The 65,562-nt window shown below is 42.0% G+C and overlaps 1 protein-coding gene and 1 long non-coding RNA gene across 2 annotated transcripts; both read left to right on the top strand.

Annotated features, from left to right (window-relative positions):
- The first annotated feature begins 17,943 nt into the window (after window positions 1-17,943).
- On the top strand, window positions 17,944-33,552 carry LOC144722334 (uncharacterized). The gene is made up of 2 exons (XR_013586039.1): window positions 17,944-18,079; window positions 32,810-33,552. It is a non-coding gene; the product is annotated as an uncharacterized LOC144722334 (long non-coding RNA).
- LOC144722333 (protein tyrosine phosphatase type IVA 1-like) lies at window positions 32,810-45,005 on the top strand. Its single transcript, XM_078600513.1, has 5 exons — window positions 32,810-33,572; window positions 34,182-34,274; window positions 35,040-35,170; window positions 40,889-40,963; window positions 44,408-45,005. The coding sequence occupies exons 1-5, from the start codon at window positions 33,468-33,470 to the stop codon at window positions 44,523-44,525; spliced, it is 522 nt and encodes a 173-aa protein (XP_078456639.1). The 5' UTR covers window positions 32,810-33,467; the 3' UTR covers window positions 44,526-45,005.
- Window positions 45,006-65,562: the final 20,557 nt, after the last annotated feature.

Raw genomic sequence — 65,562 nt, 5'->3', positions numbered from 1 at the left:
AATGTGAGAAGAGATTTATAACGGATGTGTAGGTTTCAAGGGGCAGGTTACATTGCCTTGACCGTCCCCCGTGTGTTGTGTGTTTTATATCCATGGCGCATTCTCCAAATCCATTGGAGGTTATTGAGGAAGTTTGAAGTTTTACATGCAATTACTGTTTTATATACATTAAATAAACTCAGAATAAAGTGAGAAACTAAGAGCATGAGATTACTATTTTAAATAAGTTATCTGGGTGAATATAATTAGTGAACCAATTATACATGCCACTGCCTTTTCGATTAATGATAAAACACAATTTTTGGCTAAAATATGGCATTAAAATTTGCTGCATACACTGTACACTTATTTCAGTACCATATTGATCTACTTTCTAAGCTTGACATTTATTCTATCCCTCTTTGTATAAATTGTCAAGTGGCACTGTGATTAGAGGTTCCACGAACTTATTTTGGTGCTTCCACCGTGGTTGGCACTGTAAGGGGTTACAGCCGGTAGTGGTGCATCTACCAGTCATCTCAGTCAGCGACGCCATGGTCACCTGGGTCTGTCCCGAGACCTCGTGTCTGCGAACCTTCAACACTTGACGTGGCCTCAAAAGTGCACCTGGCCTGGCACAGGCGCCGTGGTGACGTCGCCGTCACCGAAGTGGCGAATGGCGGCTGGTATTCGAGGTCCCAAACTGATAAGAGGTCGCAAGTTCATTTCGAGGTCAGGGATCAACTCGGCTTATCATCCCTTTCGGGCCAATATAATTGAGACTGTGCCACTACACAAGAAGTCAACAAGACTTTGAATGCAGACAATGACTTGTCAGAGTGAAAGTGGATTCCTACCTGCGTGTGAACGGCAATCGAAGCAAATGTCGAAATCCATGTCGGCGAGGTGGATCCCACGTCTCGTCGGTGTTGGAAAATAGCGAAGCTTAAGAAGTGGGTCCCCTGGGAACACGACATTGGACTTAACGTTCGGGGCGAAGCCTCACTGTCTCGGCAGACAACGGGGAATATGGCGGTGTCGTACAATGAAGTACATTTTTACATATAATCAATTACCTAAACGAGAAAGAATGCATTTTTAATAAGTGCAATGATATTTATTTTAAAAAGTTCATGTAAATGTGTATGGTATGGGGTGGAGCGGTGGTGCAGTGGTTAGCGCATTGTGAAAATAATCCGGCGACCTGGGTTGATCGTGTTGGTCCAGTTTTATACTGGATCGGCAAAGTCGCTAATCGTAACGAAACGTTATCGTTGACTTTTGTTCAAATTGGATCGTCTCTACGAGAGTTACTGTGCCCCTCATCTGCTGTTACAGACAGATACCCACCGCCACAATGCACACATTCCTTTTAACTGTAGTCTTGAATTTAAACATGTAAGTGCCGTTAAGAACGTGAACGTTATACTCTTGGTTTTTTCGGTAAAGTCACGTAGGTAAAAAATACAATAAATGAAAACAACTTAATTAAATCACGACGTTTCGGGCGCAACACAAGCGTCCTTCTTCAGGTGGGGACAACGTAGAGAAAGCACAAACGCTTAAGTGTGTCTGTCGGTTGTGCTTTCGCTACGTTGTCCCCACCTGAAGAAGGACGCTTGTGTTGCGCCCGAAACGTCGTGATTTAATTTAGTTGTTTTCATTTATTTAAATTATTTTTTTACCGACGTGACGTTGCCGAAAAAACCAAAGAGTATGCATCCTTGCAGTCACGAAAGCTTCAAATCTAGAACGTGAACATTTTTAGGGTTAGCGTTTGTTTAAACACATAATCCGCATGCTACCGCAGCACATCGAATGGTGTGTGTAAGAATCGACTCGGCAGTACGGCATACGATTCGAACGGAACGAGTTAACGTGATCCCCGCTGCCACTAGAGGCGCTACGTTCATCGAAATCTTAAAATAAAAATCATTTAATTCAAGTGCGACCTCCAGTAATTCAAATTCCATGATGGGTGAATCATCCCATGCCTTGTGCACTGTTGCTTGTATAATGTATTATTGTGACGCTTGAGACCCAGGAAAGCCTCACTGAGTCTCACAGCTCTTTTTCAGGAGGGTCCTGCCAAGTTTTTTTTTGCAATGAGGCCGTTGATTGATTGCTATGCACAGTATATTCCAATTGAAACGTAATTGTCATAATGCAATTGCTAATACATACAGATCTGCTCTAAATCCTCATGTATAATGCACGTTAATGTATGCAGCTGTTAAAGTATCAAATGTAACTTTGGGGGGTGGAGGTGGAGTTTGTTGCATGGTTATGGGATTTAAAAAAATAGACAGCGGCGGAAAATTTAAATACAAACCTTGACTCTGGGTAGAATTGGGTCAAATTGTGTTTGCTCATGGGGAGCAGCCGATTTGGAGCAATGATTTTGCGCAAAGTTGACTTCACGGTCACCTGGCAGCAAGGGCTCCAATCGCAGCGATAGAGATACGCGGTCACAATGGAGCCTTCCTTTCGCAAGAGTGTGATCGCCCCACGAGTTGCGTTTGTAAGGGCTGATTTTAAACGCAAGACTTTTCCTTTCATCAGCTCGGGGGGTCTTCGTCTGGAGCAGTGGTCGCCTCTGGTTGTCCCGCAGCCCGTGGGAAGTTGTCAGAGGAACTGTTGCAGATACGATAAGGGGCCGTCCATAAATGACGTAACGCGATTTTATGCTTCAAATCGCTTTAAACTATTGTTATTGTAGTGCGTATTTTAATGTGGCGCTGCACTCTGATGTTGTAGCAGAAAACATTTATAAAAAGTATATTTAATGAAGTAGAACGTGTTGTCTATCTATATATATAAAATCGCAAATCTGTCTGTCTGTCTGTCTGTGTGTGTGTCTGTCTGTCTGTCTGTGTGTCGCCGGACCATACGCAGTTTCATTGGACGAAATGTGAGGGATTTGCGAGACACGATTGGTCCGTTTGGTTTTCCACGGCGGTTGCCCCTAGCAACGGGTAGCGACGCATTCGCTGCGGGGTGGACGCCATTTTTAATTCCCGTTAAAAATATGCGCACGCATTAACACGCGACTCTGAGGTAAATTCATCAAAGTTTCACGTCCTCTTCACTCCCCCCCACCCCAATGTGTGCAATTACTATTATAGGGTCGGTAGATAATTAAATTATAGCGATTAGACAGTATTATTGTAGCGCGGGGGGGGGGGGGTAACGGCCCCATACCCAGCCTCAGCCGGGTGGGCAATTTAGGCGAGGCCGGAGGCTCTGCACGGTACTAGGCCTCGACACCCCACCACACTATAGGCCGTACATATTACTGCACAGCGGCCGAGGAGATCGTGGCTGGGGGGGGGGTAGCAGCCCATCTGTATATATATGTAAGGTTATTAATAAATATATTTTTCACCCGGGCAACGCCGGGTACTTCTGCTAGTATTTATTTAAAGTTGCGCATTTTGATGTGACGTCACATTTCTCAACCCCCCCCCCCCATCGTCACACATCGTCACAAATGTCTGACCCCCCCCCCCAGGTGCGTGACGTCATTTATGGACGGCCCATATCTTCTCCTACGTGGATATTCGTTGACTGCTGGCAGTGGCCCATGGGTTGAGAATGGATGGGATCCAACTGTTGAAGAGAGGAAGGGCCACACTGTAGAGACGTGGAATTCGTGCCACTGTCTCAGAGCCGTTGCCGAGACGTGAGAACACACCCCCAATACCTGTTTGATCCAGGAGATAGTAAGACTTGTTTTTTTTCCACTAAAGTGAAACTTTCCATTTTCGGTGCATGTTTTAAAAAAAACAATGACTGCCATTTGTCGTCATCGTAGGTGTGCAGGCAGGGTTGCAACGACCGATTTCAAAGGGGGATTTGCAAGATACGAGACTGTGGGCCCCCCTACTTTCTCCCCAATCGCTTTTGCTGAAATAGCTACGGGTGTTTTTAACCCGTATACAACAATGTGTAGGCTATAATTACTGCATATATATATTGTTTTAGTTGCACTGTGTATTATTGGGTTCGGAGAAGACAGTCTCACAGTGACGGTCATAATAATAATAAAACATATTTAAAGGTACAATACCCACAATTAACTTGTCTCGCGTCTTGCCCATCAGTCTGGGATTTCTTCAAAGGGGGTGGATCGTGCAACTCCATGCTGCTCTATTGATATGACAGCCAGATGCCTTCATCGGGCTTGGCCCATGGTAGACCGCAGGTAATTTTTGAATCAACACAATTTTGTTTTGAATACTTTTTCCTTAAAATGTTTCACTTGTGCATCTGTCGATTCGGGGCCCCCTTGTGGCCGACTGGGCCCCAATGCGTCACATAACGCCGCCGCTGCATCATACCCCACCACCACCCCCAACCACCACCCCCAACCACAACCCCATATAGTTGCGCCCCTGTGTGCAGGGGTGTGGAAGGCGCGGACTGGAACTGTTGGGGCAATTACTCATCGCCTCGCCGTTGACGGCAGCAGCCCAGCTTCGGCTCACTGACGAGACCATATGTAGACGGAACGCGTCCCTGTTTCTCAGACTGCCGGTTTGCCCGTAATGACCTTCCTCAAAGTGTGTTGGCGAAAGTTGTTGTTCTTTTTTTCGCTTTCCCGCAAAATAAAAGCTCGCGTTTCTCTTTTTTTTGCGCAAGAATGCGAATTCAACCACATTTTTGAAACGGAACTCTTCCTGAAGCAGCATCAATGTGAGATGTTAAGGTGCAGCCCTGCAATTACTTGTTCAAACCGATGCTGGCAGAAGGGACTCCCAGTAGAAGGAGTGCTAGAGAACCCCTCTTTCGGGTGTCTGGCCCACTCTTCCATGATGGCCAGACGTATTGGATATATTTCCGTACGAGATGTTCCGTCTCAAGGGATTATGCATGTCAACAATTGTAATTATCAAAAACAAGGCAGGTGTCCTCACACTTCACACCCACCAGACGCGACCTGCTCCGATCGAATCATTGTGGTGCACCCATTCATACTCCGGGGTGGACAGAACAGGATGCTTTAAGAAACTTGCACCATTGTGTCAACTGCCACGACCAGCAACCTCTGGATTGCAAGTCCATCGTGGTAACCATTTCACCACGGCAGAATCTCCGACAGAAAACAGGACAAACAACCAATATACTCGAGACAAATTGTGTATAGTGATAGGCTATCATTGACAGATTCATCCATATGGCATAAGGCATACAGTGCTGTGCTACCATAAACACGTGTGGTGGACGACGACGTGTGATGGCTTGCAGTTGCGACAAGTAGCTACAAGTAACAGTCGGTCAAGCGATATTAATATTTTAAGAACGCATTGGTCTTCTCAGAAAAGCCTCAGCCGAGTCTCAATACTTGTTCAGGAAGTGCCTGCTTGTGATGTGTGACCAATTTCATTATATTTTTGTGTATTTTCTGACATCTGAATGGAAACGAGAGTGGAACAAACTAATCCATGTGCAAAATAAGATAGCATTCAACAATCCACACAGGCAATGCAGCCATCTATGCATTGTACACACACTCACTGAGCGTTTATGTGGAGCATTATGGGCAAAAACATGCACTGTATGTGTCTCTGTGTAAACATAGATTTTTATTTATTTCATCAGCCTATTTTTTTTTGACAGTCCTGACTGATGAGACCCACCATGTCAAAACCAGTCCAGAGTGTGCTTCCATAACCAATGTTGCTTTGTAATATTTATCTGGATCACCAATAAGCCAAACATATTTTTTTAGTTTTTCATCATTTCTACAGCACTTGCTGTACTGTCTTCTTCGGGCCACTCCGCAGTGTAGCCTTGAAGCTCGGTATCTCGCGCAGAAATCTCTGCGAGATCCACCAACCCTGCCTCGAACGCGCAGAATGCACGCCGCCATGCACGTCCGATTTCAGCTGCAGGGCGACCTTTTGACCTCGACTGAGACACTGTTGTTGTTGAGCCTCCTTTGTTGTCTGAGCCTCGTCTGGTGTGCTCTGTGCGTGGGCCAGTGCCAGGGAGCTCGATTCACCCGGGACCCATTCACACTTCTCCCTTTGATGATATTTTTCCCACGTTCCCAAATTCTTTGTCGTTAAGGGTGGTCGGAGCGGTTGGGGCGGTGGGTAGCACTTTGCGTTACAAACCCCGGCGTCCTGAGTTCGACTCCTGTCAACTGCTGACAGCAGTGGCGAGTGATATCTGAATTGGCAGCAAAACAACGACAAAACCGTCCCAGACCACACCAAGACAACACCCAGTGCCTCAATAAAATTGCACATTAAAATGTAAGTATAGATACACGTGTCAAGATGAAGGTTACAAATCACTACCTTTGTTACTCATTTTATTGAGCCCAGTGAAACGATGAGCTTAGTTTTATCTATTCTCTGCCACCTTCAGTAAAAAGCAATGTTCAATTTGAATTTAAATAAGATAGTCTAATAGTGGCGTCCAAATACACAAGCAACGAAGACATACATATGCTGAGGTAGCATTGCGGAGTAAAGTATGAACAACACATTACAGTCACCACAATACATTTGGTGCAACAAAATAATGCACTAATTGTGCCAAACGAATAATAAACCCGAACAATGTGGGTTTCACATAGCAACGCGATTAAGATCGCCAAAGCAAATACAGAACAAGGAGAGGTTTTGAATCTCTCACTGAATGTCATCCAGGTCTCGCTGGCAGACTGGAGCAGGCGCGCAAACTACTAACTGCAGCCACGTCGAGCGATACACGTGATGTGGTGTGCCCTATGTGGAAATATTTCCTGGGACGCCGACCCTGACAGACCCGGCTGTGATGAAGCCCCGACTGTAGGCACACGTGCTGTTGTTGGGGCACTAGTGTAGCTTCCTTGGAGAGCTTTGGATTCGACCTGAAAAGCTGGGAACCCCTAACTCAGGACCGACCTGCCTGGAGAAGAAAAGTACAGGACGGTGCAGTCCTCTGTGAGAGCAGGAGAAGCTCCTGTGCTATCTCGAAGAGGCAGCAGCGCAAATATACCAAGGAATGACTTGTGGCTGCACCTCAGAGCTCTACATCCTCCCTGACCTGTCCAGTGTGCTACGGAGAATTCCGGGCTCGGATTGGCCTGTTTAGCCATCTGCGCACTCATCAAAACCCAACAAAATGACAAACGTGCCATGGTCATCATCAACTTGATGGACGAACAAGAGCGAGAGAGAGTGTAGCGGTTAGTGCGCTGCGCTATGAACCTGGGGAGATCCCAGTTCGATTTCCGCTCACATACAGCACCAGTGACGATTATCTGAAATGTTCCTGGTGCCTCCCCTAGGTCGACTCAGCCTCAAATGAGTACCTGGTGCTGTGTGTAAAAACATCGACACTCGGGAGACAAAGGCGGCCGGGCATGGTGCTGGCCACCCAACTCCCTTGTGTGCCGTACCGGCCTTCATAGGTACTCGCTAACAGCACTTGCCCCAACATTATGTTCAAGCTATCGGGGGGATCTTTGTCTTTGCTTTCGGGCCACCTGCTGGCACTAGCGTCTCAGCCATGCAGGTGCGACTCCAAACAACAACAAAACCCTGACTTAGCATGGGGCTGTACAGGGAAGGAGTGCACAGGTAAGAAGCTAGTTGAGGTTCTGGTGGTGAGGGGCCATGGCTATTCAGGTGATACTAGGGGGATTCCCGGACCAAATCAATTAAGTTGTTCCAACAGTAAAAACTAAGGGTGTCTGTCTCTACAATTGGAGATCGTTACAGTGCACTGGCATATGGTAAACAAGGATACGGATTGTGAAAAGCAGACTAGCAGGGTTGAGTTCAATGAACAGAACTCTCTCGAGCAGTGGTTCTCAACCGGGGGTACGTGGCAATGTCCCAGGGGGTACGTGAGCTGATTTATAAATGTGTGGAATTATATCGTACGTGAGAGTCATTGATTAATAATCACGCATGGAATTGCCAAAACGAAAAAACTACGATACAATTAAAATCCACACGGTAGCATAGAACGACGTTAAATATCTTTCTAAGCTCATGTATCGTAAACGAACAAATGACGTCACGCATGCAGAGATTCCTTTGAATTTGTTTTTTATTTGCTTGCAGTTACGAGTTCGTTAGGATACCTCACAAAATGGGCAATTGGTAAAAAAAATATCTACGTTCATTGTTCATACACTTGTTTCTCAGAATCATGTTGGGTTAGGCAAGGGGGGGGGGGAGTACTCATTTGAAACAAAATTCAACAAGGCGCACAAGTAGCCACAAAAAAATAAAAGTTGAGAACCACACTGGTCCAGAGCGTTGCAGAGCGCGTTTCTATTGAACGTCCCGTGAGCCGAGGGCGCGTGTCGGCGGGATCTCAGTTTTTCTGTTTAATTTATCTGGTATAGCCCTGTGAGCCATTCGGCTCTTGAATCGGGCGCAACCGCAACAAATAAATAACATGTCTATGCGCAAACAGAGAAGTCCGTGAGGAGCTGCCGTGCTGGGCGTCATTAGGTGGACGAGTCAAATCGCTTCGGTTGATGGACAAGTGACACCAATGCAGCTGTTTTTGTTTTGCTATTGTTCAATTGTTTTTTTTCTTTCAGACAGCACATATGTGGATAGTGAACCCTGTTTTTGTGTCTACATATATTATCGTTTGTATTTCATGTTGTCGAAACTAAGTCCATCTAAGCACAAACAACATTCTTTGCTACGTTTCATAAAACCTACACACGGGGAGTGAGTGTTTTGTACAGTATTTGGACTTCTCGTTTAGGATCCTATGTTAAATGTATGTTTTTGTCATTTCAAAAGCGCCAACCTAACACAAAAGCGTCAATAAGAGCGAACTTCTACCTCGTAGCACCACAGCAGCGTGCCCTGGCCCATTCAACACACCCTTGCAGAAACGGAATTATGGACTGTGTATAAAAATTGTGAATAAATAATCAACTGGGTACATTCGATCAGGAGATGCATATGATGTGTTTGCGTTCTGGCGGCGTTACACGGCTCATAGAATACAGAGAAGCAGTAAAAAGAGGCAATTTAACCGTGCACGAGCATTTTGCAGTTCATGAATTGTGAAATTACATGAATAACTTTGTGACCGGGTCACTCAGAGGTCAGAGTGCGTAGCTGGCACTGTTGAGATCCCGAGTACATTTCCAGGTGTTAGCCGCCTGTCATTAAATCGGTTTCTCAAGTGTAGTGAGTTGGTTTCAACCTGCTCATCAATAACTGCAAAAACAGCCCCCCTCCCCCACACCCATCATGAAATGTTATTTGGTTCGGTGTGCAATTATCCTCGATTATCTGGGGATTAAAACATTAGTTTTACAATCAAGTGACAAACATTACTGCCAGTGGTAGAGCGGCTGAGAAAGTGTTGACTTCTACTGTGTGGACCAGAAGTCACTTAAAGGAATCTCAGAAGTAGTTCGGCAGTATCTGCTTCTGTAGGTCCATTTTTAATACTATTGGTATCCTGAGAGCGTTCAGAACAGATTCTTAATCTCATGACACGGATAGCCAGGGCCACTTCAGATATCATTCGCCACTGCTGTTAACCGTGGCCCGTAATCGAACTCAGGTCACCATGTTTAGTGCCGAGTGTTAGTCACTGCACCACCACTCCACCTCAATCTCCTCTTGTATACCAATGGTTAATTAATTTGCTTCAGACAGTCGACCGCTGTTATTTACTCAATCATAATGAGATCATTTAATGGATGCCCTCCGATGACTTTTTTTGTTATGAAAACGGTTAATGTCATACATTTGTATTTTATTTTATACCTACATGACTTTACCGAAAGAACCAAAAAGAGTATAATGTCATAAAGTCTTACCCTCGCCCGCTAGTCTCTTAATAGCTACACAAGACCAATAAACTCTGTCAGGTCTGTGACTTCAATGACCTTAGTACTTTTTTATTCCATTGTATCTCTAGCTCAGAGATTAGACACGTTGGGGCTCTGAGTGACTCAGCCTGAGGAACAAAATTGTCAATACGTTCGTCAGTCACAATATAAATGACCGGAGTAAGGGTACAGTAATTTTGCTGTGACGGTTCCACCTGAAGACGGAAGCTTGTGTTGCCTCCGAAACGTCGTGATTTAATTTAGTTGTTTTTTCATTTAATTTTTCACCTACGTGACTTTACCGAAAAAAACAAAGAGTATGAATCCTTGCAGTCACGAAAACTTCAAATCTAGAATTAAGGGTGGAGTCTGCAGTTTTTTTTTTCTTCTTTATTTCGAAATTTACAGAGCAGATGCGGCCTGAATATCATGCCCACGATGAGGGATCCTGGTTGGTCAGTAATTTGAACCTATCTTTTATTCAAACACACCTGCACAACATTTGCAACTGTTTCAGCGAGAGTACATCTATACAAACCGTCGGTTTGCACAATCATTTATATTTTTGTTGATGGGATTATTTATTTACGTCCTTCACTGGGTCTGATATTCATTGTTTAAATGCATACGCCTGTGTAAGTCATACATTTTAAATGTGTGTACACGTGTCATTATTTGTGTGCAAGGTATGTGTCAACTGACCCAGGGCACCCTTGAAAATGTGATTGTTTTTGCTTATCAAGGGACTTTTGAGGTGAAATAGTTCAATAAAAAACATGAATATTTTCCACCAGGTGAGAATATTTTCCACCAGCGCACTTTTTATTTCGTTCCAGGAATAACCGGGCCCCCATGCATCCAGCAGTCATCACAAACTCGCAGTGTTTTGAAATGGTCGACAACACAGTAGGCGGTCTTGCTGTGGTGATCAAAGGCGTTGCGTGTCGTACCACTTCCACAATAAAGGGCACGGGCAGTCCGGCTCTGTTCTCCAGCCTCGCGCTTATCACTTCATTTCAGCATCTCATCTCCATCCGAAACTCCAGCTCATTCCAAGCCTTTCCTATAACGGAATTAAAACCCCCTGAGGAGATCCATTCCTTCTCCCTCCCCCATCCTGTCCCGAACCATAATCTCGATTGTTTTTACTCTGGTCTTTTACTCACTGGCACCAGAGTTTGGTCCCTTGGCTCCTAGAATAATTCTGCTATTGTATGTGTTATCTATCTGTGTTTGTATATATGACTTTCCAATCCATTCCAATTCCCTTCGTATGCTGTTATTCCAATGACTGCACGCCATTGTTCACTTTTGTCTCGTGTTTGCGGTGCCTCTCGAATTCCCTGGCCTGCAGTGTACTCTCAAGCAGAGGCAAGTCATTGGGCGTCCACGCGTTCATCTAATAGTAAACATTTACCCAGGAGGATAGACTCGTGACAAACTGGGGATGCTGAAGAGCACCGTGCATAGAGTAATGCTATATAATAATAACTATAAAACCAAATTTCTCAAAAACACTGTAGCTTTAAAAGAGAAAATGCATAATAGGTGATATCTTCGGGCAACGACCCGTCTAAATAGCGCAATTAATGCTACGAAGGCATGCGATTTCCCGAAACGATTACAGCTATGGATAAGGACCATTGCCTGAAACGTCACCTTCAATTTTATTTTAAGACAGTGTCATTGGCGAACGTGTCCAGTTTTTTTTTGCTATTTGTGCTCGTGCACTACTGCCAACAGATCGTCACTCAATCATTTGTTTACGAATTCTAATCATTTCATACTCTGATCCTGTTATCTACATGTGTGTTAAAGTCTGGCGTTACGATGTTGGAAAGTATTTGTCCCTCGTTTATACTGATAACGAACACCTTTTTACACGCTTTTATTATTATTACACGCTTTTATTTAACTCACTATGTCTGTTGTCGTTTCCTCAAATCTTGTAACTCAATTTTTACACACTTCCCAATGTGCTATCGACTGCAAACTTGGTATACTTATGCCATACTGATGACAATACTATATTCTATCATAAAAAATAAGAATAAAATATTTCAAAACATTATTTTATACGCTTTTTATAAACTCACTGTCTGTTGTCGTATCCTCAAATCTTGTAACTCAATTTTAACTCACTTCCCAATGTCGTATCGACTACAAACTTGGTATACGTATGTCATACTGATGACAATACTATATTCTATCATTAAAAATAAAAAAAATATTTATTTTTAAACAATCTTTTTTTTGCTATGTTTCGCCTTGGGTCTAATTGTCCACGCTGAACTCACGTTGGCTGTAAATCACCACGCCAAGCTTCGGGGCTACTTCCTGGAGTCGTGGAGTTCTGCCATTACTCGTACGGTACATTTCATGATAGCGTGTTTAAAAAAAAGTATTTTTAAATGTTACTTATTTAACCCCAGACTGCCAGAGATGTATCTGTGCTCAGATAATTCTACAAAGGAAGTGGTCGCAGGCAGGGGCGATGCAAGTTCCACTTAAACATTTCCAAAGAGAAGGCGAAACTACTTGCAAGCAAAAAAAACACGAAAGTTAAGATTACAAATGTACTTCAGGGGACAGAAGTATGTTGACCAACTCGAAGCAAGAGTAAAATCGCGAGAGAAGCAGAATAATGAAATGGATGTCAGCACATTAATATATCGAAATAAATAATATTGCAATGGACATCGCACTGAAAATGGAGGCTTATCGAACATGTCGTCTGAAACCAATGAAAACAACAAGAGTGTGTTGAAGAAAATAAATATATATACACGTGGATTTTAAACAATAACAAGAAAAAAATATGCAATAGGCAGTTGTATGAAATATCCTTCTACAGACCGCTCTTCTCTCATAACACACAGGGTTACACTTTGCAAAACAATTTGGAATAGAATGAAACAAGATAGAAAACACAAAACTAAAAATATGATATCACAATAATCAATGGGACCATTAGAGTAGCACATTGTAAGTTGATGAATGGTAAATAACAAATAGCAAGCTCTTAGAGTGCAAGATGGAACCACAGGGCATCACAAAGACAGAATTGTAAAACTCGTAGAGATATTCAAGGCAAATATACTCCAGCAAAGAAATAATGTTTCAGTTCAGGATGTCACATGTGTTACACCTGAATAATTAACTGCAGTCCTTGGCAATGTTTAAAAAACAGATAGCAAAACTATGTAAATTATTAACAAAACAGTGGGATCAGCTGTTCGATCCAAATTAGCATACCTAAATACAGTATTAAAGTTTGAAACAGAAATGAAATAACTCGAAAACGATTCCTGTTATTCTTCTCGAGAAACAACACTGATTTGAGGAATCACAAATCAATTAGCCTGTTATCTCACTCCCGTATACATTGTTCAAGGTCAGTCACAGAGAACCAATTAAATTATTATTTAGGGCACAAAAAAAGACATGAGCAAGGTGGGATGAGAAAGGGGTTTTATCTAAGCTGCAACTGATGCAGTCGTCCAAGCTCTGACAAACTAAGGCCTTAATTAAAAAAAAATACTTTATATAAAGTATCAAACCCATCTATAAACATGGGACAAGTACATTGTGATCGCAGCGATGAACACAACACAAATCAGAGGAGTTAAATGAGGACAAATGTTCTAATCAAGTCTATTTAGTAATAGACCATAGTTTGCAAAAATAGGATTGGTGAATACAAAGTATGAATGTAAATTCAGAAATTAATTAAATCTGTTACATTTATTGATAGTCATTTTCACAACCAACGCAAATTAACTGCAGGAAATTACCAAATAATTGAACAAAAAAGCTTAAAAAGTTGGGATAAAGTTCAATATGACTCTAACAAGTCACTTGCAACAAGTTTGATAATCAAAAGAATGTCTTTCTTGGAGGGTACTACTGAAAACAGCAGAATATGGTTTAACTGGGGAAGTCACTAAAGGTGAACCAGAATCAAAACGATGAAATAGAGGGTCACAGAGCAAGTCTGTGTCTTTTTGGAAAATGTATTTGATCACAAAAAGCAGCATAGCAATGAGCCTAAATAGGAAGCTTTTCAAGTGGTGCATATCACCCACTGTGAGATACGAATTGGGAATTATATCGCATACAGTACTGATAGTAATTTCAACTTGTAAAGCACACATTTATTTGTTCGCTCTCCAAGAGAGAGAGAGAACAACGTAGGGGCGCGAGGAGGGACCACAAATGGGAACGTCAGCCAGGTAGTGTCTGTGTTTAGAGGAAACTGAAGCATCCAGAGAAAATCCAGGAGTGTGAATGTGTAATGCTATCCCATACAGATGAAACAGATGAGCTCCACATTTGTTGTATCGCCCTTTGGAAAGCCAGGCTATGGTAGGTAGCACGATGCCGACAGGAAGGGAGTTTGACAATATTTGTGGGATCTGCCACTGAGTGGTAGTGCACCACTACCACTCAGTCATTCGAAACACGGATATCTTCTTCTTTCGTATGGCTGATGTAGATGCAGAGCAATTACTACAATTTCACGTTCAAGTAGTCAAGCCAGATAACCGCACTAGAAGCAGTGGAGTGTATTGCTGTGATGTCTCCTTCGTATTTGTGGATCGGGCATTGCAGGTAGTGACTGTTAAGGAGACTGTGCTTGCACTGGACAAAATGTTGGTCAATGGACGAGACTGGTGACATATCTTCTTGGTTCTTTCGGTAAAGTCACGTAGAAGGGAAATAATGAAAATAAAGCATAATAAAATAAAATTCTCACGACGTTTCGGCCACAACGCAAGCAGCCATCCTCAGGTGAAGAACATGGCTGGTGACATAGCGGCAGCCATGGGAGAGATTAAGAGATGATATTAGCCCATGTGCAGGATTGTGGCATCAAGTACCGCGGGCAGTGGCAACAACATGGGGACATTTCACCAATAGTGCAAAGACCATGGCTGATGGGGAATAACATAACGTCATCAACAACAAGATGACTGATGCTAATCTATTCAATGCAAATAGTCGAGTTTGCAAAGAGAGCCACCCTTCATTATTATCTTTGCCCCACAAACACCACAAATGCTTTCGGTGCGTTGTGGTTCTTAAGTTCCATTTTAATATTGTGTTCTGCATATACTGTAGTGCATTGTACCAATGCTTTAGCTGATAGTGTATCAAGATGGCATAATATACGAGAGGAGTTTGGTTAGTTTTTTCATTCTAAAATGTACTCCAAATGATGGCAATTTAGTCATTGTATTGTATTTTTCACATGCATTGCTCAGGGGAGTTCTCGTTAGCTATTGCAAATAGGTAAAATGCTAATTTATTTGTAGTAAAATTTTCATTTAAACTGTGTTTTCATGACGCTGATTGTACTGTAATGTGATACACCCAATCAGTGAACACTTAACACAAAAAAAACATGTTGACACTTAGTAACATCCATTTATTTCATTGTATACATCTCATCTCAACATCTATATATATAAAAGGGACATTTGTGAATGTGTGTCTGCTCCAAATGTTTAGCGTACTTCCCGACATGCAACAAACTTGAAATTTGCCATGTGGGTACTTTCCAGACTGTACACCATGCAAAAATTATAAAAATAGACTTTTGTTTTTTAATGGGGCGGGCGCAATAATGCATATATTTTTCACGGCAAGTGAGCTGTGACGTCACATCTGTCATGTGACCCGCATGTGGAAGCGTAACGGAGTGTGCCTGTTGATGTCATCCCCCCCCCCAACCCTCCGCGGGTAAAGTGAAATACAAATGTGTTGCAGGTCTAAGGCGTTCTTCGCGTAGCATTGATTTATTATTTGAGTCGTTTACTGCCATACACACCCTGAAAGTTGCGTGTTTCTGCAGCAAGCGCGTGTATGTGTACCCATGGACGCGCACGCGTGTGTAGTGGTAGTGTAGTGGTAGTGTAGTGGTAGTGTAGTGGTAGTGTAGTGGTAGTGTAGTGGTAGTGTAGTGGTAGTGTAGTGGTAGTGTAGTGGTAGTGTAGTGGTAGTGTAGTGGTAGTGTAGTGGTAGTGTAGTGGTAGTGTAGTGGTAGTGTAGTGGTAGTGTAGTGGTAGTGTAGTGGTAGTGTAGTGGTAGTGTAGTGGTAGTGTAGTGGTAGTGTAGTGGTAGTGTAGTGGTAGTGTAGTGGTAGTGTAGTGGTAGTGTAGTGGTAGTGTAGTGGTAGTGTAGTGGTAGTGTAGTGGTAGTGTAGTGGTAGTGTAGTGGTAGTGTAGTGGTAGTGTAGTGGTAGTGTAGTGGTAGTGTAGTGGTTAGCGCGCTGCGCTACTGAACCCGGCGACCCGAGTTCGATTCCCGCTCACGGCCACCACCGGTGACGATTATTTGAACCGGTCCTGGGCCTCCCCTAGGTCGATTCAGCCTCAAACGAGTAACTGGTGTGGTGTGTGAACATCGCCATTGGGGGGACAAAGGCGGCCGGGCGTGCTGAATCCAAGTCCCGGGCGAAGCCGGGTAATAAAGCTAGTATAACAATAAAAAGAGCATTGCATTTTTTCTATGGCTAAGGTGGTGGTACTCAAGCCACAGTATATATGGTGAGTCATATTGTCCTACAAACAACTATTTACCTGTAGCACACCATGGAAAGATAAATAGAGTCAAATATATAATACGTGGCAAATAAAAACATGTGAACGGAGAGAATAACATGGGAAATACTATAAGAGGAAAAGGATGGAAAAGGAACTAAAAAAACGGCTGCACGAAGCAGCGTTTGTTTTCACAGGGGGCAGGGAGAGAAAGGGATTCAAGAGTGGGTGGCCACACAGAAGGTATGCAATTTACAGGACGCTTGAGCTAATTTGGGCAGACGGATGGACTGATTCTTGCCATAGGAATGTGGAATGTTTACCACTGGCTCAGGGCCACCAACAATAATGCATATTGCCCCATTATTATGTTAGCAGGGGGACATGTATTGACTTGTAATTGACAATATTGAACCAGCAAGAGTGCAATGTGGTGGTGAGATGTTTCACCCTTGCTTGGTATGGAGGGCGTAGGTTCGATCCCGACCCCACGCCTGTAAATTTGGATTTTGCATGTTCTCCCCGTGGTTGCGTGTATTTTCCCCTGGGTCTATTGGTTTTCCCCTCCACATTAAGAAACATGCGTTTAGTGTATTTGGCTCCGAAAAATTTCCACTTCGTTGAGCTATCATTCGTGGCCAGGTCGCTTCTGAAAAATAGCTAATAGTTAAGTGGCCTTTACCTGGTAATTAAAAATTAGTTTTGGTTTAGTTTCATAATAAATCTGAATATATATTATACTGGAAGAATCAGTTGAGCTATTAAGATTTTTTTCACATTTGTCCAGTCGGGGCAAGTCAGAACGTTGCAATACAAAAACACAATGGGAGTGAAAAGTATAGGATAGGTAAACACATCATTAAAACATGTACACACAAATAAAACGAAACCATTTTTTTCTATCTGACCTGGCAAAACCCACTGAGCTATTAGCTTATTTTTCAGAAACGACCTGGCCACAAATGAAAGCTCAACGAAGTGGCTTATCACGTGGGAATGTATAGCAGCTAAATAATTTAAATAATAATAGATTTTTCTAAATGTGGAGGGAAAAACCGGAGGTTTTCCTGATTAGATCGCGTAAATATAAATGTGTTACATTTACGCGATCCAACCCATAAAACGTTTATTATGAATAATATTGGTCGCGAAAGCCTTACGACTACGACGTGTTAATCTCGGGTTTAATTTCTTCTCTCATAGACCATCTCCCCACGTGTCCGAGCACGCTCACCACGTGGCGCTGTTTCGCTCCGCGCGTGACCCCGCGTGCCCCTCACGCCAGAGCCCCGCGCGGTGACGTCAGCGTCACGCGCACGTGGGCGTCGCCCTCCCCCCACCCCCCGTGTCCGTGCGCGCGCTCACCGACGTCACGGACCCCCCCCCCATACCGCCCCTCCCCCCACCTCCGGAAATACCGGCTGCGCGATGACGTCACCGGCGCTCGCGACACGGCAGACGCACGAGAGCGAGTGGGGGCGCGCCTCCTTCGGGCGTCATCGCGTTGCGCGGTGACGTCACGTCGCGTGCGTGGCGATGTTTACGACCGTGCGCGCTGACGTACGGAGGGGAGGGGGAGCCGTGCGTGGTGACGTCAGAGGGGCACGCCGCTCCCGTCGCGCTGGCTTAAACCGCTTTTGTGTCTCAGTCCCGCTCGAATGTGGCCGCGTCTACCCGGCACTCGACACTTCTTCTCCGCCGAATCTCCTCGCCTGTTCGCCGCTCTTCAATGAACGGACATATCGCAGTGAGTGGCCCTCTTCCTGATCGCCTTCACCCTCCCGCGCGGCTCTCGGTTAGCTTCGCGGCTAAATGCGGCGGCGGTGGCAAGAAAGGGGGCTTGGGGCGGATGGGTTTCTTGAGGGGGAGGCTTCAGTTTGGATGCCGGTGCGTGGTGTGGGGGCCGGGGCCGTAGTGGCGGCGGCGGCGGCTGTGGTGGTGGTGGCGGCTCTGGCTGCGGACCGTGGGCACTGGGACACGGGGCAAAGCGTGCGCATCTCGCGGTTTCTCCGTGCGTGCGAGGATGGAGTCACCCCCCCTCCACACCGTCACCCACTCCCCTATCCGACAAACCCCCACGCTTTTGTCGGTGTTAATTCGGTACCTGATTTTTTCTTCTCATCAACGCAATGCCCCCCCCCCCCCATCAGCCACAGTGGCGCCGCGACACCTGTGGCTCTAAATTTGCCGTCGATGGCCCCGTGAGGGAGTTGGAGGAGGAATTTTGTGGAGAGCGTGAGAATGTTGGGATGATTATGAGATGCCACCACCACCATCATTACCTTGGGTGGGTGGCCTCGTATCACAGAATGGAAGCCGAGGCCATCCTTTAAGTTGTTAAGGACAATAGCCAGCGCCTTTGCCCAGAGATTAAGACGGATAACTGTTCAGTCTAATTAGCGTACACGGTTTAATATGCATACGTATAGATACACACACGTTAGTGATGTAAATCTGTGGTGTGAAAATAGCGTGGCGAAGGGGCTGCAGCAGACCGTTCGCTCCCGGCCGGTCAAGCTAAGTTCAATCCCCAGCCACGGTTTAATATACTTGGTGAGTGATTATCTCGCTTCGGCCAACAAAGAGTAAGAGGTGTGGTGAATGATGATCAAACAAGCCGCCGTTTGGGCATTTATCCAGCTGTAGATGATAATAAATTACGTGTCTAAGTGTGGTGTCAAAACGTATCTTATTCAATATACAATACTGTTAATATTGTTTATAATTTGTAAAAGGTGCAGTGTTTGAATATGTAAAAATGTATGATTACATTTAAACAAAAAAATAAGGACATTTTTACGATTTGAATATTTAAATCAACACAATTGTTCAACCTGCAGTTGCCAACAATTTGCTTACAAACTGGTATGATCTGCATTTGTTGTTTTCGTTATGTTTACCTGTTTCCGTCTCACGTGTAATTACGAACATACAGCCCCCCCCCCCCCCATTCTTCTTTGTACACTTTTCGTTTGTGTTCTTGTTTTGTAAGTGACCTTGTTTGTCACCCATATCAGGTTAAAAACTGAAACAAAGCTGAACACTTCCCCCGTGTAGACCCCTATATATGGCTGTGACGATGTCATTGATATTATGAATGCATCAGATATAGACTACTTTAAACACGTGTGGAGTAGATCACAGTATTTGCATTTCCCAACGTGAAGTATGGTCAGACAAATCCAGTGAATGCAGGCGTGGGGAATCCTGAATCCAACTGGATTATTAACAAAGGGCCACACATTATTGTTGTGTTATAAACGTGAATCTAACCTGCTATTGTACGTATAGTTTTACTGAACAAACAACTTGATCAGAGCATATAGTCGTACTTTTTCTTGGAAACATCTCATATTAATGACATTCAAGCTGTTAAGAGCGTGATTGGGTTTGGGCAGAATGCTTCATTTGAAGGGCTGATGGCTAAGAATAATGGTGGAGTGTCTACTGGACATCTGTGAAAAAAAAGAGCTTTGGCTCATTGGATTCCTCCAGTATAAATATTCTGAAATAAATGATAATGATGAATAGAACGCGTCTGAGGATATTCACCCAGGAGATGGGGCGATGAAGTTCGTGTGTAGTTGCTAGGTGGATTGCTCCATCGCTGGATCGTGCGAGATGGTGGATTGGGGGGGGATGCCTTCAAGCAGGTGGATTGGCCATGGCTGCTGATGATAAGAATGTCAGAAACAGTATAACGTGTAATATATACTGCATGGTTCATGTATAGATACAAGTTAAATATGTTTCGGACACAGCGCCATTTAGTGTGTGCGTAGTCGTGTTTCAGTAGTGAAAACTGGCAAACATTAACAGATAAGGCCATTTATTTATTCAAGGTCCTGCCAGGTCTTTGAAAGGTGACATTTAAAAAGGCAAAATGACCGTAATTGGGAATGAACACACCACTTACTATTGTACAATATGTAAAACGTGCCGAGATGAGTTGTGATACGCAGGGTTAATCACGTTGCTGCTATTTCGCAAGAGGCTCTGGCATTGGGCACACACACAGGGGAGAGAGGGGGGCTTGTAGGCCGGCTTTGACTGGTTGCGGTGGCTGCTTGTGGCACTGGGTGTTGCTGTGGGAGCGAGCGCTGCACGTGGACATAATAAATTGCTCTGGTGTCCCTGTGCCCCAGTTAGCATAATAAACCCACAGCTAGTGACCCACGACATGTTTAAGCCAATTAATTGTACCGGTGGGTTGTGTTTTTTTAGATGTACAGTTAGCATAAATGGTATATGATATATATTATGTTGTGTGTTTATTTTGTTGTTGCCACAATACTACTTTTTGAATGTGGATTATTTTAATGTTGTAACTACTTTGGATGCCACTCAATTTTCAAATCTGTCATGGCAAAAGACAATTTGTTTATTAATTCCTATTGGTCACCCATGCAATTGTTGCACACTGAGATGAGCACGGACCACATGTGTGTTTAGAGCCTTATTTGTTAATTAAAATAAACACAATTTGGTCAATAACGATTTAGATGAGCCAATTAATCGTTGCGTCATTTATTTTTCATGAGAGGGACCTGGAGTTCCCTGGGAAACCCACCCGTTTCAGTGTGCTCAAGTCTACTGACCCCATATCGATCAGAAACCTGGTTTCTGTGCTTGCCTCTGAAGGCACTTCTCTGCAATAATAGGTAGCAAACTTATCATGCATCATGTCCACTTGGCCACCATACTCCGTAAGTCACTATTCAATAATGCATTTGAAATAACACTCATGGGGTAGGAATCATGATTTTGCTCCACGTCTTTATTATGGCATCTATTACACTTTACAGAAATTTCATGGAAACCATGATTAGTTCTTATTGTAATTGAGAAGCTTGGGTGGCTTAGATCAGCGGTCCTCAAGCTTTTTGGCACCAGGGACCAGTTTTGTGAAAGACAATTTTTTTCACGGACGGGGGGGGTCATCATTGGGTCTTTCCTCCTTTTCAAAGAAGCCCTCCAGCGACGTTTTTTTTTCTGGCTAGGGTTAGTTAGCTTGTGGGCTTACCAAAACTGACTGAGACAAGTGCGCAGTGCGGGAAAGAGGCACGGGCGGAAGTGTTAAACAAAATAATGGGCAGGCCATGCGCGCACTCACCGCTCACCTGCTGTGCAGCCCTGGGGTTGGGGACCCCTGGCTTAGATGAAATTGGATCCCTCTTGGTCTCAATGATGTGATAAAAATTGTCGATTTGTATTTCCTAAACCAGGAAAAGCCCTTTAAACTATGATGTAAGTCCCGTTAACTGATTAGGAGACGTGACAAAAAGATTGGCATTGTTGTAAGAGTGAAATGCTAACTGAACCTTATGGTGGGACCCCGGGGTCCCTAATAAATGGAAGTCAAAATCGTAATTGATTTCTTTTGGCGACTCTGTCCCACCGCGCACATAAACGCTGCGACCCACCTGGCGCGGATCATTCTGTTGTCATGTCGTCCAAGCGCAGCAGCGAGGATGAATGCGTGCAGAAGAGCTGAACAAGCAAATGCACTCCAGGCTCGGGTATGGGCAGGATCATAAGTCTTATCCAAAGCTGCTCAAACTGCCTACGCGACTTAAGTCCTCTATTTGTCACAACGGTATACATAATACAGTGAAACTGCTCTCTTATCTTCATTATTATTTGTGACCTACCAATGTCTGCAGCCAGGATGAATCTATGACAATCCTATTACCTGCAGATATTTAACAGATGAGATGCGTTGCACCGTTAATTCCTCCTGTTTGATAACACTATGTAACACAATTTTTGTTCCTGGGTACTAAGTGTTATTTCCTAATTGCTTATGCCTCAAACGTACAGAAAATGGCTTTTCCCCACAAACTTTGCTTTTGTGACCAGGACTTTATGTGAACGAAAAACACAAATGCACACCACGTTTTCTCATTGAAAATAGGTACATTTCAAAATATCACTGGCCTGGTCACAAAAGCAAAGTTTGTGGGGACTAATAGCCATTTTCTGTACTTTTGAGGCATAAGCAATTAGGAAATAACACTTACTACCCAGGAACAAAAAATGTTTTTTGTTACACAGTTTAATACTTCTCTTGTCTGTATTCATCTGTGCAGATTTTTTTTGCAGTTAAGCCATACTCCCCACATACCGCTCGTATCAATGCGGATAAGAGGAGTGGCGACCCACTACTCTGTAGAATAACATTAGTATAAACGCTTGTTACAATATGAACAGCGCATTGAAAACGTGTACTATTTTATCTACTGTTTACAGATTTGTGTGTTCACAAATCCACACTGAGAAATACGATGATTGACAGAGGGGTGTACATTTTTTTTCGATAGTGTATTTAAATAGAGGTACTGCAGGGAAGTAGTTTTTAGTTTCGAAGGCATAGTTTAACAAGACAACACTTGCCACCATCCTTCAAACCCATTGGTGAAAAAGAGCAAAGTTTTTGTGTCCATTATAATAGAATGTTTACGCGAGAGCTGGGGGCTATGGGACCCCGGGGTCCCACCATAAGGTTCAACTGTGGAGTGAAGGAAATGGTTTTATAAGGCTCGATACAGTTTTGGCTTTTAATGTTGGCAGGGCTTTATGGGTAAATGAACTAAGACCTACGTAATTTAAGTAAGAGGTTGTCATGGCCATTGCAGTTGATGCACCGAGCCATTTATTTCCTTCTGTTAGTTTGATAGCATTTGTTGCATATCTAACACCTGACCACCAAACAAATATACAATTTGTAAATCGGAGGTTTAATTTGCAGACAAATTCTACTGAGTCGTTCAAGAAAGACCTTAAGAAATTACTCGACTGCTTGATGTGGCAAGTTGTATTTGGGGTGCCGACATGGCCGGGCGATAGTGCGTTTGCAAGCTTGTTGCCGAGGTTCATGGTTTATTTCGGTGGCCACCCCGATTATTACTGCAGGTGTATTAACTGTAAAGACGCACACCGTTTGCTTCACAGCGGACAAAAGTACATATTTGTGTGCCAGTGTTATTGCCAAAACTTGCAAAAGACTATTTTGGTATATACACAGCAATCACTGCACCCAACTGCCAAAAGCGTGTCGGACCCCTCCTGTAAGAGGCATGATACCCAATAAGACTTTCTTGATTAAATAAAGTTAATACAAAAAATTTGACCGTCACTGGGTTGCCCCATTCGATAACCAGCACTCACCAAGTGGTGAAGTATGATTAACCAACCCCCATGCTGACTGATACAGCGTGGGGAGGCTTTGATTAATCGGTGGATTGACAAGTGACTAAAAAATAATGTATTATTAGCTTGTACTGTATATGGTTTAAGCATCAAGATGCTAACCGTGATGGTTATTTTTTTGTGGAAAGGCAATTTTCACGTTCAAGATAAGTCTTAATGCGTGCGCAAATAACTCGCTATTTCTATACATTTATTGTATCACTTATAGTAGAACATCATTTTCATCACAACATGTGTTTTATCTGCAGCTAGATGAGGCTCATAATAAGGGCTCGGTGAGAGGTAGCTTGTTATTTAGTTGATCGTCCCCTACTAGCAGACTAATGCCCCAGTCCACTTGCAAACGAGACGATCCTTGTCCACAGTTTACAGTTTTCACCTGGTTAAACAAAATAAACTGAACCCAACTGGACAGCTGAGAATTGTGAGGACATCACAGTCCAGCATAATTTGTCAAGTCCAACGTGTAGCTTTGTTGAACGAATCTCGCTCAGACTGCAAAAGCATAATATATGCAAACATGACTCACTGTTAATTTTTTGCGAGTTTGGGGACACAGGTTTGCTTTGTGGTTGATCTTTGTCATTTACATTGCCTTCAGCTGTATTTTAGCTGTAGGCATATTGGCCTTTAAGAGTGAACGAACAAGTCGATCCATTATTGCAATAAAAAAACCCAGAGGAAGTTGTGTTATGATGTACTTAACCTGTGTTTTGTGGTTACACGTTACGACACAAGTCGAAGATCATGGCACTTGAAAAGGAGGCTTTCTGCATTCCGTAACATTTGCACAATGCCTTATTCGCATTTTTAGAATTGCGAGAGTATTTGTTCTCTGAGTGGTTGGTCACATTTTATTAAAATCATGGGACACACAGGAGAAAGAAAGGGAACGGCTTGGCTTACAGTAATATTTCCATTAGTCACACATGCTTTCACGTACATGGCAATAGTAACCACGAATTCAAACACCAGAGTGCTTCTCCCGAAGCAGGCAAAAGTGACATGGTAATTTAATCGAGGTAACACTGTAACCGGTTACTCAACAGTAAACGGCTCATTAAAGTATGTGGAGTGGCACTGGCTGCCAGACTGGTAAATGAACCCTTTCCAGAGTGACCTTCTCCATTCTGTGTAAACAACCTTTAAACAGCACCTAGTTATCCAGTATCCAAGTGTATCTGGAAAACACAGGAGCTTCAGGTCTCCATGGGGTGGTCGCTTTTTGTGGCTAAAGATAGATGGTCTTTTGGCCGAGCTGGGGAGCTAATGCGCTAATAACCAGCGTTTGGATCGGGTAACATCTGTAAAACATTTCCTTTCCATATTGTTGAATTTTCATATGAAAAAACGACTGCTGTTTACATTTCACTCTGTCACCTCATTGTTAGCCGTATTCATGGTGGGACATCTGTTGATGGTGTTTTTTGTTAAAATGGTGAATAGGACAACACAAGTAGCGTTGGCTGTTCTCTCGTGTGGCTGGCACTGCTGTTAAGCTTTGGAGCGCAGCTGGGGAGAGAGGCCAGGCTTTAGTGTTGGAAGATCTTGTCCGTTTGGTATGAAGAGAATGAGGTCCGTGTAATCCTCCGATGCTGAAAATGCCCCCTTCCCCCCTTTTGTTTAACAGGCAGAGTTTCGAGTTGCACGTGAATTTAGTGTGTAGTATTTAGTAATACGTTTTTTTACTGCCTGTGCTGAATGAACATCTGGATTGATAGAGTATGTGTGCTGTTGATTTCAGTGTTTAAAATGTGATAAATGTAATATACTGCACCATGCTTTGGCATTTCAACACTGATTCACACACCAAAACACTCGCCGAAACGTGATCAGCCACCGTAAAAGTACATGGAAATGCCACGGTGTGAGACCGATTTGGAGAGGGGCAAGATTGGAATGAGGTGGAACGATTTGTCGAACAATGGTAAAGAGCTGTGGGGAAATTTCGTTTTTAAATTTGAATGCAAAATTCTATCCAGTTTGTACTTAACCAGAACTTTAGGTCCCGTGTTGAAGCCCTCAGGGCTGAGTGTCTTGGGAGGCTGATGACTTGACAGGGCACTTTGCCAGCACTGTTAAGGTTCTCAGTTTTAAGTAATGGGGCCTGGTGTCTCTCTGGAGGCTGGTGCCCATGTTAGGATACGCCTGCGTTTTGACTCTTGGGTAATCTGTGCTGTTTCAGCAATCATGTACGGGCACAATTCGAATAAAAACAACAGTATATTGTGTACTTGTCAAATTTACAGTCAAGCATGTGGGAGGCACTGGGCAGAATGGTGAGAATTCAAATACTGGTCAGGATGAATTTGGACTTTCTTTTTTGAGCTGATTAAATTCGTAGATCTCTGTGTGAATAAAATATTGGGTAGGTATTCTATGGTGAGTTAAGGTCCTTGCCACGGCAATGTGGATTTCCAACTTCTGCTCAAGTCTGGTGGACATTACCCAATTGCTTATTTGAGCAGGTGGGCACTTTGACTCGACACTGTGTCGAAGTCAATAGTATTATTCAGTCCCCCTTTTGTCGGATATTTAATCAAGTGTAATGTTTGCATAATGAGTTTGTAATTATATAATTTAGACTAGTTCATAAGGCGAGATTGCTTGTTCAGTCTGGAGCACCTGCACAGTAACCCAGTTCGGGGTGTAATATATGCTTGTTGATTGGACCTCAGTAAAGTGCTTGTAAATTGGCAAAACAAATAGTAATGTTTATAAGCTCCTGCGGCAGACGACCACCTCTGACAGTTGTAAACACTTCCTTAAACCTTTAAAGGAAACGCAAGCCGGGTCATTAATGTAACTGCTCAATCTTTAACTTGAAAGGCAGAAGTGAAACATGTTGCACGTTCTGTGTAAAATTGTTGCATTGCAAGCATTGTGTTTCGGTGTCACATTATAATTGTTTAACAGTGCAGTATCGCTTAAAACATTGTCCTGCATGTGAATACCTGCTAATCAAAGGGCACTTTATTACTCATTGACAATAAAACACTTAACTTGGTTGTTTGAAGTCGTGCTCACTGCCACGAATGCTGTTACAACGTGCTTTACAAAAGCTACATACACGCTTACGCAGTCATGCCATGATTAGTATTAATTTATATGATTTTACAAGTAGCACTCACGCTTAGCCACCTATCTTGGTTTTCGTTGACTTCAAACTGTAGTTTTCATATCTCCTATTGTTCCTTTTCTCGATAATGATGACATTTACAAGATATGGAAATGTTTTCCCGCAATCATTTTTTTTGCTACTTGCTGTATTTAGTATATGTTGAACTTTTGTAACGTACCGAGCCAACCGTGTTAATCGGAGTTGGGCTAAATTCCCAAGTGTAGATTTTATTTGAATAAATACTGAAATAGATTTTTATGTGCATGCAATTTCAGTTGAGCCCTTCAATAAAAAAAAGTCACCTCCTGTTGTTTGCAACATTTAGTGTTCTTTTGCTAAGCATGTGAATGTGTTACTTAGTAAATATTGACTTAAAGCTTTCGTGACTGCAGGAATTCATATTCTTTGGGTCTTTAGGTAAAGTCACGAAGGTGCAAATTAATTAAAAATAATGAATATAAAATAAACCAAAAAACTACGATGTTTATATCACAACACAAGCGATCTATCTACGTGCCTTTACCGAAATACCCAAATCATTTGTTACATAGTGTTTAATTAAATATCAGAATTAAATCCACTTGGTGAACCATGAACGTACACAAGCTTAAAAGTGCACGAACTGTGCTTGCCATCTTACACTTAAGTCGGAAAACTTGCTGTCAACGTCCCTCTGAGACCTCGATACTTGTGCCGGTACCAGCACAGCTTCATGTGCAAAATGGCCTCTGGTGTGACTCATACAGGGAAATCCACCATATTATCTTGAGTTATTTTTGTTCACGAGATAACATTCTTAACCAGCGTCGTGAATAACACTGATGGTGTCTTGCACATGTTTTCCGAAAATCATCCACTTGCACCGGAAATAAACATTAAGTGATAACTTTTATACATTCATTTACTTTGTGACTTCTTAGTGGACACAGTAACGTGTTCTACAAATGCTACTTCCCAGAACTCTGGATGGAAAGACTGGAGGCATTAGCATGTTGTTAAAGTGACAGTTTTATGGAGTGTCCCCTTGTAATAATCTCTGCGAGGGTTAAAAACAGTACGTTTGCAAGTTAAAAACAGCAACCACCTTTGGATGATGCTATTCTGAGCGGCCGGCACTGGTGCAATAGCCTGGCGCGTGCCACGCTAACATTCCACATTTGAAGTCTAGCAGCTCTTTCTCGAGCATTGGTGTGAACTCCAAAGAACTCCCCTTTTAAGACTTAGCCGTGAGACCACATAAAAAAAAACGTGATATTGCATTTCAGCTGTGTCTATGGCGAGGGCGTCGGGAGTGAATTCACACAATACGGGCGTGTGAGATAGCTCGCTCCTTGAAGTCTGCAGAGGGGCGTTGACGCCGCTGAACCCATTGCAAAAAAAAGGTCAACCGCTTAACTGATTGGAAGGCCTGCATGATGACGTGAACGGGGGTCCGTAGCTTAGCGTGTGACTGCGGTCACAAAGATTCCTTCCTCTGCCCAGCTGCCTAAGTGTCACAAGAAAGTAGGGCTCTGGAGTGCATTTTGCATTGTGAAATGAAAATGCATCTGCCACTGCAGCGGCTGTAATTTTTGCTGTTTTCGGAGATCTTTAGAAGTCACCGCATTGGAATGAGTTGCAGTAAATCCCCACTGAGCCTGAATTAAACTGAGAACGTGGAGAGAGGAAGGACATGTCGCTGTACCCAGCGGGTTTTTCAAAACGGAGCCCACAAGTGTAAGTGTGATCCTTGTGTCATGCAAGTGGGAAATGCTTATTGTATGGTACCCTATGTTAGACTGCAACGTTTTTGTTATTTGCATGTGATCTGCACAGATGCTGTGGTTTAAGCAGCCTTCGATAGAGAGATTTGTATTCTGTAGGCAAATAGGCGTGATTGGGCATACTGCCAAATTTCCCGTATGTAAAACAGTCATGTGACTGTTTTTGGATTGCACCCAGGAACTCTCCAAAATTATAATCTGTTCCTTCTCATAATAGCTTAGGAGGATGTCCTCTGTGATATTTCCCAAATTATTATGAGATCAAGCTAATAACGTAACAAATGCTTGGTAATACATTCATGATGTACTGCTTACATTGTGTGTGCATTAGTTGACATGTATTCATAAAATAGCATGAGGGTTGATCATTTTGGATTCATGCACATTTTGTAAAAAAACATCTCTAATCGTTGGAATGCATAAGACAGTACAAACAAGACAGAGCAGCGAAAATAATGCAATTCAAATGATAGATGTCCATATAAGATGGACGATAGACGCAGCAAATAAGACATACCATACAAACAGACAATGGACAACTTCGAGCAAATTATATAATACAAATTAGACTTATAATACACCAGCGGGAAGTACCCGACGTTGCCCTGGTGAAACTAATATTTCAAAACTTCTCTTAAAAACCTTACAGATACTTAGCTATTGTGAAAGCCCGGTGGGTCATTTGTCCATTTCTCCACCAACAAAATTATAAGAGGCTTGCAGAAGTCCACAAAGTAATATAAAGTGGGGGGTAAATAGTTGATCTAAAAGGTTAACGAAAATTGTCGACCCCCCCCCTCAAAAATATATCTTTACCCCCGCGTAGGTATATATACCTACACACCCTCCATACAACAGAGGAAGTATTATCTATTGACTCTGTAGTTGTATCTACTGACTGTACAGTAGTATCTACTGAGCCAGTAGTAGCTACTGACTGTGGAGTATTATTTACTGATTGTAGTAACTACTAACCGTAGTAGTATCTACTGGCCCTACAGTAGTATCTACCGACTCTATAGTAGTAACTACTAACTGTATAGTAGTATCTGCTGACTCTATAGTAGTATCTACTGACTGTAGTAGTATCTACTGACTGTAGTAGTAGCTACTGACTGTAGTAGTATCTACTGACGGTGTAGTAATATCTACTGACTAGCAGTATTTACTGACCGTAGTGGTATATTCTGACTAGTTTGCCCAGCCGGCCGAGGTGGCACCTTGGCAGGCTGGGGGCTGGGCCGCTACCCTCCCCACTCTCCTCCCGTCCGTGCTACAATAATACTATCTAAGCGCTATAATATTAGTCTCTACCTACCCTATAGTAGTAAGTGCACACATTGGGGTGGGGGGGGGCATGACACTGATGAATTTACCTCAGCGTTGTGTGTTTTTTTGCATTTTGAACCTGAATGAGAAATCCCCCTCCACCGATGACGCGTGTGCGTTGCTAGGGGCAACCCCCAGGCAGCTTTAGCGCTCGCGTAGCAGCGCGATGAAATGAAGAAAAAAATTGCACAAAATTGTTAATTTAACTACTATAAAGTTTACGGATGGGAAAACGGAATAGCGCTGGCTCACCACGGGGCTTACGGCGTGATACCTGGCTACTTTTTTAAAACGTAAACCCGACGGGTTGCGAGTCAAATCTTTCGCAAGTTGCGTCCACAGATGGACAGACACGGACAAAGAATGCCTTTTATAGGTAAGAAGATAGAGTACATGAGACAATAAATAAAACGGGCAGAACGAGACCTGTACAAATGCAACAGGCATTCCAGTAATAATATAGCCCATTTGTAACTTGTACACTCTCTCTGTGAACAAACTCATGTTCGATGCCAAGGTAGGCTCGGGGTTCTCCATAATATGCTTGTTTTCAGCTGCTTCTCAAGTGGAAGGCGCTTGGATTCTGCGTCTGTGCAGTGGGGATAACGTTCCAGATGACAGGTGTGGCCACAGAGTAACGCCATCCAGCCGAGACAGTCCTGCATCTGGGGATGCGAGCACGCTGGGGAACGAAAGCTGTGGATGAGTGCACTAATGCAGAGTAAGAAACAAGACTGCAAACAGCAGACGGTGCAGATGAGAATTAGACAAATGGTACAATTGAGAAGTGCAACCAAGACAGGGGTTTTTTTATTAAGTCGTGACTCCAAATGTTGACTTAAATTGTACATGTTATGAGTAGAAAGGTTTCCGCACGGTTTAATGTGTATACTAACCTATTTTAATGCATGACACGGTAATCCCGTAATGCTTGAAACCATGCAGCGGTGAGACTTAAACGTATGCAAGCAGTAACTTGATGCGGTTGAAATGCTATTGGAACTACTTAAGCTACCTTAACCGCAAAACTACTTTACATATCATGCTGGAAAATTCTACCTTTGTTTGAGCATCATTTGAGGCCACTTTTATATGATTAGGTAACTATTTGTATTGCCATGTATTTAATGTGCCTGTTGCCATTTATCAATTGGATTTCTTCGATCCGAGGTATAAATGGAAGTGCCATAAATAGATTTTGGCGTCTTTGGAGATGAATATCGGTGGAAAAAATACTGCCTTTCAGTGTTGCCATTGGGAAAAATACAGGGTGTTTCAAAAAGATGGACCCAATTTAGAAGCAGTATATTTCACGATGGCAACATGATACAATTACACAAAAAGTTAGCAACGGTTTAACGAGTTATCAAGTTTTACTAACCATTTTATAAATGCTCTGTGCCCTCCACCTACTGTACGGACAACATCGAGACGATAGTTGAATTCTTCCCAAACGCCTCTGAGTGTCTTCTTCCACTGAAGTCACCGCTGCCGTGATTCTGTTTTTAAGGTCACCCAGATTAGTCGCTAATGGTGGCACAAAAACACGGTCTTTGACGTATCCCCACAAGAAAAAGTTGCAGGGTTTGATGTCTGGGGATCTTGGGGGCCAAGAGTGTAGCGCCAAGTCTTGGGGTCCCGTGCGACCTATCCAACGTTGAGGCAGCGCGTCTTGCGAATGACTGAGGCTTAGGGGCTGTTTGTGTGCTGGGAGAGGCATCTAGCGGTCATCATTTGCAACTCTATACCCCGCCCTTTCAAGTGGTAAGAGTTTCATTCATGGGCGGTTCGTGGTTGCAGAGATATAGGATTTCAATCGGGTTTATCTTTTTGAAACGCCCTGTGTGTAACAAGTTGTGTTTTTGTTCACTTGCTATTGTTTCAGTGGCTGGTTCATTTACAATCAATAGCACATTTTAGTGGGTTTTTGTGTTTGGTTTTATATTTCGTAGTGGTTATTAAAAGTGTGTGCAGTTTGAATGCTTTATCTACTCGTTTAGGTAAAAAAAATATTCGTAGCAAATATAGTTGGGCAGACTTTCTGTCAACAGCTATTGCTCAATTTCAGCCTACTCTGTTTTCTATGTTTTCTGTTAAAGTAAAAAAATCATTATGCATTATTTGACCATTGAGCAAGGGTCAGTTCTGCAATTCTAAAAAAGTGGTAAAAACTTGACCAATCTATAAGGCTGAAGAACTCTTGACTACCATGTTTGACTACCATGATTGTGAGTCGAATACTTTGCCAGAGAGTGGAGCGTATGTTGGTGGTTAGCGCACTGCGCTATGAACCTGCTGACCCAAATCTGATCCAGGTCGTATATAACATCGATGCTTAGCGATACACCCCCCCCCCACGAAACGACTTCACCAACTCACATTTACCACGGTGGTGTGCAATTGTCTTTCAAATACCACGACCGACATGGGTAATAATTAATCTAGCGGTGGATTTTTTGTATTGCTATATTAAACACATGTACTCACCTGAAGTACCACCTTGCTCTAATTTCTGTTTAATAAAAAGCAGTGTTCACAACATTGGTGGGCGAGCTGTTTACAACTGCGCTTGTACACAACTCCTAACATATTTACTTGCATTGTTTTTGTGTAAACCAGGCTGTTTGCAGTATATGCTTAGCAATCTTGATTTGATTCAGTATCTTAAAAACGTAGGGTCTAGTTTTCCTTTCAGACATAGATGCATCTAAAGGGATCATTTGCCTGTGCAATGAGAGTGTGCTTTCTCCTTTTGTCTGATGTGCCTTTTAAGATTGTACTTACATTTAGAGATCTACCAAACAGCACTCATGCCAATCCCATTTTTTATTCTAGCATATTTAATGTACTGTATTTAAGCCATAATATTCTCCGTAGCCCAACTAGCTGCAAATTTGAGATACTCCTTGCTCCAATTGACGGTAAAAGGAACCCATGCAATAATTGTTATAAATGAACCTATTTTGTTTTATTCTGGCTCGATGGGTGGTTCCCCCCCTCGATGTTCTCGGTTGCTGACGACGCTCCTCTTGTCCTGCCCCCCCCCTCCCCACAGTTCTGTGGCGTTCTTGGTGTCACATTTATGGAGTTTGTGAAGGCACGTGGCGACTACTGCCAGGCGCAGCACGGACTCCTTGCTGACAAGTGAACTTGTGTGGTGGAGAAACTGTACTATTCTATCACCAAACCCCCATAGCCCCCCAGGAGTGTACACGCGAATCTCCGCTCTTCCGAATTGTTTTGCAACTTCTCCGTGTACCAGCGTGTGCAAGAGAAGACCCTCTGCATCACCCCCTCTATAAATCCAGATGGGGTAAACTGTGTTGTGGACTCTACAGTCATTCCCTCCAGTAGAGAGCATTGATTGTGTTTTTTTAATAATCATTTATTATTGTTATCATTGTCATCGCATAACACAAATAATAATTATTATTATTTATAAATATATTTATTTTAAGGTATTTTTTTTCTCCTCCGTTTTTACGTCCAAGCGGAAGTTGACGAGTGGGAAATCGTGTGGACAGTTGAGTGAATTCTCAACATTTGCACAACTTTTGGAGAAAATTAAACTTAAAAGGTTGAATAATATAAAATATATTAATAATAATAATTAAAAGTAATAATTACAGAGCACAAGTGCAAATAGCAACCTGATAATCGTCATTGCTGCTAATTGTAACTTCAAGTTGCCTCAAGTGAATCCGCTGGAAGAAATGGCACGAATGAATCGTCCAGCGGCCGTGGAAGTTACCTACAAGCACATGCGCTTCCTCATCACCCATAATCCGACCAATGTCACCCTCAACAAGTTCATCGAAGTAAGTACCTTAGGCTGCCGTGCATTACATGGACTTGCTTGAGACTTTAATCCCCGCACTCCCAACGTAATCGTGGCACAAATAGAGAATCTTGGGAGAAATGCCGCGCTCGCCGTACAATGTTGCACGTTTGCCCGATCTGAGCAACAGTGATACGTCTGTGGGTTTTGTAAATAAGTAGCGTTCTGTGTAAAGTTAATGGTGATTTTAATAGGGACACTGGCCTTTTAATGGAGAAATAAACGTTGCAGTTGCTATCATGTTGCTAAAATGTTAACAAATTCCCAAAGAGTTTTTTAGTTGATTTGGATGGCACACTGGGTTTAACCCTTGATCGCATAACAAGGTATAGCACCTCTGATCACAATATTAGCCTATTATTGATTGATTCATTAACATTCCTTTAAAATCTTGATTTGAAGCTTTCGTGACTGCAGGAATCCATACTCTTTGGTTCTTTCGGTAAAGTCACGTAGTTAGAAATAAAATAAAACAAATAACATTTTATTTTAAGAGGGTTGACTTGGGGCTAAAGTCCATAATATGATGTGCTTTGGAATGACCCAGCCACATTTAACTAATGTTTTTCTTATTTATTTTATGTCACAGGAACTTAAGACATATAATGTGACCACTGTGGTGAGAGTTTGTGAAGTGACCTATGACAAGAGCCCTGTGGAACAGCAAGGCATCAGTGTCTTTGTGAGTGTTTATATACACGGATAACTTAGTCATAATTCACATAACTTGTATTTTCAGTATAACCTCACTTGCTGATCTTGTACCTGTAAAATAATATCACTTTGTTTTTTGAGGTTCAGCTATATTTTTCTTTCCATTTACTTGTTCCAAGTTTCCAATGTAATGTTATCAGAGCACACGTATTTTTTTTGTGATGCCTTGTTTGGGAGTGGCATACTTTTATATGCTGTGAAGAAGCGCCATTGCTCCAAACGACACCTTTATATTTTAAAAAAGCTTTTTGTTAACAGCACAGTAATGTAGCCCATTACTTGATATTATAAATGAGCACCCAGGAACCATTTTTGGATTTAATTTTTATGAAACCTAAAACGGTGGCGGGGTGCCAGTGTATGTACGCATATTGAACTTCTTTCGCACCATACATAGCCAACCGTGCTTATCAGAGGTGCGGGGGAAGGACAAATAACTCAACACAAAGCGGTTCTTAAGCAGTGAATTTTCAATCTGGATTAAAAAATATTGATCAATGGAGGCATCCTACCATGTGACCTCTGCTGTTATGGTCGCTTTTCTCTTTTCACATGCGTTTAGGCAGAGGGGGGGCTACGCTCTGAAGCTTAAATATATATGTTTATTAAAATATAAACTTGATTTAATTTAATTATATTTTGCACATAATGCATTCTTGAGAGTTTAATGGCACACAATGGTAGAAAAATATTCTGCATTGTGTTCACGATAATAATTTTGTTTCCTTTTTAGGACTGGTCTTTTGATGATGGGGCACCGCCATCGAACAAGATTGTTGATGATTGGCTGAACCTGTGCAAGACCAAGTTCCGTGACGAGCCTGACTGTTGCATTGGTGTTCACTGCGTTGCTGGCCTTGGGAGGTAAGGGCCTTTCGCATTGTTCATGGCTAGTTTGTAAATAAAGTCAATATAGTAACCAGGCTACATAGTGGCTTGTGCTGATATCAACATTGGCTTCCTGTTGTGCAGTTTGGCAACAGTGTCAAAAGCACACTGAAGGCATAAAGGTTACATTTGCCAATTGCCTGGTGCTAAATTGTTTCCTGAATGTTTTCTCTGGATCTAAGTGCCACAGGTACTATTTGCTTTTTGGGATGGTAAGTGTACACATTATTATTGTTTGATGCACAGCATGGGCTGTTGTGTGTGTGCAATGTTTTGCTTACAGTATGGGCATTCAGATGATAGTAAATGTGTTCTTTACAGGGACCCAGTTTTAATTATTAGCCATTCACATCATTGCCAGTTGGGTTTTTTGTTTAAAATGGGCAAGGTGTAGAAAACAATGATAAAGTGAGTACTGACTGTGTGTATACCAGCTGTGTCCCCATCACTAGCTTGTGGGCCATGCAGGCCCAATAGCTAATGGCTGACCATGTTTTGCTTCCTAAGATGGTGAGGGTGGTATTTCTGCATTCGAATCACGGCATATCAATAGCATCCATCGTGCTTTGAACACTTATAATCAAGGCACGCGATTAAATGTGTATCACCTCTCAATGACGGCTGCTCACTTCAGTGAGACATGATCGTCAACAAACCCTTCACAGGCAAGAAATGTGATTGCTATTGGAGCGAGCACTCATCAACCCAACAAAAAACCGTGTTGGCCCAAACCCTTGATGAAGATGACAGACGTACACAAACACATTAACCAGCTTAAAATTTACATGTGACAACTTTAAAGCCAACTTCTAGGGCATGCAGCGATTCCTGTGGATGATAGGTTGTGTGCTTTGTCTGATAAGCAGACTGCCTGAAAACACAAGCATCTTGCTTTGAGAGGTGTTGTATATGAGAGCCGAGCAGAGAGCTGCGAAATTAGAAACCACATAACAGCTGCAATTCTTGAGTGGCTAAACTTGACCGGTGTTCACCGCAAGTGGAGAAAGACTCGTGGTTTTAACCCCACCCTCTTCAGTTCTATGTGGATATGTTGGGAGACTTAACATTTTAATTCTTCCATAATCCTTGCTTTGAATGGCAGTTCTTCATATTCAGAATCCTTGTGTGGAGTGGTCGCCAAACTGTTATTCGCGTGCTATAATGGCTAGCATCAGCGTAGAGTAATATCTAAACCAATCCTGTTGAACTATAGTCAGACAACCTCTATCTAAAGAACTCTAAATTATTAAGATGCATTGTGAGTACCACGTTTTTTAAAAATTATTTTGGTTTCAGAAATTACTATACTTTAAAAATAGGTGTAAATTATTTGTAACAGTCAATATTTGCCACCTGGGCTTGTTTGAGAGATGCGTACGCGTATTTGTAGTGTTTTGCAAAGAGGAGGGGAAATCTGAACTAGTTAATCAGGATTTTAATCTCTTGCGCAACTGCTTTATCTAAAAATTAATAATGCTTCCCTCGAAGAACATGTATTCTTCCTCACATTCTTATTGACCGTAGAATAATACTTCCCGCACTGATCAGAGATGAGTAATGGAAATAACGATCGACTACCTTGGAAATGGAAAATCATTTGTTAAGTTCCCATTTAACGGGTCATGTGTCAGAGCGTTGGACTTAAATGACACACTCTTTCAGTATTCACTGCCAATTGTCTTTAAACTATGTCCCCTGCTAGTCTCATAAGGCATACATATAATCAAACTGTGCATTGTTCACTGTAATGGGTGATAAATAGTGTATAATGGACGCATTTGTTTTGCAAGTTCCTTTGAGACCACAATGCTTAGCATGCATAGGTCATTGTGTTTTCCCGTTATGGTCACGTTGACCTGAAAAAGCTTTTTCCCAGAAAGTACCACAGAGGCTCCTCCTGAACTTGTATGTTGCACTTGTAATAGCCACGTAACACATTTATATCGTCTAATGGTTACCTTGTGTATACAATTGCCTACTGCTGGACTTTGATAAATGTGCCCTGCTTTACTGTAATCATACAATACAACTTGCATCTCAAGAAATTGGGCATATTTGTTTCAAAGTGGCAGTCTTGTCATTGGCAGAAGAAAAAAAGTAAGTCGTTCAGGCCTGGACTTGAATCGAGGCAGGGAGCCATAGGCATGGGAAACTGTGGAGGGAAGGGAGTTCCAGATGATATGGGCAGCAGAGGGGAAAGAATGAACTCCGACTGAGCTAAGATTGACTAGTTTGACAGAAATCTTATTTTCTGGAGCGTGTAGAGCGCATGGAGTGAAATTAACGAGAGATAGGCAGAGGGCAAGTCCATGGAGGATTTGATAATTGAGTGCGATCTTGAAATGGATCTGAGGTTGGATTGAGAGCCATTGGAGGATTGGGGTTATGTTTTTCTTATTAACGGGTTAAGGTAAGCAGTCTGGCTGCTGCATTTGCATCATCTGAAGTTTGGAGGCGAGGGATTGTGGCAGGCTGTAGGAGAGATTTGCAAGAGTCTAGTTGGGATTGTTTGCGTATCATCGGAAGCTGGGGTAAGGAAAATGGCATACGAGGTCTTGCAGAGTTTCAATGTGGGAAAAGAATGAGAGCTCTGGATCACTAACAAATCTAAGGTTTTGTACACTCTTTGCCAGTGTATATACAAACAGGTACTAGACCATGCATACGTTGGTAAAATATTTTTGTTAAAATATATTACACTTTCTTAGAGTTATGAGTTTTCCTCTGGAAATTTTTACAATTTTGAGTTTCTGCAGCTGGCAATGGAAATGAATACTGTTGCATGCTTTATATGACTTTGAAACGTTCAGGGACCTCCATAAATACTGCCACATGGCAAAGTACACCTGCTATTTTGAGGGATACCCCAAAAGTAATGCATCCTGCTTTTTCTTGATTGTTATCATAATGCCACATCTTTCACACCTTATTCGCATAGATAACATTCAATCTCATGGGCTTGTATGAGATCACATAATTTCTCAGCAAACACGACAATTCCAACAGGCCCTGGAACATATTGGGTGACTGTTCCTACTACTACCAGCACTGATCTTAAGATTTTAATCTCTTCAGCCCATGGAAGAATGTCTTGCATGAGAAACGTTTTCAACCGAGTGCTTTACAAGATGCTGTTAATATATTTATGTGGTACCAATGAATCGTTTTACTGGGATTTAATTGTAGCCCTGCTTCAAAGTCGATACTATTGCTTAAACATGCATGGGGATTATATTAAGAAATAGGAAAATGTTTGACTTTCCAAATATACCTAAATATGGTGTCCGTTTAATAAAAGAGAGAAAATTAGGCATTATTTTGGAGATCCTTCATGATATCTATCAATGTTTTTTTTACACACACTGCCATCCACCAAATGATGACATTTACGCTTCTGATGGACAAACATGCCAGCGTACCAATTAAATTACAAGCAGATCACCCCACACCCTATGTGACTGCACAAAGCACCCTGATAAAAGCCTAGCAACGCAGTGTCATGGCACTCGTTGGAATGCACAGGGATCCCATTTAATTTGACCCTGAAAATTGACAAAGGGAGTTTGTGACTGCCAACTTGTAATGTGATTATTCATGAACTGTGAGTCTACGTTTAGCTTGGTAGTTAGTATGATTACAAGAATAGTACATGTAGTTTTAAAATATCCACTGCTCTTCACATGTCTAAAGGGCAACATACTGCACATACGTGTTTTTATAATGTAGCATATATGATGGTAACTGAATTTGGCAACATTTTTACATTTGAACATTCCTTTCCAAGCATCTTGATTAATTTATTTTTGGCAATTAAAAGAATTGCAGTCGCTTAAAATGCATTTTCGCCTGTCATTTCAACTTCATAATGTCAAGTCAGCATGTCGCCCTGCATAAATTAATTTGGAGTGGCACTCACTTTTGTCGGTGGTCTTGAGCCAGTAATGGAAATTCAACATTATCATAGCCAGGGGCCAGTCACCCCGTTGGACAACCATTGTTGACTTTCCATGAAGTGGTAATAATATGATTAACCCCGGAGGGATGATCCCAGGCGTCTGCTGCTTACCACGACTTGATGTTTTACACCTTTCTGATTTGTAAGTTGAGCGGTACAATCACGGCATCACCTGGTCCAATTTTTGGGAATGTTGCAATGAAAATGGGGCTTAAAGTGACTCATTTGCTATTTCTCCATTTGATATAAATATACTGCCACCCTGCTGATGACTCGGGTATCAAACCAATCCAGGTTTTGCTTTGTCTAAAGAAATGCTACTGTAAAACTTTGGTTCAGAAGACTCATTGGTCATTGAATTTAAGTACTTAATCGATGACATATTTTTGCAATGAAACAAATATCTTCCCTGCTATACTATTACCCACTTAGAGACATTCCATGTTTATTTATGCATAAACACTTGCTTTGATGCCTCATCATTTGAAAGTGAGCCCTTCATATTTATACCAGGTGAACCCAATAGGTTTGAACTAATATCACTAATTAATATCCCACAAAGAACCCTCACGAATCATCCATGTTGATTTGTATTCTGTGGTGCATACCTTTTTAAAAGCGTCAGATTGAAAATTTGTCCAAACATGCATCAGGCATTGCTTGTATTTATAACACTTTATTATTATTTTGAGATTGCATCTGCTAACAAGCCTCGTCTTGATGTTTTAACAAGCCTTGTCCCCTTGGACTGTGGGAAATGGTTTGAGGCAATTCTTCTGACATCAAATATGCGCTCAGACTGTTTTGATGTACACCTGGATCGTCTCCTGTCTTGATAAGAAAAGGCTACTTACTTAGCTTTTGACTGGCTTGTGATAGATTCAAATGTACCCCATGTGATTGTGTGAAACTTAGTTTAACCTGCATATGGGCACAAGAGCACAATGTCTTAGCTTTAAAGGTCATGGTTTTATATTTCGGGGGCAAAAAGAGGTTAAGATACAAATTTGTGGTCTTCCTAATCTGTATTAATCCACATGTAATGCATTTTTATTTTTTTACACATTGGATTCCCACAAGTGTTGTTTCAATAGCAGCATTTTTAAAATGTAACTTTATTATGTTTAACATAGCAAAACACTTAGACAGTTGTACACAAGCATGAACCAAATGAAAGTGGTGAAGGTTGTGAAGTATTTTTTAAATGAAGTTCAATCGAAGCATTACATATTATTTGTTTTATCAAGAAATACATTTCTGTGAATGTAAGTTCCTGTGAATGTGCATGCACTTGCTTTTCGCTGGCTTGAGGCCAATTGCTGTATACCAGCATAAAAACTGCATTCCCCATCTCCCCAGCTGGGAAAGTTTTGCTCCAACTCGCCCCAACTTGATCACCGCTCAGTCCTTACAATGCACAAATACTCATCAACACTCCATTTCATTAACCAGTTTAAATTGAGTTAGCAGTTTTTATATCCAGAAGCTCCGGCGAGATATGAAACTGGCCTGCGGTGTGTGCATGTTATTTAGTGTCTTGGTAAAACTATCGCTTTCTTACCATGAGATGTCCTGAGGGAATGAACCTCGTCGTTTGATAGATAGAAAGAAATAAAAAAAATGGTGATAGGTAGTGTTCAGTGGCATTGGCTGTGAAGATCTTGCCCTTGTGATAACCCTGTGCACAGACCTTTTTTCTGAATTGTGTTTTGACACTTTCAATGTCGTTGGTTGTTCAGGGCTCCTGTGCTCGTGGCCCTTGCCCTCATCGAGAGTGGGATGAAGTATGAGGATGCAGTGCAGTTCATCAGACAGTGAGTATCCTTCCCAACGAAACCCCGCTTACTCCCCATATCGATGTTCCTATTAATTATTTTCTCATTATCCTGGGCGGGTGACGCTGTGACAAACAAAGGACTCGATTCACAATTGGAATGCCCACGAGTTCAAATTCCGGTCAGGGTTGATTCAGTCCATCCCGCCTCTGGGGTCGGTAAATGAGGTACCATGCTGTGGGAAGTCAACAGTGGTCATCCAGTCGTGAAGACTGTGGGCCCATCATGGTAATGAGGGGTTTGCACGCCTGCCTCGGCTGCCATTGGATATGAACACCACCCAACGCTCTTATGAATGAGCATGGAGAGACTTTGACTTTTTGTTTTAGGATTATAGCATCGATTGTTTATGCACAAGCAATGTGTAACGCTTTATTCAGTCTCCTGTTCTATGCAATGCTGAAAGATACAACTCAAAATAACCAAATAGTTATTTTAGGTAAATCATTAGACTGTGGTGTTCCAGGCTGTTTGAAGCAGAAAAAGTTTTTTAATCACAGTACGGTGCTCTGTTATGTATGTTGGTTGTATCTGTCGTTATGATGACGATTCTGAATGGACTGATCTCTTGATTCCACATTGTGCCTTGCGTCACTCCCACCTTATGTGATGCTCGGTTCTAGCGCTGCAGTCGCATCATGGTGTAGATGTTGAAACGAAGCGTCGGAGTGACACTGCCGTAACGTCACCCGTGGTATTATTGTGAGCCCGGCCGAAAGTTAAAACCTGGACATAGAGCCTGGATATGTTTCTACAAGATAAATTATATATATGTGTAGGTTTGTGCCTTTTAATGCTGTTATTCATGGCGATGAGCCAAAAGATTAAGTGCTATTTGTCAGCAAGTAAAGCCGGCTGGTTTGAACCCTTATCTTTTGTATGTACAGTTGTAATTAATCACCGTGTTGATCACATTAAATGATTATTTGTGATGTGGCTGGTACACGTAATTAATTAATCATCATTTTACTTTTCTGTTAAACCTAGAAGCCGATGAACTATCGGTCTTTAGACTTGTAAAAATAATCTTAAAACGAGAGGTGCACATGAGTACATTTTGTATGAGTTGAAGTCAAATGAGAGGATTTGTGTAGGAATTGAAGGTTTTTTTGTAGATGCACTAGAACAAGAAGTACCTGAATAGATATGCCATCGAAATCACACAAAGGATCCGGTCTCGTTGCAATTGAATAAGGGCTGTATTGATGTTCATTGAACTCATTCATGTTGGTGTAATTTTCTCAGGGGCACATAATGTGCTTTTGGTTACTCCACACCCATGTGAAACAAGATTCATTGCTGTAAAATGCTTTAACCACCACCTGTGGCGTTGCGTTGTCTAGTTTGTATGAAGGTACACAGGAAGTATAACATATCATTTTTCCCCACAGCAGTACGCCTTTTACTAGATGTGTTAAATAATAGATAATTGTTTTAACCTGCTCGAGTAGCTCGTTATACATGCTCGTGGCAATTGTTGTTTATGGACTTTTGTCAGTGTAAGAGTAGCGTGAATGCATCGTGTATCTCGTGTGGCGCAATGGTGAAACATTTTGCAGTTGAAAGGATATAAGTTGAAATCCTAGTTGGGGTCGAGGGCTATGATTAATTTAGGGTCGATAAAATATATACCATTATATGGGAAGGGACCAGTACATGAGAGCATTTACCCCTGCTATAGGAATGTGGAATATCCATCGCTGGGGCTCAAGGCCACCAATGGAGATGAGCACTACCACCCTACATGTACTGGTTTTGACAAGGAGACACTATATAACAAGGCGGCTGCAGGAAGGCTTGGGACATCTCTCTTGGGGTCTTGGATGAGTTGCTTTAGTTTGGCTGATTCAGGGTGAATGCCTTTTGCGAGGGGTTGGAAGGGGTTACCAGACATGGCATGTGCAACTTGATGTCAATTATTTAATTGCTTATTTACACATTAACTGCTTAGGGGCTCTCAACTGGATGGTTGCTTTTTTGCCTTCACTTGAATTTCAAACTATAATTTTGGGGGTAGGGCTGTGGTTGCCGATGGGAAACATAAATGTACGTGTATGTAGCCAGTGTCTTTTTATAGCCAGACCCAAAGTTAGTAGTTTCCCCTTAGGGGTGAGACAAATGCTCAGTGTGCGTTTTAATACAATTCTACCTTGTAGCTTCTAAATTATAACTTCCTCCCCTATCTTTGCCATTTACGTGACAACCTTTTAGCTGCTGGCGGTTGCAGTAGCAGTCGTACCTGTTTTTAATTGCAAAATTTGGAAATGTCATAAAAAAAACTGCTGTGTACTGCACAATTAAGTGTAGGTAAAGGATATTTCCCATACGTACAGCACCTTATTGTGCTGTTAATATTATGGCTACGCAGCCTGAATGTGTCATCCATTTTTGCAACAATACTTTAGCTGTACCAAAGTAAAGTATAGCAACCGATTCCAGTGAACTTAAATAAAACATTAATGGGGCTGTTGTGGTTATCGTAAGATAGTCTAATCGCTCTTGAGTTTCTCTATTGGTGAGCAGTTTGCAGTTGGTGGATCAAGGTCAGCGAGTCGATGTATGCGACTTAGGCTTTTTTTATTTTCAGCCAAGCCTGACTAACACGGTTTAATTGAAAATCAAGTTGCATAAACAATGAACTGCTCTGCCTTAACAGCAGCTAATGTTGGCAATAAAGCATGCTTAGCCTGTAACCCAACTGCTTGAGTGGCAGCGCAGGGGACAGCATTGTGTGCCTGCCTTCAAATATTCAACATGTCAGCATTAGCTACGCACAACTGTAGCTCTTCACACTTGATGAAGATGGGTTTCTTTTAGCAACAATGCCTTAAAATTTAGTCAAGGGGCACCTCTTTTGGTGGTCTTGCGTGAGTTGTAGAAACTCAATATTTCTATGGTGCAGATCTAATTATCTACAGGACGCAACCATTGGTGACTTCCCACAGATTCGTTTTTTTATCACCTGTGAAGACATTCTTAGTACCTTCTGATAGTGAATCTAACTGTCATGCATAACTCTGTCCTCTACTGTTTGTATAATTGTCAATTAATATTAATATCGTTTTAAGCTAACAATATGTGCATTGCACATATAGTTGTACATAATCCATTGCGGCAACTGGAGTTGCTACCATTTGACACAATTTTAAAGTGAATTGTTTCTTGCAATTAATTGAGTCTCTGAAATCAGAATCAATCTATTTTATAGTGATTCATTTCACCGTTAATATCTGTTAACTAAGGAGAAAGGCTCACCGAGTCTTACTGCTTTTTTAAGGAGGGTTCCTGTTTTGGGATATTTGGAAATTAAATGAAATCGGTGCCTGAAGATTAGCATCCATGAGAGAGATCACCTGCCCAACGGGGATCACAGCTTGGTGGGCAACTAACAATGCGATGTCCTTGTGCACCTCTGTCTCCTAGGAAACGCCGCGGAGCCATTAACAGCAAGCAGCTGATCTATCTGGAGAAGTACCGGCCCAAGATGAAACTGCGCTTCAAGGAAACAAATGGCCACAAGAACAACTGCTGCATCCAGTAAAACGAAGCCTCTTGGCCGAGGGACCTGTTTTGGATGAAGAGAAACCAATTCCGCGCATCTTTACTCGGGGACAGGTTAACTTGGACTGCTTAGGACCACCTATTCCACCGCTGGCACCATGAGCCCCCCACGCTCAATGCCGAAGTTTCCAACACACACTCTGGTTGTTATGGAGGCTGAGAATGGGAAGGAGTAATTTTCCATCTCGTTCTCCCAGTGTCTTCGCTCGGGGGTTGTTAGTGGTGGCTTAAGTTCACCGTCAAATGGCCTTTTCTTTTTTCCTCCACCCCCCAATCGATGTCGGTGGTCCGTTTTACTTGTGGGTTTGCAAGTTGATAATTACATTTTAACTGAATACCAAACAGTCCTCCGAATGCGATTTAAGCCAATTGCTTGGTATAGCCCACATAATTGTGTTTGATTAAATACCTACATAATTAACTTGACATTCAGATTTCGATACCTCATATTCCACAGCAAATGAAGCCCTTGCTGTTAACCTGTCCCTTGAGTGCAATTGAACTGATTTGTTTTACACGTAGACTGTCCAGCTGAAGAAATCCTGTGATTAATATTGATTTCGTCGCCATAATTGTATTCGTTTAGATATCACCAATGAATGCGTTTTTCAGTCTCCATAGCAGTGTGCTTGGCCCATCTGGGATTGTGGCCAATAGCAATTTACGCTCTAAATTATCGGCATGCCGCAGACACTGATGGCTAGTTATGGGGATTCTATAGCCCCGCTCCAAAATGTTCCAGAGTATTTTCAGCTGGGAAATCCAAGGGGAGTTTTCATTTCCACAGTTTATTGCAAACGAAATCAAAGCTGTAGACTTGAAAGCACATTGTTTCAGTAAATTTTTATTGCCTTAACCTCTTTTGCTCTTCGCCTGTGAATAACATAAGCAGATGTGGGGAACGAAATAGAACTCCCCATGGCTGAGGCATGGGGGTCTGTGATTCAAAAATGCACATTTAAAGCTATGCTAACCATTTACTTGCATTAATTTATTTAACGTTACCTTAATTAATCAGAGTGGTTATATATATTGGCTTTTAAATGTGCATCAAAGCGAACACTTTTAGTTGATTTTAGGCTATATGTAGCTTACGCCATCTAGCTTTGATAATACAGTGGTTTCTGCCATTGTGGCTTAAAGCTTCTCTTTATGGCATGCAAGTGTGTGCTGAGAGTCCATTATGGTTTGATTCACGGTTTAAAATGTCACGCGTGGGTCTTTGTCTATTGCTTGCGTTGCATAAGACCATGTGACTGGCAGAGATAGGAAATGCACACGTCACACGCACCGAGGGAATGGTGCATTTCTGTGTGTCTGCTGAAAGAAAGGTTTTCTTTTGGTCGTAGTTCATAGTGCCATTGTTTCGTCTTGGTATGGTTGTGTCAATTATTTTTGCAGTAATGATTTTGGACATGAAACAAACGGCCTTAGATACTAAGCAAAACCTTGGCCACTACAATCTCTACAATTATAACTATAAACTACAAATATGGCCTCTGTTACTTCAGCCAAGTGTAGAAACTGGTTTCATAGCAGTGCGTATGAAGCGGGAATGTTCGATTTAATTTTGCGCATGGGGCATATGAGTACTGAACAGCTATGAAACTAAGTGCAGAAGATCATATTTAAATACGAACAATATCGGAGAGAATTACATTTGATATGTCCTACACAATGGGATTCATTTTTTTTAACCGATTTTTTTAAATTTACAAAATGATGCGAAACATCAATAACAAACAACAAAAAGACAACACTTTCGTCCATAACACTGCCTTTAAGGGGAAAATATATAGCAGGCAACGTTTCGGGCAATGGGTCTTCTCATATACTCTGAAGGGCCATTGCCTGAAATGTGACCTATGTTATACATATATTCCTCCCGAAACAGTGTTATTGATGAATGTGTTGTAGTGTTGTGATGCTGAAGTCTATTTTTGGGCAAAAACTACATCTCTGGCAGTTCAAACACTGAAGATGTTCAAACTTTTTCCCGCCACCAAATAACTTATTTTGGATTATAAGTAATGTTTTTATTTAAGACACCAGCATGATAAATCTAGGCCGCTTAAGTTCAGTTTTAGCCTTTTTGTATGTTGATGCGGGAAACGGATGCAAATATGCTGCTTCCTCTTGTCTGCCGTCTCAACCCATGTAAGAGTACGAACCGGTTATCAGCAAGCGTACAGCTTTAATGTAACTATGCGGTGAAGCCAGCCGTTTGGGGCTGTACCCGGTTCTGTATTCAGAATTTGTTTTTTTAACTTTTTTCTTGTTGTCAACAGCGTTGGAAGTGTCACAGTCAAACAAAAATGTATTTCTGTATACGGATTACTCATTGTCACGGGTCGTGTGCAGGTAACCCCTTGTTTGGTATAATTAAACATTTGATTGCTTAAATACCTAATGCAACGTATTCACCTAATTAGATCTATTTGACTAAGGAAGAAAAGTCACCAAGTCCTCGGCTTTGTTGTATGGTATGTTTACATTTGATGTCAGTCGTTGCTTAAAACCAAGCTGCTGACACAATCATTTCCCCGATATTGCATTTTAAGCCCTTTTTCAAATGCTTTACAATGAAAGCAATCAAGAGTAAATAATCCATGGGTGCATGTTGAGCGAATTATTTGCACCGATGAAAATTGAGTGATAGGGGATTACCCGCTTGGGTTAGGGTTAACACGAACCCGACGCCTTTTATTAATCTAAGTACAGTAACATTAACTTGTGAGTGACCCTTCAACACTGGCTGTCAACAGATTGTGCTTTTGTTTGTGGCCACTTAGCATGTGTTTAAGAAATGTCTATCGCTGAACACACGAGGTACTTGCCCCCATTTTTAATTCATAACAGTTGCTGTGATCACGATGCCGTGAGCACTCTTGTGCAAGTTGAAACCTCGATATGGTACTGCAGACCAATTTGAGCAACCCCCACAGACAATCGTCTTGAGGTGGCAAAGCCTTATTAATTAATGTTACTGCGCTGTGAGGTAGCGTTTTGAGTACCGTAGCAGTAATACAGTGGGTAGGTGTGGTTCAGTTTTTTCGTCATTGTGTATTCCTAAGCAAAAAGGGTTGTTTAATGTCTGAAATGGTTGTGCACCTGAATTTAATAAGGGGATCGTGGTTTAAAGTAACTTAGTGTATGCCTGCTTTATAACAAATTGTTTTGTAACTAGACTATTACTTTGACGTTTTGATGCAACAGTGTTTCTGTATTTTATTACGTATTTTTGGTAATAAGTAAATAATACAAGTGTACCTTCTTTGTCATTGCAGGTAAAAAAAAAATATTTTGTACAAGAACTTAATAACTTTAAGGCAGTGCTTTTATAATCAGCCAAACTTTTTTTGCCGACGGACCTGCAGCCTTACACTGTTTAGAAACCAAAATGTTTTTGAGTGAAAATGAACTGGGAATGGTTTTGAGCGGCACATACTTCCAGTTCTGTCTACATTCGAACGACATTGTTGAGTGCAACTCTGGTCTGTGTCCTTAAAGTTGTCGGCTTTTCCCATTTTAAGAACAATGTGAGTGGCAACTGCGCTAACTGAATAAGTGTCAGAATTCATCTGTAACAGGTCAACAAGCCTGTGAAATACAATAAATGTTTTAAATATCAATTCACAAAGATGTGCATGTGCTTAAAAACTTTCAAGGAATTATATCAATATACATCTCAACTAGTTTTTGTTGTGGTAACGTATGGTGTTATGTTATTAGTCCAAGTTGCTGATCTGCTGTCATCTTCATTGTCCTTTCCTCATAGTCTACCAATGGAATTCACGTTTAATGTTGGCACTTTGCATGTATGCAAGTGGATAGTACATTTTTGTTGAGCGAAAGGTCAGAAGAGTGCAGTTTTAGCACAGGCATGCCAGGGTCATGTTAGCATGTGCTACCTGAACTATGCTGCCACATTCTTTTAGTGTCCAGTCTATCCCAGAGTGGATGCATGCGGGTTTGGTTGTTCAGAGCCACTGACTTGCATTGCATCCAATAGCTACTATGCTTGCTTTGTTTTAAATCACATTCTGGGGTTAATGCCACTGAAAGAATGTGGTCATACGATACTGTCAGCAATTTTCCACTTTTGATTTAAAGCTTTTGTGACTGCAGGGATTCATATTATTGGTTATTTCGGTAAAGTCACGTAGAAGGGAGATAATAAAATAATATAAAACAATAAAAATTCTCACGACGTTTCGACTGCAACACAAGCAATCATCATCAGATGTGATCAGGTGTGATGATGATTGCTTGTGTTGCAGTCGAAACGTCGTGAGAATTTGTATTGCTTTATATTTATATTATTTTATTGTCTCCCTTCTACGTGACTTTACCGAAAGAACCAAGAATATAATGTTCCACTTGTTCTGCTCATGTCAGGAAATATGGAAAATATACATTTATTTTGTGGTTCTGCATATTTAGTATGGTGTGTGAATATACACCATGTCAACATGCCCGTTCACGTAGAATTTTTTTATTTTTTCAACCGGGTATCATTTTTCCCTGGGATCCACATGCATTAATAATAGATCTTTCGTTTCATTTCTGACCAATTTGTAAATTACAAGAAAACGTTCAACTGCCACAAGTGGTGGGTATTTTGGTCTTTTTTTAAGGAAGTATGCGTTTGCTTGCCACAACAATTACAAATAATTATTTGTGTATCTATTTAGTTCAAAACCAAAACTTTTAATTAGTGCATACTAAATAAATTGTGACGTACTGTAATTTTAGGAAAGATTTACACATTTAAGCCAATCTTTAAATAACTCAATTAAAATTGATATGATGTCCTGTAACAGAATCGTGGAAGAATTTGTAAAGCAAATATTGCATCTGGAAAATAAACAATGGAAACATTTTACGCTTTTTGCTTGGATGTTTTGACGTGTTCCTGTTATGGTGAAAAGCTAATTTTGAGAACATGATTAAATTGCTGTTGGGGTCATTGGAGAAATATATTTTATTTTATCAGCACTTGAACTATATTGTATGTATGTTTAACTTCTTTCGCACCGTACGTAGCCAACCGTGCTAATCGGAGGTGCAGGGGAAGGACAACAAAGTAAAAAAAGCAGTTCTAAAGAAATGCGCATTCCTGCAGCCATATATTTTTATGATGTTGGCTTATTGGGATTGCTTTATTCCCCAGGTCAAGTAATAGAACAGAGGTTCCACATCACAAGCTAAATGCTGTTATGATTCTTGTCGCATTGGATGTCTTTTTGCATCCACTGTATTCTTAAAAGATGAAAGTACATGCCACATCAGGGTTGCATTGGACATTGTGCAATATCTTAATACAACATTTTAACTCTACAAACTTATTCGGGAGTTACAAAAATAGCCACGAGCAATTTAAGTGACCAGCCGTTACTATACTTAGGTTGCTGTCATCTGTACATTTCAACACATGACACGGGGGTTAAATAATATTACCGATATAGTTAACACGAGGCTGCATTGGGGGGCAGGTGCGCGACCATTTAAAGGTTGTTTACATCGGATTTGCAGACCACGTGTTTATGAGTAATTTGGTGATGACTTCAGCCAACTGCTTTAATTCGATGGTTGCCATTAGTGGTGTTTTGAGCGTGGTGTAAGCTCTTGTTGTTTAGCCAGCAATGTAACTTCAGGCGGGCATTGAAGTGCCTGCCAGCCAGGGCAAACGATCTTGGCTTATCGTACAAAGTGGACAAGCAGACGTCCATTGTCCAGATGGTTGATTCAGAGTCGTGTTTCCATGTGCCTTACGTCAAGACAGGCGGTAACTTGTGTGATATTGCTGGATTCCATTGGGGTTCTGGAAACAACTTTTTGGCTTTAGACATATGGTAGGATATTGGGTACCCAAGAGGGTAGGTGCCGTGTTCCATGTGCACAATTCAGCTGCACAACAGACACATTGGTTTAGCGGTTATACGTGGGGGCTACATATTTGATGTTCCATATTTAGTATTGTTTGGAGTCCGCAGCCCAAAACAACGTGACTTTGTGGCTGTAACTCTATTTTATTTTTAGTGTATAGGTGGCTCAAAATACGGTCCAGTAAAATATATCTCGCGACTTGAGTTTTATTCCCGGTCACGATTTAGTTCAGTGGCGGTCGACATCAGAATCAGTGACGTCATCGTACCAAGCTGCCCAGCGTGGTGATGAATGGTCGAACATCCACAACCAACACAGCATGGCGATGCTTCCTCGAGCAATGGATTAACAGGACTGAAAAAATGCGTTATTTATAATGTACAGTATATGGGTTGTCCATTGAAATGCTATTTACTAAGTGAAACCAATTATGTTAAATACGTCCAAACAATTCACACGTGACTACTGTATCTGTATACATTTATTGTGTCGTATAGTGATATGCCATTTTTTCCTCAACATGATTTTTTAAATCCTTTATATTAAGTTCGCTTGCTTGCTTGCTTGCGTGCTTGCTTGCTTGCTTACGACTGTGCAAATCTTTCGGTCGTTTTTTAATCCACTTCCCGTGATCCAATCGAGCTGACATTTTCCACACAGACTCGTTGTGCGAGACAATTAATGTTCGTGAAAAAAAATTCCCAAAATTTTACACTTTTTAGGCAAAAAAAAAATATTTTACATATATTCAAATAGAACTCATTCATGGCTTTGGCTAAACGTCACAGTGTAAGAGCCCAGAGCGTAACCCCTCCACAGGCCGTGGCGGAGTAGCGCAGTTGGCAGCGCCCTCGCTTCCCATGCCAAAGGTCGCGGGATCGATCCCCGCGTCCTCCACAGGCGAATATATTTTTAAATCTTTTATATTAAGTTAAGCTTGCTTGCTTAGGACCGTGCAAATCTTTCGCTCGTTTTTTAACCCACTTCCCGTGATCCAATCGAGCTGACATTTTCCACACAGACTCGTTGTGTGTGACAATTAATGTTCGTGAAATTTTTTTTCCAAAATTTTACACTGTTTAGGGAAAACAAATTAAATATTTTAATTACCAATTGCTTAATGGTGGCAGACAATCATCTGACCCATAGGTGGCAGCCATCTCAAGCCAGAGGACGAGAGGACTCTAGCCGCCACGCATATAAAGGATTTATAGTGAAAAACTTTGTTTTTACGGGTTTACTTGTAGCTGCAGCTACATCAACCTTTGAAGTGTGCGCATGTGAGCTGGATTGACGTTACAACTGAAAAGGACACCACAATAATTATAGATTTTTGGATGAAAGCCACGTAATTACCTAACCAAATATGTGTCGATAATAATTGCAACTTGGAACGCACCACAATACATGCTCATTCTTGAAGAGAGAACGACTCAAAGCTGCGAGGAACTACTGATTAGTCGGGAAAGGCAAGTAGGCGGTGAGCCAGTGCCAAATTCCCCCACCCCAAGCTCTGCGATCCTCTTTTTAGGTGACGAGATGTTAACTATCTCGCCTGGTATTTACGTGTCGAGAGGTGCATTTTGAGAATTTGGCTGTTTACATTTCCACGTGATAAGCCACTTCGTTGAGCTCTCATTTGTGGCCAGGTCGCTTCTGAAAATAGCGAGATAGCTCAGTGGACCTTACCTGGTGAATTAAAAACGTGTTGTCAACCGATTAATACGTGTTTATACACACGAGAGGACGATAGTGCACCCAGAGAAAACCCACACAGATGGAATAGATGGGATTCCGCATTTGCAAAATACCACGTTATCCAGGCAAGCCAGAGCATTGGCATCTCAACGTCCACGGGAAGGGAGTTTCACAATCCTCGTCTCCACCATGGTGGACTCCAGGCGGCGACTCTTCCCCAACACCCAACAGAGCCAACCGAGCGAAATCGTCACGCGTACAAGCGTTGAATGCGCCAACTATGATTGTGTTTCACCGCACCGGTATGTTGGATAAAAGCAATTATCACAACTACATTCAGCGATTGGATATGCGAAAATTCAACTCGAGCTCCGTCAAGCGTCATTTTGGACGATGTTTGACCCGTCTCCCAGTTACACGGAGTCACAAAGTCAGACCCCCCCTTCAAATATGACGTCACAAAGCTCTGCCCCCCCCTCAAAAAAAATAAAACATGCTTCAAATCGCTTTAAACTGTTGTCATTATAGTGCGTATTTAATGTGGCGCTGCACTCTGATGTCGGAGAAAACATTTATTAAAAAGTCTATTTCATTAAGTCGAACGTGTTTATATTTATTTGAAGTTGCGCATTTTGATGTGACGTCGCAATCCACAAACCCCCTCCCCATCGTCACAAATGTCTGACCCCCCCCCCCCTAGGCGCGTGACGTCATTTATGGACGGCCCCCAGGACAAGATCCAGAAAGTCAGCAAAAAAAATCCAGCAAGTCAGAATAATATTGGCTGTGAAAATCCGACGTGTTGAGCACGCCAACATCTGTGACGGATTTATTTGAGTGAGTTTATTGAGTGGGGTTTTACAATTCGATGTCACATCAGCTTCCGGTTAAAGTAAAATGGCAATGTCTCCCTGCTAAAAATCAGAATATTTACACTGGAGGAATCCGATAAGCGGTAAAGCGATTCTCATGTGTGCATCGAGCAGTGTTCATTGACTTTGCTGGTCTAATTACGAGTACAGTAGCAGCATTTGACATTTGAAAAGCGCTGTGCACGAGCAATCCCCTCTTGAAGCACTGCTCAGGTAGATTGGTTTCTTACAACAATCGATGAATGAACCTTATGGCGGGACCCCGGGGTCCCATAAGGGGCCATCCATTTAGTACGTACGCATGGAGGGGGGGTAGGGGGGGTTAACCCAAATGCGTGCGCTTGCGTATGGGGGGTCTACTGGCAATGTACGTACGCATAGGAAACGGGGGGGGGTGAAGCCTCGATAATTATTTGTCTACATTGGCCTTCAAATGAGTTAGATAGTCCGGCGGTGGACTATCTGTTTGCGTAAACACGTTAATATTATTAATCATTGATCATTTCTACGTGGATTAAATATCGGCCGTTCTGTAGGATTCGGGGGGAGGGGGGTGTAAAAAGTCCGCGTGCGTACAGGGAGGGGTGGAGTGGTCAAGTTTTGACAGGTTTTTGCGTACCTACACAATGGATGGCCCCTAAGCCCCTGGCTCTCGCATAAATTGCGTTGCGACGTCATGTTATGTCTGTTGAAGGCGAACGATACGGCAATCTATTCCTCTCGACGAGCTCTACACTATGCGCTAATTAAAGTTTCAAAGTTTTGTGACTACGGCAATTTTGGCAACGACGGGTGCTTGGTGAAGAACGAGAGGATTGATTTCTGGTGGGTCGCGGCGTTGATGTGCGCGGTGGGACGAATTCGCCAAAAATAAACTAACTCATTACGATGTTGACTTCCGTTTATTCGGGACCCCGGGGTCCCGTCATAACGTTAAAATAATAATTTACACGTACTGTATTCCAAAGCGGTCGTATACCGAGGTACCAATGTAACGCGCATTTCACCCGGAAGTAACAAGGCGCTGTCCAAAACAATGACAAAGACCACCCCCCCGCGTCTAGCCTCAACAGACTGTCGGGGCAAGTGCCGTTAGCGAGCACCTATGAAGACCGGTGTGGCACACGAGGGGCTGGGTTGGCCAGCACCACGCCCGGCCGCATTTGTCTCTCTAATAGCAATTGTGACACACCGCAACAGGTACTCATTTGAGGCAGAGTCGATCTAGGAGAGGCCCAGGACCGGCTCATATATTCGTTACCGATCTTGGTCTAGATCAGGGGTCCTCAAACTTTTTAAACAGGGGGCCAGTTCACTGTCCCTCAGACCGTTGGAGGGCCGGACTATAGTTAAAAAAACTATGAACAAATTCCTATGCACACTGCATATATCTTATTTTGAAGTGAAGAAACAAAACGGGAACAAATACAATATTTAAAATGAAGAACAAGTAAAGTTAAATCGACAAACTTGCCAGTATTTCAATGGGAACTATGGGCCTGCTTTTGGCTAATGAGATGGTCAATGTCCGGTTCCATATTTGTCACTGCTAGTCGTAACAAGTGATGCAAGTGTGCATCCGTTAGTCTAGATCTGGTTGGAGATTTCAAATGTTTCATTCTGGAAAAAGTCTGTTCACAGACATAAGTGCTGCCAAAGATGGTTGCCATTTTTAGTGCATGGTTCCTGAGATGAGGATATGTCTCAGAGGGGAGAGATGCATAGAAATTATGAAGGCTGCTTGACTTGAATGCGTCTTTCAGAGAGTCACAATTCTGCAGTTCAGCCAGTTCCATTTGGTAAATTGTATCCACATTTTCAATGTCAATAGAAAATGGGTTACGGAAAAGCTGTATGTCCTGTTCATGGAGATGAAGCTCTTTAAATCTAAATTGGAACTCCTTTTGCAATTTTTCCAGTGAATCCACACATGTTTTGTTTGGGAATTGCAACCAATGGTTTTTCCGCTAACAGATTTTGAGTTGTGGGGAGATGCAAGAAGTTTTCCTCCTTAACTTGTTTGATGAGGAGGCCTAATTTTACTTCAAATGCTTTGACATGTGATTGCATATCACAGATGAGCTTCCCCTTTCCTTGAAGTTGCACATTGAAACTGTTGAGTAGCTCTGTTACATCTGTCAGAAAGGCAAGGTGCCATTTCCATTCTGCATCATTGAGCTCTGGTACTTCTTTGTTTTTTGAAAGCAGAAAAGCTGTAATCTGTGGAAGTAAGTCATAGAAACGTTTCAAAACTCTCCCTCGACTCAGCCAACGGACTTCTGTGTGGTACAGAACATCTTCATAGTCAACATTTAGTTCAGACAGAAATTCCTGAAATTGTCTGTGGTTTAGTGCATGAGCTCTAATGAAGTTAACACAAGATACCACAATTTTCATAACAGAGTCCCACTTCAGTGATTTACTACACAACGCTTGTTGGTGGATGAGGCAGTGTATGGCTATTGGATGAGAATGTTTATGTTTGTCCATCTCTTGGTTAATGCGAGCAATTACTCCTTTCTTAGACCCCACCATGCTAGGAGCACCATCAGTTGTCACACTGGCTAGTTTAGCCCAGTTCAGCTCCAAACCATTCACAGTTTGGCAAACTTTTCATAGATATCCTCTCCTGTAGTTGTTCCTTTGATGCTTTGCAGTGCAGCAAGCTCTTCTGTGACTTCGAAATAGTCATTCGTCCCACGAATACAAATTAGAAGTTGTGCAGAATCACGAACATCATTGCTTTCGTCGAGTGCCAAGGAAAAATAGGAAAGTTTTTTTGTGGAGTTTTGCAAATGCTGATGCAAATTGTCTCCCATTTCTTCAATCTTCCGTGTAATTGTAGGTCCTGAAAGACTCACTGTACTAAATAAATCGGCCTTCTCTGGACACATCTCTTTGGCAACAGAAAGAAGGCATTCTTTAACAAATTCTCCCTCCACGAATGGTCTGCCAGTGCACGCTATTAGCTTGGCAACTTGAAAACTTGCTCGCAGTGATGAAATATTTAGCTGCTTCTGCTTCACAAAAGTATTTTGCTGTGTTGTTAATGTATTTTTCAGTTTTAATATTTGATCTTTTCTCACTTCTCCGACCAAACAATCATATTTATCTTTATGTTGAGTTTCATAGTGTCGAAGTAAATTGTATTCTTTGAACACAGACACTATATTCTGGCGTATCAGACACACACCTCTTTCCTTGTACTGCATGAAAAGTAATCATAAGTCCACTGTTCTTTGAATATCCTACACTCCGAGTCAATTTTCTCTTTCTTGACATCATTGTTTCCTAGGGAGTCAAAATTGATATTAGTAAAATACCAATATATATACAGCGCTACAAAAACAATATACCAGCAATAACTTTGCCCACACAGAGACATACAGACTGCACTGCCCATCAATGCAGTCTGATTGGGGGAACTCCGCTTTTACCCCAGGCTCACACTGGTGCGGGTGCCATTAAAAAGTTAATTACACCTGCAGTTTTGTTCACAGATCGCAGTACATCCCCAGCACACAGGAATATCACTGGGAGTGGAGCCGAGGGGCAAGTGAGGGAGCTGAGGGAGGGAGAGCCAGTCAAGCGCAGCCAGGGGAGGGCTGGCAGCCTTAGGCATGGGGGGCAAGTCCAGTCAATTGGCCCATTGAACCATTCACCAGCGCAGCCCAATGAGTGCCCACCGCCGCAGCTCAATCAGTGCCCACCGCCGCAGCTCAATCAGTGCTCACCAGCGCAGCCAAATCAGTGCTCGCCACCGCAGCCCAATCAGTGCCCACCACCGCAGCCCAATGAGTGCTCACCAGCGCAGCCCAATTAGTGCTCACCGGCGCAGCCCAATTAGTGCTCACAAGCGCAGCCCAATTAGTGACCATGGGCCGGATAAATGTCCTCGGCGGGCCGCATGTGGCCCGCGGGCCGTAGTTTGAGGACCCCTGGTCTAGATTATAACTCTGATTGCCGGGATCGTACCGCTACACCTCCGCTCACTGCCACACACAAAACAAAACACACACGCAAGCACGCAGGCTCACAGTGATAACATCCTACCCCATAACAAATGTATCAATGCATAGAACAAGCCCTTAAAAAATGGCGTCCGCCTCGAGACGCGATTTGAAGAGAACGAGGTGGGAGACAGCAGAGCGAACGTCGAATGGACGTGAATTCCAGAGCCTGGGGGCCACGCGAGAAAAGGCCCCGGTCACCTATCGTCGTAGAGAGAACTTCCTTCGCACCGTACGCAGTCAATCGTGCGAATCGTACCGGTGTGAGGAAGGACAACAAACTGAACGCAAAAAATCAGTTCTAAAGAAGTTAGTTTTTAACCTACATTTAAACGTGCACAGTTCCAGTGGCTTCCCAATGTCTGAAGGAAAATAATTCCAGACAGATGTAGAAGCGCATCTGAAAGCATGCGATGCAGTGACCGTCTTTGCTTGATGCTTATCCAAAAGCCGCTGCGAGGATGACCGGAGTTCGTGTGATGGTTTATGATATTTTACGACATCAGCTAAGTATTTGTGCTTCATTTATGGAAAGCACTTTGTGTGTAATGAGTGCCACCTTACAACGTGACCTCAGCACGCACAACAGAGCAGACTCGGGAAAAGAATATCGACTGACAGAGGTTTTTCCTGGATAAAAGACATTGATACAGACATGATAAACGCTCGAGTTGGTGTTTGGTTGGCACTTGGCAGTCTAAGGCCACAGGTGGTGTTTGCAAGAAATAGTTAATGAGAATCCAATGCAAGTTTCCCCGTGAAACATTTAACGCAACCTCTGGATTGTTAATTTATGCCGCTATAAATTATATCTGCAACTCTTTTTAGCCCAGCAGAGGTGTCACATACCACAACTCTATTCCCACATCCAGATGTCATGTTAATTTAAAACATTTCTGGTGTGTAACCCTACAGTATACAGCATGTCCAATACTATAATTCTTGTAAAATAAATATGTAGTTAAAACTGCGGCAGAAACGAGTAAAACGATATGGATGATAATAGATGGGATTTTAGATTCAAATAAAGTTGTCGTACAATAACTATTCCAACCAATGGCAGATACGGATACCTGATGCACAAATGTGGTCATCCAGAACAGACCACCCAACGCATAACGACGCAATGCCCGACCCACAGATACCAATGAGACATCACAGCGATATACACTCCGCCGGCTTGACCTCCTGAGTGTGAAACTGCAGTTGTCGCTCTGCATCGACATCAGCCCTACGACCTAAGAAGTGGCGAGAAGTTAAAGGCGCAGCCCTGGAGTCGCTGGCTCGGGCCACTGCTGGTGTCCGTGCCTCCAAAGGATATTTTGGTCCTCTTCCACTGAGACCAAGCAGGCGGCTTGGAGGTGGATTCGTACCCCACACTTTACCCCGGCATACGCGGCCTGCTGCTGGGTGGATAGAGGCAGCGGGGGGGGGAGGGGGGTTAATAAATGCATGCATTGTTTGAACTGCCACGCCGGGAAATTGAATGTCATAATTATGACACTGCTATGGGTGTATAGGGGACGTCCATTAATGACGTCACGCGATTTTCGACGATTTTTGACTTCCCCCCCCCCCTTCGTCACACGGCGTCACAAAAAGTCAGACCCCCCTCAAATATGACGTCACAAAGCTCTGCCCCCCCCCCCAAAAAACATGCTTCAAATCGCTTTAAACTATTGTCATTGTAGTGCGTATTTAATGTGGCGCTGCACTCTGATGTTGTAGGAGAAAACATTTATCAAAAAGTCTATTCAATTAAGTGGAACGTGTTGTCTATATTTATTTAAAGTTGCGCACTTTGATGTGACGTCACATTTCTCAACCCCCCCCCGTCATACATCGTCACAAATGTCCGACCCCCCCCCCCCTCCTAGGCGCGTGACGTCATTAATGGATGGCCCCATACCTCAGGGTTTTCATGATCGCATCGTGAACATCTAAACTGTTGCACGCCCGCCATCTAGTGGCTGAAAAAACCGCATGCAGGCTTGAAGTATTTCATCGGGAAACAAGACGCACCCAAGACTTGTTTTGAATGCTGAGTGCATTTTTTTATTACATGGATGATGATCCCGTTTAGCCAGTTGCCCGGCTATTTTACACGGGAGATATGTGATGCTTGCAGGAGCAGCAACGACAAAGACGCAAACATGAGCATTGCTGAGCAACGATTTCAGAGTCCTTAAGGAAATTTGCACAACAAACGAGATGCGTCTCACGGTCGTCAAGAAATACGCGAATCAAAAAGTGCCCAGTGCCAATAAAGTGATACAAATCTGGTCACACACACACGGGGTTATAAGTCGCATCCCCAGCTTCTGGGGAAAAAAAGACAAACCCAGTAAACATGCAACGTTGGGCCAGAGTTGGCTAAATGTCGGCCCAAAGTTCAATGTTTTCTAGGAAGTTCGTCTTCTCATCTGGAGAATACGCGAATAGACATGTAAGGCTTAAATAATATAATCGATGTTTTTTTTTATTATGACTGTACCGGCCTCTAATGGCTGGAGGGAGTAAAATTAATCCATTACACATCCAATATTAATCCAATACACTTATATATCGCTTTGCACTGAAGGTGGAGAAGTGAGTGACAATTTTACAGCGCTAAAAGGGATTATTTTACCATTGTATTTTGTATATATGTAAGGATGCATTCTCGACAGTGTTATTTCTTGCGTATGAGCAATATACGCGGGCTTTATATTTGGTCTAGGTAACAGCGTTAACAATACAGATGGCAAACGTTATTTTATAAGTAAATATATTTTTTTAATGATAACATCAGCATTATGTACCGCACTCACTCGTGCATCCACCTGACGCTTACCTGCCTAGACCCGCCGTATCACTTGCATTTTAACATCCAAACGGCTGCTTTCCCTTGACACTTTAGTCACACTCGCAGGCCTTTTCTAAACATTATGAGTCTAAAATGCTCACAAGAAGACGCGAAAACAAGGTAGAAAGACCAAGGCGGAGTAAACACATGTTAAAAAAACTGAAATAACATTGAATAACAAATATTGTGATAACATCGATTTTTTATGTAATGGTGACCACGAATCGTGATGGTCATCGCTCTCATTTGGCTGAACGAATGTAAACAAAATGGCTGCTGGATATCACGATCTCACTCGTAAGCGCTTTTCAAGCTTTTTTTATTTTTTCCCTTTTTTGTAGTAAAAAAATACTCCAGGACAAGTAATACTATAACGAATCAGCGTTCTACAGGGTCGCGTTAAGCGAAGTCAGCCTGCTATATGTGAACACGATTTAGTTTCACATACACAATTCATTTCTTTTTATTACAGTACGTGCATGTATTGTGAACTTAACTAATTGATGTATTGTTATTAATATTACACGTCACTTGCTTCCGGCAGGGGTGAGGATATGATTGCTAACCTTGTGAATGGACCAAACCCATACATACTGCATTTCCAGTCAGCCGAGGTCTATAAAACCTGCGATAGAGTTTAACACAGTACCACCAGATCTCGGTACAAATACATTCAATAAATTCCTGCCCACCCAAACACAGATGCCAATTCCAGGACTGTCACTCAGAATAAAATAATGATAGACAATGTCATGCTAGTATTGGGTAAATCTCCAAACGAAGTCAAACAGAATCTCCAACATAATGTTGACAAAATTCACAAGCAATTGTCATCACTAATATTGTCCCTAAATTCGAACAAATATCCACTTTCACCCCCTTCACCTATCACGTATATCAGAAATAAGATCATATTCTTTGGGTCTTTCGGTAAAGTCACTTAGAACATTTTTTTTTACAAAGAACTACGACGTTTCGATCGCAACACAGGCAATCGTCATCAGGAGAAAAACAAAGAGGGGGAAAGCTGCTGAGGAAGGCTGTTTTAAAGGTTTAAAATGGGTGTAGCCCAAGGGTCATAAACGAAGTGGGCGGGACTAGTGATGTTAAAGTGAGAAATTTGCATCTATATATATAAAATCGCAAATCTGTCTGTCTGTGTGTGTGTCTGTGTGTCGCCGGACCATACGCAGTTTCATTGGACGACCGGCGCGGAACACGGTGGTTGCCCCTGGCAACGGGTAGCGACGCATTCGCTGCTGGGTGGACGCCATTTTTAATTCCCGTTAAAAATATGCGCACGCATTAACACGCGACTCTGAGGTAAATTCATCAAAGTTTCACGTCCTCTTCACTCCCCCCCCACCACAATGTGTGCAATTACTATTATAGGGTCGGTAGATAATAAAATTATAGCGATTAGACAGTATTATTGTAGCGCGGGGGGCGGGGGGGGGGTAACGGCCCCTGTACCCAGCCTCAGCCGGGTGGGCAATTTAGGCGATGTAAGATAGGAGAGCTACCTCCACGACGAGGGCGCGGAGGTGGCCATTCTATTGTGAGAGATTAGCATATCAATGTAAGATCGCAGAGCCGCCGCCACATTGAAGACACGAGCGATGGTGGCTGTGTTAGTGTGAGACATTTAACCTGTTCATGTAAAATCAGAGAGTCGAAAATAACTGATAAGGAAGAATCCATTGGGTACCTTCAACTTGTTTGTAGAATGTTCCATTCCAGGTGAAGTAAGTGTTGGTAAAGCAGTGTCTAACCAGGGCCGGTACATCAGCATTCAGTCCTTGTTGGACCCAATCTTCAATGATTGCAATGGTGTCAGGCACAGGAACTTTGGTAAACAAAGATACTACATCGAAACTAACGAGCAAATCACCTGGAGATAGTGAAATGTCCTTAATTAACGATACCAAGTGAGCTGAGTTAAGTACAGCTGAGGAAGTCTTACCAGTGAATGGTTGTAAGGTCTCAGACAGAAATCGGGCCAGTTTATAGGTGGGTGATTCAATGGTGGAGATGATAGGACAAAGTGGTGTACCTTCTTTATGGATTTTTGGTAAGCCATACAATCTGGGTGGTCGAGCAGCAGAGGGTTTTAAGGAAAACCGCTTGGTTGGTTCGATTAACGATGTCAAGAAATAAGATCATTGAACAAATGGAGTGCTTCAAATCAGTGGCGGCTGGTGATATTTATTTTTGTGGGGGCGCATTTTTTTTATTTTATTGAGGGGGGCAAATAAATATAAAGCAGTACCAAAAACCATTTTGACTACTTGAATATAAATTTTGATGATCTTTATTTACATTTCAGACCAAAAGAAGTACCAAAAAGCATGTTTCCTACTTGAACATAAATGTTTCTCTTTTATATACATTTCAGACCAAAGTACCAAAAAGCATGTTTCCTATTCTTTGGTTCTTTTCGGTTAAGTCACGTCTAAAAATAAAATAATAAATTAAAATAACATATTACGACGTTTCGATTGCAACACAAGCAATCATCATCAGGTATAAAAGAAATAGCAACGACATACAAGCAGACAGATGTCTGTCTGCTTGTATGTCTGTCTATAGTTTTCTAGTTAGATTTTTGTTGCTATTTCTTTTATACCTGATGATGATTGCTTGTGTTGCAATCGAAACGTCGTAATATGTTATTTTAATTTATTATTTTATTTTTAGACGTGACTTAACCGAAAAGAACCAAAGAATAATTCCTGCAGTCACGAAAGCTCCTAAATTAAGCATGTTTCCTACTTGAACATAAATGTTTCTCTTTTATATACATTTCAGACCAAAGTACCAAAAAGCATGTTTCCTACTTGAACATAAAAACGTTAGTTTCATGCTATTATCAATATGGCTGCGGCTACTTTCATGACGTTTGCATTTGTCAGAGAGATGTTTGAGGTCTCTTACCCCCGTCGTTGTCCACAAAACTTCAGTGCCGACACTTTGAAATAAAAGACAGGGAAAACAAAAAAGAGAATTGCTAACATCACATCCAGCCAGCCACCTCCGTTTCTCATAACAAGCGCGGGTGAAGCTTCGTGTGTAGCTTCGTCCTCTGTCACTGGCCTGCTGCTGGATTTGTAAATCGGGTTGGTCCGGTCCGAGCTCCTTTATCTTTTTTATTTCTTCCAGCGAAAGCCTTGTGAAAGGGTTTTTTTGTAAATAAATTACAGAATTTGGATGAACTGCTGCCATTGTTTACACAAAAAATTTGATCAGCCTAGCAAGTGTCGAAGTGGTGTCGCCTGCGCACTCGCAGTAGTGGCCCAGAGCGTAAATTTGAATGACAGGTGACGAGAACCAATCAGATTGGATAAAATAACATGTATCCAATTCTGATTGGCCAGGGACGCAACGACTTGCGCCCCGAGGAGAATCTTTAAGAAACCAATTAGAGACCAGCTTCAGGTCACATGCTGTCCGAAATTTTAAAGTCTCACATAGACATCCATTTGTCCGGCGCCCCGCATGAAACACATTGAAAAACATAGAAAATAGTTGACCGATTAAAGCCAGTTTATATTAAATGCTGATGCTTTTCTTACTACCAGCCGGCACATCGTATGAAAAAAATATTTTATTTATGTATTTTTATATAATTTTTGTATATGTATATTCTTGAATCTTGATGGGGGCGGCGCCCCTGCGCCCTCTATTGACGAGCCGCCACTGCTTCAAATACTTGGGTTTACATATTGATTCATAACTTCATAACTTATATTCCAACCCCATATTGATAGCATCTCAGAGAAAATAATATGCAAAAATGGCTTTTATACAGAAACATTATTTTCCCATTCGATTTCACCTGCAAGTTGTTGAAGCTATCATTCTATCAAATTTTTACTACTTTGACGCTGCTTACAGATCAGCTACTAATGAAACACTAACAGAAGAAACCCGTTTTATCATTCCGCTCTTAGATTTGCACTGGATGAAGTACATGACCCACTATTGTAACCTCTAATTAGCATTTAATCTCACATTACTTGATGGAAGAAGAAATCTACACTGGCCCCTGTCCATTCCATTGACAGTCATTATATCAATAAACCAGAGTTGGTATGCGCATGAAATTCAATAATACACAGCTGACGGCTCTTATCTATAATTATAACACACATCAGCTCTTAAGAGGACAATATAGAGTAGCTTATTCACAAGGCAACAGTATAAAATATACCATAAAACATCCACAATAGCTTGCAGGCATTGGTTAAAATTCCACAAAAGTGATATGCAACATTCCGCTCCAAGGATGCTACTTACTTCAAAATTCACATCAGACCAGTGAGCACATCAATGATTTGATTCAAGAGTTAAAATCCCAGGTGTCGTTGTCACATGTCTTAGTTTTGCCAGGAGGTAGTTGTCCTCGGAAATCTGTCATTTTCCCCAGGATATTAAGTGTCCCAGTCTTTATCAGTTGCATACAAATACATCGCTTGCAAAAGGCAATGCATCTACATGTAGTTCTACCCATGTGGTCATCATCATCACCATTTTCTGGTATTGTGAGATTCAATATTCGTTTTTTGTACCTCAGCGTTGGCAACCCTACAGTCAATTCCAGTCATGATCATAGATTCTCTGTGGTGGGTTCAATTAGTACCTCCTAGGAAAGCTTCAGAGTTTGGTGGGAAGTCAACTTTGGGTATCTACTAAACTGGCCCGTGCTTTAGGAGCATGCACTATCAACAATCAGCTCAGGTAAATCATTGGAAATGAACACAGCACACAGCTCGTTTGAGCATGGAAATTTTTTTATTTGATATTCACATTTACAAAATATCGTACTATGCACATTTTGTACTAGAGCAGAGTACTACGATTTGTGAGCAGGAAATCACCAGTCTTTGTCAATCTGCTGCTAGATGAAGGCTTCTCCAAGATTATGCCATCTCTGAGGATGCTGCATTGTAACAGTTCACTGAACAAATGTACATGAACTGATTTAATCACTCTATCTCTTGCGTGAAAATCCACTCGGATCCATTCAACTCCTTGGCTATTACTCCCTTATTATTCTTGACCATCTGCCCATCATTCTTTTTCATGATGTGTTTTTTCCCAAGCCTACTTACTTTTTAATGTTTGAATGTCACAAACCTGTACATGTTCTTTAATCCACGTGTTCCTCTTTCGGTCTCTATAAATGTAATTACAATCGTGCATATCCCCATTTTGGGGGCTTCAGTTTTTGTTTCATTATTTTTTATGACAATGTTTCTGAACCATATATGAGAGCAGGTAATAGTGCATTCATTACAATGTTATTCTTTGGGTACATCGATACGTTGTTTTTCATGATCAAGTTCAGCTTCCAATAGCACTTCAACATGCTATCTCTTGTCTGCATATTTACACACACACAATCTGCTGTGTTTACCAGTTGTCTCTCCAACAGATATCTTCACATCTTCACTTGTTTAGCAAACTTTGTTGTACATATCATTTGGTTTTGACGAGACCAACTTGGCAGCATTAATCTGCATTGCAAGTATAGTACTGTACATAACATTCCTTGCAGACAATTTATATTCGACATTATGAAGACTATTTTGTCAGAAAATCCGAGATAGTAAATGTTTTCCTCATTTTAATTAACGCATTTGTTTTTCTTTGCAATGTTTTTTGCCAAATTATATTTTGCTGCTCTGCAATAATTTTGGGCCA

Source organism: Lampetra planeri, chromosome 14 (genome assembly GCF_965212315.1).
Source record: "Lampetra planeri chromosome 14, kcLamPlan1.2.h2, whole genome shotgun sequence".
Lineage (NCBI taxonomy): Eukaryota > Metazoa > Chordata > Hyperoartia > Petromyzontiformes > Petromyzontidae > Lampetra > Lampetra planeri.
Note: the sequence above shows the minus strand (reverse complement) of the source record. Positions and strands in the feature narration are given on the sequence as shown.

Bases quoted from the DNA above. Each gene is read 5' to 3' on its own strand.
- LOC144722333 (XM_078600513.1), top strand. From the start codon at position 33,468: ATGGCACGAATGAATCGTCCAGCGGCCGTGGAAGTTACCTACAAGCAC. The intron at 33,573-34,181 runs GTAAGTACCTTA...TTTATGTCACAG, and splicing joins CCCTCAACAAGTTCATCGAA to GAACTTAAGACATATAATGT. The intron at 40,964-44,407 runs GTGAGTATCCTT...TCTGTCTCCTAG, and splicing joins GCAGTGCAGTTCATCAGACA to GAAACGCCGCGGAGCCATTA.